The 72,089-nt window shown below is 39.1% G+C and overlaps 1 long non-coding RNA gene across 3 annotated transcripts in view; it reads right to left on the reverse strand.

Moving 5' to 3' along the window:
- LOC110355557 (uncharacterized) overlaps positions 1-1,978 on the reverse strand; it is a 2,263-nt gene extending 285 nt beyond the window's left edge. For 2 of the 3 annotated variants that reach the window (XR_010475339.1, XR_010475337.1), the window contains exon 1: positions 1,314-1,978. This is a non-coding gene — a long non-coding RNA (uncharacterized LOC110355557). Of the gene's footprint in view, positions 471-1,313 lie in introns of all 3 variants that reach the window. The other variant, XR_010475338.1, reaches the window with a different exon arrangement.
- Positions 1,979-72,089: the final 70,111 nt, after the last annotated feature.

Consider the following 72,089-nt stretch of genomic DNA (forward strand, 5'->3'; position numbering starts at 1 on the left):
ATGGTTATCCACAGGACCTTTCTTCTATTCCAGTTTATATTTCCACTTGATCACTTTGTGGGCTGCCTGTATGATTTCTTGATGGATAAAAATTTGTTTGACTGTGTCTGTGGAGCTGTAAAGCAGCTGCCCATTGATTTGCTGCTGACTGTGTGTGTGAATAAAATATAGTACAAGAGGTAACCTGTTTTATGTGTTAAGCATGGGAAACTTTCCGATCTCAGAGATTCATTTATCACCTTTCAATGGAAAAGTTGTAGGTTGTTTCTTCAACAGGCAGTTGCCTTTGTATGTTGAGCTTAAAATATTTGGTTCAGAGTCTATGCTTTTAAAAATATTAATTGAAGGTGTATAAATAAAAATGTGGTTACAAGGCTGAATCTCTTGATTAATTTCCATTGTTCAGTCTGTAAAATTCCATTTGCATGCCAGGAAAATGCATCCCATGTACACAGAGCAATGCTGGAGTGCTGCAAAAGTGATATATATATAGAATATAATGAATTTTGGGTTAGGCTGTCATAATACCTCTAACTAGAATATTATCTAGGTAGTTAATCATAACCTTGGATCTCAGGCTGAGAAATGCTACTATTTCGTGTTGTGTATGCAGACATAGGTTACTCAGCAACAAACGTCACTCTCTTTCCAGATGAGTTATTAGCATATGTTAAAATGACAGGTATACAGTGAAAGTTTAATGCCTATGAAATCACCTGAAAGGCTGCAAATGCCTTAGCATGTGAAATATAATTCAGAGTAATAGAGATGAGCATTCCAGAGCATTTATGATGAATTTTTATTGAGAAAAAAGACTCCTACAATGTAAAAACAAAACAAAGAATTAAAATTACTGTTCCAACAATGCATGCTTTATAAATGTACATGATGTGGTCTACAGAGGCATTTAGCTGGACAAGGCAACAAATGTTTTCTGCTGTGAAGTAATATAAGAGGTGCAATGTATTTGTCTACCGTTGAAAATGTGAGGTTGTTTTCCTAAAGATTGGAAGAAATCTTACTAAAGCAGAACAAGAAACTGTTACAACATTAAGATGCCAGCAGAGACTGGACAAAAAAACTTAAGTCAGGTGAAGACATGGCATTTATCTATGTTATCTGATAAAATTACTGCATGTTTCTGTAACTGCTAGCATAAGAATAGTTAGAACAAGCATTAGTTATCACAAACGTTTTATTTTCCATACTGTACATCGTTTAAGTTACATAGAGCAAGCACCTGCAGTATTTCTCTGAAATATAGACAGCAAATTCTACAACAGTTGCATCAGGACAGTTTCTCAGATTCTTACCTGTTTAATCCAGAAACAGATGTTGACAGTTCTGGTGCGGAACTGCTTGTGCCACTGCTCCAGGATGCAGCTCAGCTCTCTGCGTATATATTGGTACAGACACTGAACAAGACCTGATTAATTGTAGTACAGATAGTTTGGGAAGACAGGCAGTAAAAACAAAACTCATAAGTTCACACAAATAAGGCAATGTGGAAGCCTTACTTTTTATCTCCTATCTGTCCTTCTAATCCTAAAGTCAGGCACTCTCTGTCTCCCTCGCCTTTTCTCCATTGCTTAGCAACACTCATGGGTGAAATTACTTAAAGAGCTTTGTTCCCAGATGTGATTTCAGTAATATTTGCAGGCTCAACAGTTCTGAGATGTGAAAATCAACCCCCTTCCTCCTCACCACCATTAGCCTACTCCTTCTGCACCCCGGGCATGTTTCAGTTTTTGTCTCTACTGTTTTGATCTAACCATGAGTGATGTAGAAGGAGGGGGGAGGTTCAAATAAAGCTTTTATTATGGAGGACACTCATACAATACATGCAACAAAGCTGCATGTTGGGCATAGAATTGGAGTATAAGTGCAGAATGGATCAAGAAAAGAACTTGTTTCTTTCCACTCAATTTAATTTTTGAAGTTTATATTGAATAAATGGTATTTTTCATGCCAACAGTTACGTGTTGAATTGGTATGACCAACTGCACGTTACAATATAGCTTTGAATAACCATTTCAAGTAGGGAGAAGCTACGGTAGCTAATTGCTTCCTACACAGTTTGTCTAATTTTGGCAATGCAGTGACATATCAGCGCTTCCTAGAAACGTTCAGTTTGCCAGGCTAATCTGTACCTGCATTCGGTTCTATTCCTGGAGGATGATCTGGTTTATCCATCCTGTTTCCTCTTCCTTCCCCTGGCTGTTTCTCTGCAGTTGACTAAACTTTCAGTTCTGGGTGGCTTCAGTGTGTGTTTTCTTCTGCAAGCCAGAAGATGTTGATGTGTAAATCTCTTTGATCTCGGAGACAAGCTAGATCACTCACAAAGGCGACTTCCATTGAAATGCAAATATTTCTATTGAAGTCTCTCAATTTATGTGCAGAACACTGTGTTTATGTGAAAGACCTATGTAAAAGCTGATGGTAAGACTTCAAGAGTTATATTGCTCCAGCAGTGCCGTAACCATGTTGCTGATGTTACATTGAAAACTCCCCGTGTGTTGAAATGGAAGATTTGCCTGTCATGGCAAAATCTTGGAGCTTTTGCCAGGCAGAATGATCTAATGTAAAGGCTTTTACAAGTAGATATGTATCATGGATTTTAAGGTTGCTCAGGTGCATTATCTAGCTTGTGAAAACAGTAATTTTAGGTGACCTCTTGCTCAGGAAGGATAAGGCACACACTCATGTGCTCCCTCAGCTTTATGATAATGAATAAAATGAGGCATCTTAAGAAAAGGCAGAGTATATAAAATACAATGGCAAATCCCTTATGTTTTGTAGGATAGTCACAAAGTAGACTCTGGGAAAATGCTGCAGAATTTTCCCATGATGACCTGGAGAGCTGTAATTTAGCTGAATCAAAAAATCTACTTGCCTCAGTTTGTCTGGATAGAAACCAATTGAAATTCTGAGTTATTGTGCATTCTCTGACTGGGTCTCATGTGATGGCCAAGAAGCAAAAAGCAGAGAAAGTTGTGTATGTTGTGGTGTTGGTTTTTGTGTGCGTGTAATATAGCAGTTTGATTAAACATGTAATTAAAACATGTACCACGGCTCAGTCTTACTATCTTTCTAACCACTCAACCTATTGATCAGTGTGAAACCTGGTCATAGTTTTCAGAAGGCCGTGCAAGAATGAAACTGGTTCTCCTTTACAATAGCCCAATATAACACCAGAATTTCACAAGATGTTTTGTATCGTTAGGTAGGATTAGGCACAGTGATGGTGATGAGGCTGAGGATAACACACTTATGCTTTTCATGTTTAAAACACTTTAAAAATAGGATCTAATTAATCTGTACCACAGCCAGATTAAATATCAGCAGCTCAGTTACTGCTATTATGAGCATTTTTCAGGTGATGGGGTAAGCTGCCTTTACTCTTTTAAATTGCATTCTCTTTGTTGAAATCCTGCTGACTTTGCCATTCTGGCAGAAACCCTGAAAAATGCTGCTTTTATTTGGAACAAAATTAAGTGCTTGACTTTGAGCTTGTGTACAAAAAGTTGTGGAAAACTGGGGCTGGAAAAGTGGAGATACTTGAGTCCTATTGTCTGAGTCTCCTCAAGGATTGCACTAGAGTATCACTTTTGTTCTTTGTGTTAAGAGCCTGGATGAAGCAGATTATAGTTGTGAACCAAAATTACACATTTTTTTGGGGAGGATCCCAAACACCTTGGTTGTAAACTATGGTAGTTATACCAGGTGTTTCCAAAACATCTCAATTGCAGAATGCTATTGCTGCTGCCAGCATTTGAGACATGGTCCTTTCATGTGTTGTGTGGCTTTGTTTGGTTTTGGTATGCAAAACAATTCTGTAAATTTGCAAGTTGGTTGACAAAATCAAAGGTATGGGTTTGTCTTATTTTTACCTTCAGAGAAGGCACTATGCATCTGAAACTTTTTTGTTGCTGAGTTCTAGCACGTCAACATCAACGTCTAGCATGTCAACATCCCAACTCTCAGCCTTGTGACTCAGTATTTTGTCTTCATCTCTGCCCTTGGACTTTATGGGAGAAAATGTGCAACGCTGGTGTGCAGCTGAGGACAGAGGGGGACTTGGACTGACATCAGCCTTTGTGCTGCACACACAGGACTCTCCTGTATGACTTACATAAGTGAAATACATCACCTTGCTTTCCAGGAAGTGGTAGAGTAAGATACTTCTGTTGTTATCGGTGGTGTAACGTTTCAACGCTTTTTAACCCTTTTATAATGGAGCTTTTGCATGTTGTTTAACGCAGTTAGGCGATTGTCGTCTCCTGTTCTAATCACCCACCTTTTGTGCTCAGCCCTGCTGGCAGCAGTGGTGGAGCCCTCCCATGGCCAGTGCACCTTCCCAGGCGGGGCTAAGAAGGCAGGACACCCTGGACCAAATCTTGTTAGGATTATACCCTGTTAAAGTTATAAAGGCATCACAGAACCTCAATTGTTTCCCAGCTAAGAAATTAGTACACTTGGCGCAGATAAATTCTGCATCTGTGTGTATATTTTGCTCATGCTTCTGCTTCATTTAACCTACTCCTGGTAGTTCTAGGAAGAAGGTAGGGGTGGGTGACTCTAACAACACACCCAACAATTTGGGCTCTAGTCCTGTCAATTCTTAGACACTTGTCAATCATTTGCATAACAGTTGTATCTCTCCTATTTTGCAAGCAAGCTTTTTGTGTCCAAGAGCACTTAAAAATCAGGGTTTGAAGGGATGATCTTGTTCTATTGCAATAGATAGTTTTGCCAGACTTCAGTGGGAGTGGGAGCGAACCTTAAACAGGTAAGGTATTTTTTCCTAACATGCCTGCTTTAATAAGGGCATATTGTCTCACCAATTTTAAGGCTAAACTCCTTATAGAAATCAAAGAAGAATTCTGCTGAAAAATCAGTTGTACAGTATGACCTGTGGGTGCTGCATGTCTTACAAGATTGAACAGCTCTCTGTAATTTGGTGTCTTCCCCCGTGCCACACACACCTTTTTTTTCATTAAAACAAGGCAAATCACGTACAATCTCTTTGGAGCACACATTTAGGCATGCCATCCAATGGCTGAAACTGCTTCATTTCCTTTGGCTGTAGAGGATAAGTTAGCTCCACGTGAAGCTTTACCTCCCGCAGATAGCAGAATAGGATGTGAAATATTTACCATTTTAATTGTGTGAGGCTTCATTGAAAACCTTATTTTCCTTGCTATGTGTCATTTAGAGAGGCAGTTCTGAACTACTGCTGAAAATGGGAGCCCTGACAGACAGGGAGCATGGCACTTGTTTAACAAAGAACAGCATGCAGGCTCCACATACCATAATGCTTAAGGCTATATAATTCCATTTTATTCTGTAGATTTCGTTTCATTGCTTTAGTGTCTGCAACACACAAGCTTTTAGTATTCAAGGGAAAAAATTCAAAGCCTGCCTAATGCGATGGCATGTGCACAATAATTCAGGTTTTGTATAAGAGATGTTTATTTTTTAACCGAAATGTGGTATGCAGAGAATATATAACCCAAAAAACCCAAACCCCCCCTCAGTGTTCATGTTTCATATTATCACTGCTCATATCAGAAAACATTTATGTTTTAAGTATTCCTTTTTTTTTGATTTCTGATCAAGAGGAAAATTACCTTTCCACACAAACCCAACTGTTAGTTCAATAGATGATGCTCTTCATGACACAGTGAAAGAGATGAATCCTCCAGACAAAAATCAGGAATTTTTGCTTAATCATAATAGTGGGAAAATTTGACTTTTTCACATGGGTGAAAAACATCGTTCACGGCAAGTTTGTTTCTTGTATACGCCCCTCACCTTTATTCATAAAAAACATCTGATAGGAAAAGAAGATACTTATTATATGTGTAAAATTAAAATTTGGATTGCTCCAGCTTAATAGCTGATATTGGTTGTCTCAAGAGCATTCACCCATATGAAAATTTACAATAGCTTAATTGTCTGAAAATGTGGATTCCTTTTTTCTGTTTTTTTTTCTGCCTTATTACTTATTTCCTTCACCCCAACCCCCTCTAACTCTGTGATGAATCCCTCAATCTATGGTTAGACTTTCAATCTTTGCTGTATGTGTAGCACACCACAGTATGCGTTTTAGGTAAATAAACTCGATTGAGCATGAATTAACACATGGCTTCTCTAGCCAGATCCAAAACGTTTCCCCAACTTTCCTTTGGTTTTTGTCTGAGTCTTATGCTGCAATTCCCACGTTCAGCAGTGACTAGAAGCAGAAATAATAAAATCTTAAAAGGAAAATATTCCCAGTATTTCTCACCTGTATGGAAAGCATAGAGTGGGGTTGAGAGACTTTGACAGATGCTCTTTGTATGTTCACCCCAGTTTTTCAGATTTGTGGAGTTTTGTCCAAAGTTCAAATAACACCCTTTGTGAATTGAATCTGAAGCTCTTCTGAGATTCAGCCATCGTCACTAATTCTTTCTCCTACTTTGACATGCTTATAATTCGTTTTGTATCATGTGCACTTTATAAGTACAAACCTCTTAACTCATTCTGACTAGGTAGTAATTATAGGGTAAAAAGAAACTCTGCCTGTGTTCCAGCAAGAATAATGATGCAGCATTTATTAGTGAGAATGTCAGTCTATATCCATCACTAATAGGAATTTTATTCAGTGGTTACCCGTGCGTAGCTGTAGACTAAACAAAATTATATATATGATCTATAGCTAAGGTAGAAATGTGCTGAAAAATACTCAAAGCTCAGAAGAGCTATTGTATAGTGTTTTGGTATCGGGTTGGCCAACTTGCTCTGTGTGGAGACTTCAAAATCACCTTTTTTCTTCTTTTCCTGAGGAAGCCGGGATGACAATAAGTTCATTATGTTCATTTCTAGTCAAATCACATGAAATGTTACAGTCAGTGGAGGCTGAAGGACTTGGGACTAGTGAAAACTAGGCATCTCCTTTTAGGTTTATGTCTGTACTTAAGCAACCAGTCGTAGGCACTCAAGTCTAGAAAGCATTGGTAGAACTTTCTCATGCAAGTGATATCTGTATGAAAAGATTACAAAAAAAATAAGGGAAATGGGATGCGGTGATCCCGTGAATGGAGATATCATTGTTACTAATAAACAAATATGTTGGCAAAACAACTTCAAGTAGGAAAAGTTGACAGGACTGAGAAAGGTGTAAAGGTGAAGGTGAAAGAACAGGAGAGGAAGTGAGACTCAAAAGAAAAACAAATCTGTGGAACTAAAAGAAATTAATTCGAAGAGGTTTTTAATACTTCATTAAAAAAAAGTCCCGTTTGTCCTGCTTTGTATGAAATAGTATCTCTGAATACCATGAAAATTTTGTATATGGGAACCATCTAGCTTATGAGATTTCCAGAATGACTGGAAGTAATCTTACAGCAGTAATATAAATACCCACGTTATACGAGGTGCCGTTATCAGCTAACATGGGTGAAGAGCTTTGCACTGCATAGCGTGCAGGAATGAATCTTCGTTCCTTGGCTTGCCAGATTCTATCAGGGTGTAAACTGTATAGTTATGTATAAATAACTGTACAGCATCTCTACCTTCCAGGGATGGGGCGATGTGATTTGCGATTGACATGAGTTGTAACTGGAGCTCAGAAGACTTTTTCCATATACATATACACTTCAAACAGGCAAATCAAAGAATAATTATTCTAACGTTTTAGAAAGAGAAGAGAGAGCTCCATATAACACATCAATGCACGTGTTTCACCAAGATGTGTAAAACATCTGCAATTATGAATGAACGGACTAGTTATTGTACCATGTGCTCACTGTGCTGAGCAGAAAGTAAAAATAAATCTTTGAGACACTTCTATCACTTCCTTTTTCGTCAAGAAATTACATCTGGAATCCTCATGGAATCTTTCAGAATACCCAGCAATGTAAAATGATCTGCCTGACTAATGCAACTATTACATTACATTGGTTATGGCTTGCTTATGGCTTAATTGTTGTAGCCTCTGTAAAGTTAGCCACTGGAATGGGGAGGTACTGATGTCTGTCAGATGACAGATATTAACCTTTTGTTAACCTAGATCCTTATCTTTTGAAGGTCCTTTCCGCTAAAGTAATGAGTAATCTTTCTCCCAGGCTGCTCTTATCAAAGACCTCAAAGTTATATATATATATATATATATATATGTATATATATATATATATATATATATATATAAAAATTTTTAGCTAACAAATTATATGAGGTTATAGCTTTGTAAATAATAAATAGTTCTGACAAAAAAAAAATGAAGGTGTTACATTGTTTTAAAGGCTTGCTGCATTTTCATCTTAATCTTGTTTAACTTTGAGCCAAACAGGTAATCCTGAAATAGCTTTCTCTGCTTCCCTTCAGACACATGTTTCATTCTGCAGTAAGCAGCAAGAGGCTTTTGGCTTGTTTGGAGTAGTGCTCATAAATATAAAATTGGGCTGGACTCTAAAGTGAAGGATGAATGTTAATAGATCACACACAAGTTAGTCTCTGTTGGTTCTAGAGTCCACAGCATGAGGTCTCTCAATTGCCAGGCAAAGAACTGTGTTGTGGTGTAAGGCTCTTTTGGTGTGTTAATGTTTGTGCAAATGCAGTCCTAAGAAAAGAAAGCTTCCAGAGTGTTGATGACAAATTAGTGGGTAGGTTCTTCCAGAGAATGGGGAGGTTATCTTAATATTTAAGACTGTAGTGCTTATTTGCCCAGTACTTTGTGTTGAAAACCTCAGCAAGGGTTTGAATTAATTCTTTGTGTTGCTGAATCTAGTATAGTTTATAAAGCATATGTTTTCCAGTATTAAGGCTTGTGAATATGCTTCAAGGTCAGCACAATCTGATTACAAACTTAGTTGTATGTAAGAATAACTGGCCATCTGATCTCATGGTGGAGAACTAACTAGTCATATGTACCACTTTATTCTGTTTATATACTGTTCAGTGTTATAAACATGAATTACCCTTCACAACATGTGAAATGTGAATTCTGCTCTTGAAGGAGAAGCAGCAAGTGCACAAAGAGGTGAAAAGATCTGTCTCAGGTCATAGGGTAAGTGCAGCAGAGCAGAAGAGCTTCAAAACCCATTTTTCCTTTACTCTGTGAAGATCACTGCTGTAAAGAACCTAGGTCTGTTCTCTTTACAGCTTGTAAGCAGTAACTTCACTAAGAGAGTGGTAAAGGAGATGTTTAAGGCAAGCTAGCTCTGTGCTGTTCTGTTTTGTCTGGCAATTTCCCCAAGGTCCAAAGCAGTGTCTGCCTCAGTAAAGAAAACTCACTGAGTCCCGCTGTTGTAGTCCTTACCAATGACAGAGGTTTGAAATACTTACATCTTAAAGATGCTCTTCTATACTTAGTAATTTAAAAGCCGTAAAACTTGGTTTCCTGAACTTACTTAAAGAGTTGTCACATTCCAAGCATGAGCTGTCTTTCAATTTGTTAGTCAGTTTAAAACCTTAGGAAGTTTGCAGTTCCAACCGAATTCATTAGAGAAGGGATAGTGAAACAGAAGGTGAAGATAATAGCATGTATGTGTGTAGGTGAAAAGCTTCCATGAGATATAGCAATTGCAAAGAATGAAGAGGTATGTACTGGGAAATCTGCTTTAAATGTTACAGATTTGAAAAGAATAAAGGAAAATATTGGCATTACTTTGTGATTTTATAGTTAGCCTGTCTGCTTGATTGTGGCAAAGGAATAGTCTTAGACCTAGATGAATTCAAAAGGACAGCAAATCAGACTGCACATAGTAACAAAGTCTTCCTGGTGGAAACAACTCTCCAGAGAAAAGCACTACTTGGACAATTTTCACCCTTTAACAAGATAAAAAGATAATTAGGAAGGGTTTCGAATTGAAATAAGATGACACGTGAAACAGTGGCTGTGCCCTGAGAAAGTAAAGCCCTGTGAGAGAACTGTGCCCAAAGTTCACGTTTTAATGAGGATTTTTCTGCCACTTGGGAAGACGTTCCTGACTTTCGGATTCCACAGAAGAGCGCTGATCAAGCTGGACTGAGGTGGGGCCTGTGGTGAAGGAACAGTATGTGTAGATCAGGTTAGGTCGCTCATTCAGAAGAGCTCCTGAATTATCTCAATATACATTAAGTGCTTGCAAAACCTTTCTGATTTAGGTAAGAGGCTCTTATTTAGGGTAATATACCTAATGAATGATGCAATAACCGCATTGATGTCAAATGTAAATTCATCATAAACACAGACAAATAGTTACCTACTTTTCTTAAGGAAGATCTCATTTAACCTGTTTATGCCTATGTAAAACTGTGTGGAAAGTCTTCAAAACACTGAACATGGTTGGAATTACTTTCTGCTGTGTGGTTTGGATATGTCTGAGGATCAGGCATACTCAGGAAATTTTGAATGCTGTCCTCTTATTGTCATTGGACTCTATGAAACTTACTGTGTAGAATATCAAAGAAAAAGAACTTTACTCTAGGGTGTTTTTAAAATCTCCTTTATAGGGAACTAACAAACCATGGCAAAATAATCTGTATTGTAAACATGCCCAAACAATGGTTTAGCATTCTGAATATTCAATAAATAAGTTGTCTTTTTAATATTATGTTCAGTATCAATGGCTGACGATTACTGTCACCCCATCGAATTGTGCTAAATCCTCCTAAACAAGATACCCTTGCAATAAAGCTTCGCTTGTAATAATTTTTTGGCAAGCACATCCTACAATTGTTATTATTCTAACTGCTCACACTCGTGTGCAGCATGAGGTGCCAATGTTTTCAGTTCCAAACATTAAAGATGTGGTGATAGAGAAGGCAGCCCTTATTAATTCTGAGAGATTTGCTTAATTGGGACACAATGTGAAGATTCTCAACAATAATAACAGATGATGGGGAATAAATAGGCACGGCAGGAGAGAGGCAGTTTCTAGTGTGAATTTCCCTTTGCTTCTGTTTAATTGCATTACATACTGTGGGAAGTATCTGGAGTATGTGTTTTCTAGCTAATTTTTCTTGACTGCATCCATCTAGCTACTGCTCCTGGACATTTTAATGTTTGATAATACTCCATTTGCATATGACTACACATCTATAGCTGTCATTAGAACCAATTTACACACATGATTTGCTTCTTGAAGTGTCAACGTCTGAATTTCATCTAGAGACAGGAATAGGGTCAGGGAAGTTTAATTGATTGTATAATGCAATTGAAAAAGCTGGCAGGGATCTAGGGCAATTTTGGGACATCTGTCTTTGAGTCATCAAAAATAAAGCACATAACAGCTGTGATAACAGCAGGATTATGATTAGATATACGGCATTCACTACCAGATTGAATAAGGACTGGAAAACAAAAAGGAGGTAAATAAGTCAGTTTTGATAACATTACAAGAATTTTTAGTAGGTCTGGTTTTTACCTTGTAAGTTTATACATAAGTACGAAGTTGAACAGAAATATGAACAAACTATATTTATTTTTCCCTAGCAAAAACTTATCTGTGTGCCTCAAAAATAGAGCTTGTTGCCTAGTAGTACAGTTACATAGCTAAATGCTCCATCCCACTTACTACACTGTGTGTTAGGCTAGCAATTCCTGCTTCAAAATTGCAGCTACCAGGTCCTGTTAATGATTTCCACTTAAAGGATCTATGAAACGTTTGTGACTCATTCCCTTTATAAAGTGGAATCTGCTTTATCTATTTGTTAGTTATACCATAAGTACAGTTAAAACAATTCCATTGAAAACTAATATGGTGAGCTGTACTGTGCTCTTTCAAACATGAAAACGTCTGTATTTTTCTTTAAAACATGCCTATTGTGGACAGGTATACCTGTCTTTTTATCTGCTTCAGGTTTTGAACTGCATGGCACTTGGGCTTCAGTTATTTTGTATGTGAATGTCACCTGACTTGAGGCTGACATTGGTTTTTCATGTATTACCTACCGTCTATTTCATACTTTGTACACCTGAGAAGTACTTTGGTGAATCTTCCAAAAATTAAGTCAATTTTTTTCAGTCTGAAATGGCTTTAGTTGCAGAACTTATTACAAAACATGAGGCGGTGTTAACTATTCATGTGATGAATTACTTTCTATCACTTCCAGTTTAGTTTGTAATTTGATGAAAGCTGAAAATATAAAACATATCTAGTTCTACAAACTTATTTTAGATTTTCCCGTTTAACTTTTGGATGCAATTCAGTTAAACTGGGTTGTATGACTTTACAACTAGAATCGGACATTTTTATGTTCTCTAGTCACCATATCAAATAAGAATAAATCTGAAGGAAAAATGCATAGCTTCAGAATTCATTTATGCTTTCCATTTAAATTATAATTCATGAAAATTGGATATATAAGTAATGACAGTTTCAAAACTAAAGCACTGGTTTCTTCTTCTATCAATATGAAAACTCATTATGCTACAGCAACATAGGAAAAACTGCAGAATGCTTGCAAAACTATGCAGCCCGGAGCCACTTTCTTGTCCGTGGATGATTTTTTGGTCCATAGATTCATTTTAGGATCAAACAAGAAGACGGACATCAGCTGAGTTGCTGAGATGTTCAGTGACTGTCAAGCTCCGCACTGCTATTGGCTTTGCAAGAATGTTTTTGTTGCTGAGATTTCTCAGCAACTGCCCTATGTGATATAAGGCAACTTGGAGCCTTGGAATCTGTGACTTATTGATTTCAGATACCCAAATCACTGCTTCATTTATAAGTATGTTTTGGCACAGAAAAACACCAACTGCAGAGAAGTGTGTGTTTTATGCCAACTAGTTTTTTCCACCCGTAAATGTCAGCACACTAACAATCATGTCATAGTCAGTGTTTAGCAGATGCACTATTGTTTTAGTTCCTGTAGGCTCCGTAGAGTTTTCTCTTAGATGTTTCATTTGGACATAACATCCTCATTTACTGCAGCAAGTGCACGTAAAATTTCTGCAAGGCAGACACATATGCTGTTTTACAGATAGCTAGTAAGTAAAAGTAATTATCTAATCAGTGGCCTCCAAAAGACACTGAGGTGTAGTGTACCTTAAACAATAATAAAGAATGGGTTTCATACAATCATATGGCAAAGCACTTTGAGAGCCACCGTTGGTTAATTTTAATTGCAGTAAAAATGTGTAGATTTTTGAGTGATCTGTCATAGGCCAGTCAGGAGTTGTTTTCTAGTTCAATTTCTTACCTACTATAAGAAGGCTCAGTGCTGCTCCAATCTTGAGCTATGGCAAAAACAAATGGTTCACTGTATTTTTTGAAATGAAAATGAAACTGCATGTGGGAAGAAGTAAAGCATGTTCATAGATTTTGCCTATAGAGCTGATGCAATGCCAGGCAATGCTGACATCAGTAATTTGCCTCCATAATATATAAATGTTGTCCAAATTTGTTTCCCTTCATGATGAGGATTAATAGTTTAGGGAAAATGTGTGAGGGAAAGGTGAATTCTAAAGTAGCTCCAGTTTGATTTTTTTCAAAGTGAATTAAAAAATCATTATAAACCTGAATAAACTGTCCACCTGAGTTATATTAGTGTAAGTACAGCAAACATGCTTTCAACTGAAGTAGAAATAGTAAACTTTCCAGGCTGAGAAGTATCTGGGATTCATTCAGTTTGAAAAACCTATCACAAAGTCTTAGATGTAGCAGAATTTTGCTCCCCAGCTGCTGTCTTCAGATCTTTCTTATATGTTAGGGCTTCTGTGCTGCTAAAGCTAAGGATGTTCTGGAGTAAGAGACGTAGACAACTGCTGACCTAGCAGATATTGCTGGGCCTGCTGTGAGTCTGCAGTTGGCATGTCGTGATACAAATAAAGGCAGAGAAAGAGGAGCTTTTTTGAAGATTGAGCTGAAATGCTTTGCAAGGAAACAATGCAGGAAATCAGCTTAAAGTATATGCAGCTGGATGCCTAGAGTTCAGTTGGAGGGGAAAGAGGTGGCTGGTGCATAGCATTTGGGGAAAGTAACAATATTCCGCAGGAAACACAAGGCCTCACTGGCAGTGCCTTAGCAAGGAGGAAGACACAACCTACTGGACTTTGGGGAGAGTGGGGTGAAGATGGAGGGAAAGCCTTGCTGCTGTGTGACAGCAGGAGCCACCACACTGGCGTGTTATCAATGCTATTCTAGCCACAAATGTAAAGCACAATACTACATGGGCTGCTAGAAGGAAAGTCAAATCCATTCCAGCCAAAAAACAGTAGAGGTAGTATTGAAAGAAAAAAAAAAAAGGCGGAATCTGAAAAATCTTGCTAACCAGATTTCATTTTCTCCTCCCTTCCTTATGTCCTCTGCAATGTTATTGATTTCTTGTAAAATCACCTACGATAACATCTTCTTCTGGTCCTGAGCATAGCGGGTCTAGAGGCAAACACGAGTTGTCAGGAACTGTGATTTGCTGCTCATGCTGGCAGGGGTACTTTGGATGTGTTGCAAGTATATGCTGGAGCAATTCTGAGGATATGGTAAGTTGTGTTTGTAAGCTAAACCTGATCAACAGGGAGACCAGCTCATCTTAAAGACTACTTTTCCTAGATGTGTCAGGCAGTTCTGCCTTGAAGCAAGACACAGTTACTCTGCCGGGACATTTAACTGGAAATAGAATGTGTGTGATTATGTGTTTGTATGTATGATTTTCTCATGAATGTGCATGATACATATGTATGAATCTTGCAAAATTTATGGGAGTTTGTATATACTCGTGCAAAGGAAAACAGTTTGAGGTGCTGTCTGACTTGAGTAGTAATCCATTCATGGGCTTGGTTCACAAGCTGTGCCGGAAAGTAGATGCATATGGTGAATTTGGTCACTGTTAGCTCTGAATCTAATGATCTGGACTCAAGCAGGTTATGCACTCTGTCTTTTCTGTTGAGCTTGAAAATGCAAGACTTCTGAAAGGAATATAATGTTTTTGCATGAGTTTCTCCAGTCACTGTAGCACTGGTGCCTAAGAGCTTTTCTGTATTTATGAAGATTAAAGTATCTACTGATTAGTGCAACACTTTGCAAATTGCATAGAACCGGTGGTGAAGGACTCTTGCAGATTGAGAGTCTCATCCAACAGGCACTGAAACTGATGTAAAGACAAGCGCTAGCAAATGCCACTTATAAGTGCTTTAGTAGAGGAGCAGTTCATTAAAATCAGTGGCTTTTCCACAAGTCATATCCACTGAAACAGGATAATTTTGTCTGATTTTTGTCTAACTTCTTTGTGTGCTGGAGATTTTGCAGAGAACACTCAGCAGCAAGCTGCTGTCTGCAGCCTGTAGCCAAAGCCAAATGCATTCCTTCTTGCTCTCTGAGGACTACACATAAGATATTATTCTGGATAAAAGGTGAGAAGAAGAAAATACCAGAACGAGAATTACAGTTTGGATTCCATTTCTCTAAGTGTCACTCTGACAGGGAGATGCTTCTAGGCAAAACACAGTATTTAATATGCAGCAGAACTTAAGCTACGCATTGCAGAGGGTGCTTTTGTTGACTCTTAAATGTGAGCTTTTCCAGCAGTCTTTCCAGGAAGGTACCTGAAGGACAACGGAGAGGGAAGAGCATCTCTAGTACCATGTATACTAGAGCTACCATAACAACACTAGAGCCTCAGAAGACAGAGACTCTTAAACATAGTGCTTTTCCCAGCTGGCGTGCCACATGTCTCTTGATGACCAGGCTCTTGAGAGCCTGCAGATGAGGGCTAGAATGCACTTGGTTTCTTAAAAAGAAATACATTTCCCTCACTACTGTAAGTCTTGCATGCTCTCAGACTATCTAGACTGAATCTGTGCTTGAAACCCTGATCTTGTTTTAAAATATTTATTTCCTGAAACACTGCTTAGGCATTTAGTATTTGACAACACAGGAGTTATTTTAAACCTCCAAATTGTACAGTACAGTGTCAGGTTTTCACTCATAAAAATTCAGTCCAAGTCCCTTTTTTTTTTCCCCCCCCAAAAAAAGTCTGAAGACATATAAAATGTTCTTTTTCTCCCTCTTATTTTTAAACAGAACAATTAAAAATGTAAGAATAGAAGCTAATTATGAGCAATTCAGGCAGAGCTTTGTTTAGAAAATGTATCAGTATAAAATGGATAGGTGAATAGATTAGCACTGATTGCAGTTTTTACATATAATAGTCTCTTTTTCATGAGTAATCATTAGCAATTATAATGTAGGCTTTAAATTAGCCTGGGATGGGACTGCACTGTAATATGAATACTAAATAATTGTACATTCCCAGTCAGAAAAAGAAAATAACTTTGTGATTTGGTATAAAATCCATAGTGCAAGGATTTCCTTGGTCTGACATTTGCTCTCTATTTCAGCTCTGGGTTCAATAATGTCAGCTTTGGATACCAAGATTCATCACATGAATGATTGCTACCTTGTGTTAGCTGAGAGTGGAGGCTGCAATTATGCTTTTAAAAGAAGTATAACTTCACGTAACACTGATATTATTAATTACTAAGGGAAGAAAAAATGATCCAGGAGATAAAGTGGCTATAAGTAAGGGTGTCACACACTACATAGCTGTAAGAGTGCAAATGTATTTGGGGGTTGTCTGTGCCATTGATCAATGATTATTTGCTTCCTGAGCCTGAAGGTTTTGTGTGTCGATAATTGTGCAGGACTGCATGGGAAGACCTTGTTGATGGTCCCTGCTAACACCTGGGATGCTGCTTCCTTGGTTGCTAATTGAGATTTTGAGGAGTGCTAATGGGCAATAAAAAACTTATCCTGGTTTGCATCTGCATTTCTGGTCAAGATTATGACCCTGTCAATTTAGGTTCTTAAGCCTTTCCTGAAAAGTCTATGTTTCTAAAGGATACACACCTGGCTAAGAATGAATGAAATGGTCCAAGCAGTGGCAGCAAAACGATCTGTGAGAATTACGGACACAGATTCAATTTTCCATTTCCTTGAATTTGTTAATAATGTGTTTTTATGGAAGTAGGTTTGTGTTTTCTGTCTGTCCAACTGCCCTTGTCCCACATTCTACCTCATTTATTGGCTAATTTTAACCAGACTAGACAGATGGGTAGAAGATTTCAAGATGATAAGTTTCTATAAGCTTTGTGTGAATTGGTGGCTGAGTAACAAAGAAATTAGAGCAGTCTGCATCTTTATTCTCTTAGTAAAGAGAGCGGGTGAATAAAAATGGTGGAAGGGGAAGCAGAATTGAGAAAGAAATTGTGGAAGTAGACTTCAACAATCTGAAAATAAGAAAAATATTTGAAATTTAGGCTTACAAAAGGCTTTTGAACTGGGAGGCAGGAGTCCCAGTTTGACACACCCCTATTTTCATGTTGATGCTTAGTTTTACCTCTTGACATGTACCATGTTTCTGGTTCTAAATAAGCATCAGTTTTGTTCCATGCTTGGCGCAGTGTGTCTGGTCACAGTGGTGTCCCCAGCATCCTCACGCTATGTCTGCATCTGCTCTTCTTGGCAGCGTTGTCAATACTAGCGAACAAAGACAAGCTGCTGCTTCACAATGATGGATTGTGGAAGGGTTTGTCTTGCTGACAAAACCAAGATGGAATATTGAGCTTGCCCCTTCTGTATGGAGCAGGGTTTTACAGAGTGGCAGCTAACAAAACTGCAAACACACCCCTTTTACAAGCTTAAATCTATATGTTTAGGTAAAAGTTTATAGGAAGCACGTATATATATATTTTTTAGAAACATAGCCTGATGTGTTTTCTTCTACTTTCAAATTGTGTTAGGGAAAAAATGAAGTTATAGCTTAACTATCCATTAAAAACCAGTGCTAGTCACCAAAAAATGGAACATATGGGAGGGAAAAAAAAATAAGAGCTCTGGGACAAAACTCAAGGGTCTCATGCACGTGTGTGCGGTCTCTCCCTTCAAAGAGGTTATTGCTTATAAGACATGCAATCAGGTATATGCATGTGTGTGTATATATCTATGTCTCTTCCCTTTTTGATGGGGAGGTAGTCAGTCACTGCCTACATGTTTTGATTTTTTAGGTCTTGGTTGTCTCTTTCCTCCCTGGGGAAAGCTAATCTCCAGAAATATGGGAGAGGGAGATGGTATGCTGCAGAAATCTACATTCTAATATGTTGGCTCTACCCTGAGGAAATGCCCTGCAGGTATAAAGACACTGCACACACTATACTTGGCCAGTACTTCTCCTCCTAACAAGGTCTCCTTTCACATGAGTCCTACAGGTTTCTATAAATAACTGTGTTTTTAATAGCCCAACCAACACACTCAAAAAATGTTTTGGGAAATGTGGAATTAATTGCTTTCCTTTCCCTATTTAGAGTTTTCTAAGACTCTCTTTTTCCCAGATCCCTGCTAAAGGGATGTGGTATCATTCTTTACCCTGTAAGGACTGACTTATTCACCATTTTTTCATCAATTTGGCTATCAGGACTGTGTTAATATTTGACTGCAAAAAAAAAAAATCTTATTTTTGATTGACCTAAGACTTAAAAATCCACAAACATTTAAACTTTAAACAAACTGTATCTGAAGGGAAACGTTTGTTCCAATTTTCATTAACCCTTTTCATAGTCAAAAGTAATGCTTTTTTCAGTGATGCCTGAAACCTTATATTAGAAATTATTGAAGCAGATCAATTAATCCAACCATTGCAATGGTTCTGTCTGTTGTGATTTACTATGGTTCAGCCAAGTCTACCTATAGACAAGTATCAGAAAAACATTTGTGCTGCTCTGGTAGCAGTGGTGGTTAAACTGCTGGCTGTAAATGTCCAAACATCTTGTGTGCATCAGCCCTTGGGGAAAGCAATACGGAGGGATAGTGCTGGCTGCTGACACCCCTGGAGCTTCTGTGCATTTAATGATGCTCCTTGGTTACCTTTCTGAGCCTCCTGTCCTCATGGAACATGCTTTTGGAACATGTTTTCTGTTCTCTGTACCTGCCTGTTCTCACTACCATTAGGTGCCAGCAGATATGCTTAGATCTTTAAGAGCCAGATCAAATCACCCTCATTTTGGTCTAATAGCTTCTTGCTCTTCAGATGCCCCATGGACATCAGGAATAGGACTTGCAGAGTAAGATGAAAACCAGTCAGATTTTGGCTGCTTGCAGAAAGGTGTGATGGCTCCGATAGCTATCTCTTTTACTTTTATAGGGCAACCAAGATGATCAAGGGAGTAGAGCACCTCCCTTACGAGGAAAGGCTGAGGGAGCTGGGTCTCTTTAGTTTGGAGAAGAGGAGACTGAGGGGTGACCTTATTAATGTTTACAAATATACAAAGGGTGAGTGTTACAAGGATGGAGCCAGGCTCTTCTCTGTGACAACCAACGGTAGGACAAGGGGTAATGGGTTCAAACTGGAACATAAGAGGTTCCACTTAAACTTGAGAAGAAACTTCTTCATGGTGAAGGTGGCAGAGCCTGGCCCAGGCTGCCCAGGGAGGTTGTGGAGTCTCCTTCTCTGCAGACATTCAAAACCCACCTGGACACCTTCCTGTGTAACCTCATCTGGGCGTTCCTGCTCCTGCGGGCGGGTTGGACTGGATGATCTTTCGAGGTCCCTTCCAATCCCTAGCATTCTATGATTCTATGAATCAAGTCGCTTTGGGGTTGGAGCACTCTAATCCTAGCAAATTCCAAGCCTCTCCCTTTCCACTAGCTGTATAGGATTTTTTTTTTTCCTCTGTGTAAAAGCACTTTAGCACTTGAAACAGTGATGCTTTATGAAGTGAAAGCAACAAGCTGTTCAAGAGGGATATGAATCTGAGGAAAGAAAAGCTTGACCCCCTTCCTTCCCACTAGTTGCCTTCAGCATGATGCGACCAGTCTCATTGCCACCAACTCACCCAAGCAGCTCTACAGTCTGTGGGCAGGAGCAGCCCCAGGAAGCCATTTGAGCATGAAAGAAATGATAGATCAGGTGCTGAAGGAGAGGTTAAAATGTCTGTTTGCACCAGGTCATTTAATAATGTGCGTGTTACGGGTAAACAGATGCACAGCTGTCCTTAATCTTTCACACTTCTGTTTATATACATAAATAAATGTGTTTCCTCAAATGTAAAGTTACTGTACTCATTTAAACAAACATTATGTGTGTATGGGAAACCTCAGCCTTTATCTAGTCCATAAAGACAAGGGAGATTTTATTTTCTTGTACTTTAGAGGAGCTTCTGGAAGAATAATCTTAGTTGTCCTTTAAATTTTTGCACTGTCCCTTGAATAACCTCGCGGAAGGCTGAAACAAATGGAAATTCCTGTGTGAGCAAATAGAAATATGCAGCAAAATGGGGATTAAGCAGAATTCATGTCATTTCCCCAGTAATAGATTGCCATTAAGGAATGTGAGTAACAAGGCGAGCTCTCCGCCTGTGCTGAATCAAGAAAGTTGTGCCCGCCCTGACCCTCCTATGCTTTTTCACCAGGGGACTGAGATTTAATTTCCATATACGATAGAGGTTTTTGACGGCTGGAATTTCTATAGAGCTGGACTGAAGCCCCTCTGAACACACTCTCGTTTGCAATCCTGCACTATGTGCTGCTGCGCTCCCAGACAGGTTGTGTGTGTTGTTGTGTTTTGCTTTTAATGTGAATTCTGCTCACCTCCACATCTGGCTTGTCTGTGGTGAGCTGATAAGATATCAGCATATCTAAACGAGGAGCAAGTGAATGATCTCTTCTCACTCTATTCTTCCTCTCCTGTGATTTGTAAGTGTTAAAGCACTCATCTGTTCTGGCAGTTAATGTATGCAGCCTCTCAATAGCTAATATCCTGTCATAGGCAGTGCAAACCAGCTTAATCTGGTTCACCGCTTTAGCAAGTAGCTGAGAAAATATAGGTGAAATGAAGAACTCTGCTACTAGGCAGGAGACTAGTGCTTGCCCTGCTACAGAGCAATACAGAAATATTATATGGAAGATTGTGCCTGTAACGGAAAGATCTACACCTTTTTTGCTCACAACAGATTGGCCATAGCTCTTTGTATCACTCTGCAGCTCTGAAGTCTATTACTTTGCAATATGAACACTTAGGTTTGAGGATTTAAAATGCAGATGCAAAAAATCTGCAATGAATTGTAACTTGGCAAAGATGTCCAAAAATGGGGAGAAAAATTGATTTTTGTGTCTGCGGTATCCATCATCCTAGATTTTTGGAAGTCAGTTTTATTTGCTTTGGTAATAAAAAATAAATTAGTCATTTGGGCTCCAAATGTTCCTCTGCCCTGATATGCTGGGGAAGGAGTTAATAAAAATAATTCAAAACCCAGACTCTCCTAGAAGCAAATAAAATCTTTTGCACCTATGGAGAATCTGGCAGAATTAACCTTTGTCACTTTACTGCCAGCTTTGCCTTTTCTTCTGAGCCCCCCTTAATGTTTTGAAAACCTTGCCTCCCACCTTCCCCTGTGCTTTAATAATACAAATAATATTAAGGGAGTGCAGACCCTAACTGGACCTGTGTTTTAAATTTCAGCATCGCTGCTTTGAACTTGTGTCATCTCCAGGGTTTTATGATGCACCCTAAATTATACGTATCTCATGAGAGCAGTAGAAACTGGAAGTGACTTGTGTATTGGACCCCCTGGAAAAGCAGTGAGGCTAAAGCGGGGTGGTTTTGGGAATCTCTTAGAATATGTTTTGGGAAGCTGCTAGAGCCAGCTTAACGGCAGTGGAGGTGAATGGTAGAAACCTCCAGAGCTACTGTGCAACAAATGCAAGAGAAAGACTCTTCACTTCTTTTAAGAGACCTAGCTGGGGTTTTAAACATTGGGAGATGGTGGCAATGCTGGAGATGCAAGGGCCAGGCTGAACAAGCTGCAACCTTTCCTGCAGTGACATAGATCATGGAGCGGTGTGTGTATGTTGTCTTCATAACAAGCTTGCTGTTATCTACATCAGTATGAAGGCCCTATATGGCTGTGGTAGCTCATCCCTTCTCTGCCTGGTAGTAAAGTCTTTAACCACTTCATTTCACTCTTTACTTGTCTGTTAAGGGAATAAATTGTGGGCAGTGTTTTATCATAAATAAGTAGCTCTTCTATCTTGGGTTGAGATGTACCTTCCTGAGGTGCAGAGGTTATGGTTATGCTCTCTCTTATTTTAATGATAAACAAAGGCACGGCTTATTGCTCTGTCTCTGAATGCTGACTTTTTGCCTTTTTTTCTTTTTTTGTAAGTAGAGGTGATGTGAGTCGTTGGCTTTTCTGCTGTTCTAGTCAAGTGACAACCTGTTACAGAGGGAGCTGCCAATGACCTCTCTGAAAAGAGACTTCCTGCCACCTCTTATTAGAAGGGATTTTTGCAATATGTGGAAAAGATCAGCACCTCCGCTGTGTGCATCTCCAGCCTTTGGAAGTCAGCAGAGGAAAGCCCTAAGGCTGTGACAATGCTGTTTCTTTGTTGTCTTAAATTCTGTTCCGTCTTAGCTCAGATGAACGATGGTGATGGTCTTAACTTCCTTTTTGTTGTTTCTCTTTGTACAATAATAATGCTGGCATCAGACCTAACTGTAGCTTCAGTGGTAGAAGTTTAAAGCCAGTTTTTGTGGCGCTGCCAGAGCCTCAGAGGCTGCTTTTCCAGGAATGAATGCCTGGGGGGACTTGCAGGGCCAGTGACTGGGATGGACTTCTGGACTTGCCTCCCGACTCTTCATAGATCAGCCCTCGGGGAAGTTAATTCAGAGCTTGTGTGCCCTATAGCCATGATCCTAGAGCTTTTGAATGTTAATTATACTCTGTAGCCACCATCTGAAAAATGATGTCTATTGTTCCAGTCTGATTTCACTGAGGCAAGTCCCCTTGGCAGACTCACCATGGAGACAAGCCAGATGTTCTTTGCTGTCTTAAGGAGCCAAATTCGGTCACCTTGCCCCAGCGGTTGCTTTCCGCTGCCCCCCCTCCCCATCTTGGGTAACAGCTTTCATATGCTGCTAGCAACTATATTTAGTCTTGTGGAAGCATGGTAAATATGCAGTGTTTGTAATCAACTACCTTTTGTTGTGTGACACCTCAGTGCACTGTGCAGACATGCAAGAAAGTAGAATGAAGATTGCACAAGTTTCTGTGAATCTGAATTCCCCAGCTTAAGTGAGTGTCATGTTGCCTTGTAAATAACACTCTACTAACATAATTTTTGGCTTTGAGTTTGTACGCAGGTTTCACTTTGTGTACATTTTATGTACTTGTGCTTTCTATAATATTAAGGTTTTTGCACTGATCTTTTAATGCTCATGTTTTCTCATTAGCGATCTGCTTAGGGAGTGTTCTTTCAAACTTGTACCCTATTGTTTGTAAGGGAGCACTGTGGGATGCCATTATCAGCCTTGTATAGTCCACTCTGTGCTTGGCGTTATTTATTACAGAACAGTTAGTGCATGCTGTGTCTAGTGCTTTGTAGGTAGCAAGTCTGTGAACCTTATCAGTCAGAGTAGGATCTGCTCATCCCTGACCTTGTTCTCTACTCTTCATATAGATTTACATGATGATGTGAGTTCATTGATTATACTGCACAAAAAAAACCCACCCAACAAACTAACTAGTCTGACAGTCACCTGGATCCTACAGAGAGGTGTTTAGGCCTGTAATGTTTTCTGAGTTATAGGAATAGCGTTGAAATGATGAAAATGTATCGATAATGCATAAATCAGTGATAACTAAAAGTTACCAGCAAGAAAACGAACCTTGAGCACTGCTTTCACCAGGGCGATTATTTTAAAAAGTAATGCCTGTAAAAACTAGCAGCTATAAAGCAGGGTGGGAAGCTCCCAGACAGCAGAGCTTCTCAGCCTTTGAAATCTCTGCCTCCCTTCAGTCTGCTGCAAATCCTTTGTCTGCTTGGCTGTGCTGTGAGTACCGAAGGTCCTCGCACCTTTCTTGTGTAAAGGCACACCCGGGAGCGGGGGGAGATGACAGCTTTCAAGCTGACAGCGAGAAACACTTGTCACTACAAACACTTAGAGGAGCCTGATGTGTATTTCACTTTATCTCTTCAAGTTTAGTCACTATATGCAGTTTTAAGAACTCTATATTAACAAAAAGTCATCCTTGTAGCAATGAGAAATGGGATGATGGACTGCTCCTGGTTTTTCTACCTGTCTAGTGCTGCTGCTGGTTTACAGCACGTTTACAGCTGAATTGAGTTTCAAGCCTTATCAGGTATAAATCTTCATGTGATAACTAAACATGAGGGCTAAACAAAGTGTTAAAGGTCATTCTTTGGTCATTTTCTGATATCACACCTTTTCTCCACTGTTGTTGTTATTATGGTGAAAACAGTTGGTGAAGGGAGAAATGCATGCTAAAATGGAGCTTTTGCTTCACTCTAAAAGCTTTTCCATTTATTAAATGCTCTTTTCAGTTTGCCGGAATCCTTGTGCTTTGGTTTGCTGATGTAGGACAGATCACCTAGTACAAGGTGAAACTGGTCATCTGGGTTTATATCAGCCTTTGTGGAGATCCTGAGAGCCAGTGGCATGGCAGACAACAAACACCAGAATCAAATGATTGCCACTGAAAAATTTTGCCCCATGTCATCTGTATGTTTTTACCTGCAATACAAACTCAAACCATAGCTTTGCTTTCATCCTTCCTCAGTTTTTCAGTCACTGAACAGTTGCAGCAGCTCATATGTGACTCCTACAGTTCCTTCGGCAAAAACTTGGGGAATGTTTATATGCAGGCAGCTACAACCAGTCTCTAGGAAAGGATTTATTTTGAATTTTTATTTTGGGGAAATGCAATTAAAGCAGACCGTTCAGAAGGGAGTGTAGCTATTTATGGATGATTAGGTATTCACTTTGGGTGAGGACTAAGGAGGCAGACATATTCCCTCTCTCTTTGCTTGTCACCATCTGATTTAGATGAATTATTGTTGTTTCCCAAAGCTGACATCTCCAGTTCTGCTGATGGCACATGCTCATGGGGAGGTGTGCTGGGCACTTCTTGCTTCCATAGGCTGCTTGAGGCATGAAAAGCTGTAAAGTCTTCTCAGTCACAGGTACTTGTTTCTATCAACTTGTCCTGCTGCGCTCACATGTGAAAATCTCTGCAATAAGGAGGCAGATACTAAGGAGCTACTGGCCACCCACCAGTGAGTGCAGGCAATGAAAGGAGAACGTGGATGGAAATGGGCACTGTTCTGTGGAACAAAACACTCCAGCTCCATAAAGTTCCCTGTGCAAAGAGTGTGAACAGGAAGATCAACCAAATGCAGCCAGTATGCTTTGCATCCCTCCCTCTGAATACAGGGCTTGCACCTAGAAAGACAAACCCGTGTACACAAGAGGAGGCGGCTTATAAAAGCTATTTGTTATGACAAACAGTATTTGGGTTTTACTACTTTGTTCACTATTTGTGTTGCATTCCTCACAGAGGAAAATGTCTGGGTTGGTTGGGTAGAGCTCCCTGGGTAGATTGCGCTTCCTCAGGGAAACAACTGGGCAAGTGCTGTTTTTCAGAAGCTAGCAGGCAGCGGAAGGAGTGGAAAGAGATACCTGGAGCCAGAAGCCTTGAAGATGGCAGTGATGAGTGTGGACCAGGCAGGCAGGCTTCAGGAGATATTGCCCACAAACTTTGCTGCAAGTCAGTAACTGAGTTAACTGAAAACAGACTCGAAAGCAAGAGCCTGCCTGGATGACTGCAGCAGGCAAGTGGAGATTTGCTAAAAGCCCTTAAACAAAGAAAACCAACAACAACCAACCAAACAAAACCCCCAAAATATCTGTTATCTTTTGTCTGATTAAATGAGTTTAAAGAAATGCTTGTGCTCCAGATGGAGAGTTTAGTTTTTTTTAAGATTAAACTTTAGGTGCTGATATCTATGGATGTAGATGCTTCTAGTTTAGTTGCCTGTGTTTAAGTAGCCCAGGTTCCATTGCAAGGTGAGACTGTTTGAGATTTCTATTAAAGGTTACAGCTCTTGAAACTTCATTGTGTAGAAGCTGGACTTTTCCATGGCTCTTTTTTTGTGTGCTTATTCTCTAAAATGAAATTAGGCAAAGAGCTTGAATCTTCAGTTTCCTTTATTTGAATTAATAGTATCCAACTGCTGCAGAAAGACACTGAGGGAGAGGAGAACTTGGGTCTCTTGTTTCCTTGGCTCTTCAGAGTTGGCTTCTCTGCTCCGGGTACAGCTGAATTTCATAACACAAGCTGAATGCAAAGGCCAATGTTACGGTCCACAAACGAAATAAGAAGCAGACTGTGGAATTTGTTTGCAGGAGTTTTAAAGAGTCAATGAATAAGACATAATGGAAGCATTTTCCTCCCTCCTTTCTATTTGCAAATGCTTTTGCTGAATTCCTGTGGAGCACTTACATATGTCATAGCTTGTGACCCTGTGACATAAAAGACTTCGATTCCCTGTAGAGGAAGTGGTCTGGTAAGGAGTCGGACCAAGCACAGACAAAAACACAATAATTCCCAGAGAGTTTGACTCCAGCTGTTGCTCAGTTAAAAGCTACTTTTCTGGCACTATGAATGTAACAAAGCAAGACAAGGAGAAATCCAGGAAGTTCAAATGTGACTGAGTTACACTTTCAGTTGAAAAAAAAGTGTATTTTTTTAATCAAATTTGAAACTTTTCAAATACATTTTTCCATTGAGTGTTTTTTTTTTTCCTGTAGGAGAAAATCTTACTTCCCAATCCAGCCTGACAGATTGAAGGGCAGAACATGCTTTCCTGGTCAGACAAAACCTCTCCTGAAATCTCTGGGAATTTTTCTTTATAACTACAGAATTAATGTCCTAAAGCACATCCTTTGTTTTCTTAAGGCTTAAACTGTTGGTGGTGTTTAGGAAAGCAACATTTGGGTCTGTTGTGGAAATGAGGTCTTTATAAAAAGTCTTAGGGACTGATTTTTATCTGGGCTGTGCTAAGTAGTTTGGCAGAATGGAGAGGTATGTGCTCTCACCCTCTGCATGATCCTCTGCTCCCAGGATGGAGCAGCATCTCTTCTTTTGTTCTGTGAAATTGCTGGGTTTCTAGGCAAAAGACGAGTCTCCTAGGTTTATTTAAAGTCCATCATGTCTGTCTTAAACATCCCTTCCTGAACTTTTAAGCTATAAAAATAGAGATCAAGGCAAAACAGAAGTGGGCTTGAAGTGGAAGAAACACTTTAAGCTCCTTCTTCGTTTGTTTAAACAGATGTTGGACTCAGTCGATGCTTGATGCTCTAAACAGTCTCATTTGTGATAGTCCTGTATGTTGCACATACTGGAGCAGTGAGCGAGCCTTTAACCTGTGATGAAACCTGTTATGTGTGATCACCTTTCCTCCTTGCTTCTTAGTAAACCTTCTCCGAGTGATGTGGGTGGGATGCAAAGAAATTTAAGTTATAACTGAAGCCACTGCCTGCTAGTGTTACACTGATGTTGACTCCTCATGTTTCCCTGGTTTGCAGGTGAACAGGCTCCCACCAGCTGTCAGGTGCCTGTTTGACCTCCCAAACTGTTGTCTGCCCTTCAGACACACTATCAGAGTGCCCTTGCTTGAGAGCTGTTCTTTCGAGCAAAATGAGGTTTCAGAAGGAATCTTTATCATACTAAAAGAGGAATATGTGCTTAAAAATTTGAGGACAGGGACTTGTAGATCAAATTTCTTAGAAACTCAAATGGGGTGAAAGGGAGAGAAAACCGAGTGAGGGATGTTGCTGCATTGCCACCTAATGGCGAGGTAGATAAGGGAGCGGTGCTGTGTCACCAGCGGTCTTTGGGCAGTGGCAGGGAAGGAACTTGAACAGAAATGGTCAGCTGAGCACCAGTTTCCCGTGACTGGGTCATAAATATTAAAATAGGAGCCCCTGATAGGGTTGAACATCAACTACAAGAGAGATGAATGGCTAAGAAGCACTTGTTGGCCTTTCAAAGGCAATACCACAGGGAATTAAATGGCCATCACTGATCATTCAGTTGAACATTTTAGTTTGAACTCTTCAGTCTTCCTGGTTTTGAATTTTGTGCAGGACAGCTGGCTTGGGGGATCAGTGTATCCTTCATACATAAGCGTATGGCCAGGGTACTTCCAAACTTAAAGTTTTCAATGAAAGTGCAGCCACAGGAGCTTGGGATAATAGTTAAGATATTTCTAATGCTCTGTTACCATTAAAAATATTTTAAAAAATAATAATATTCGTATATGTTAGAACTTGTCAGCTGAAAGGGGGATTTGCCTTATGTACTGTATTTCTAAATTAAATGTGTTCTGGATGTATACTGGATATATACATACTGGGTCTTATCTATTATTGAGCATATATTCTGACATTTCTGCAACTTGCAAGCATGCACTTTAGAGAGGTACCGGCAAATTATGTATAGGAACAGAGCCCTTTTGGCGGTTTTTATTCCTGTTTAAGTATTTGTTGTGAGTGTATGTACCTGTTGGATGCTTATGCTAAAGAGCATTTAGAAGTAGTCGGAGGTCTAAGCAATAGGATTAATGTTACCAGCCCCCAAAATTACAAATGCTAACATCCGTCCTGAGAGGTTTTGTGCTTCTAAAATGATGAGGTTTCTTTTGTGCCTGTTGCTAATTATTTTTCAGTTAGTGGGTGAAGCTGCTCCTCCCAGGGCTGAGAAGACCCGTCTGGTCCCTCAGGCACAGCAGTTTGGCCGTTGAATAGACAAAACTGCACTTTTGCTTCTCTTTCTTGCTGTGATGGGCAAGAAGGGTCCAAAAAAGAGGGGACAAGGGACAGCTGCTGTTCATTCACATAATAGGGTTAAAGTTTCCATAAGAGAGAGTTGTAACTGTGCTATCTTTTTACTCTTCTCCTTTGGAGAATCTGAAGTCTTACATGTCTGCATCAGGGAGATACCCCCTTGTTGAATAATCTTCAAGATACCACAGCTTGCTATGGCTTGGCACAGGGTAATAATGTGTTTTGCCAACAAAATACAATTTATTGTCTTAAACCTTATTTTAAGAGTTGTATCATGGTGTATTTTTCTCTCTTAATTATAAACTCTATGTAGTCCAGTTCAGAGGTTTTAATCATGATTTTAAGTGCAGTCAAGAAGTGTTTCTTTCCACCTTCAATGGAATTCTTCTATTTGAAGTGCAGCGTGATGAGTTCTACGCTATTTGTTTGAATGTTTCTATCAAGATAGTGTGTATGACCATTTCCTGCATGGAAAATATTTGTATGCAAATATACTGTTGTAAAATAGAAACTTATTTTCTGAGGGTGATTTAAGAAACTTTTTCTCTTGTTGTTTTCTCTTGGAGTCAAAGACTATATTTGGAGGTGATACTATGCCCACTGCAAGGCAGATAAGTAAGTAACATCCAAGGATTTAATTCCAGAGCATTGCATTGTTCAGGTTTTTGTCCAGACAATTCAAATTTTCTTCTGTGTGTTATACATGGATAGTGATTTATACATTAAAAAGTGTTTTCTTGCAGTTGCTTATCAGACTTGGCAGATGCTGCTGCACAGAAGAATGTAGTTCTATTATTTTGTCATACAGATACACCACAGTATAGAATTGTATTTATTTTCTGTCTGCAATGCATTTATTATCACTGCTGAAAGATTGTTAACATAAGGTAAATACCACATTTACAGGAAGGCTAAAGGCGAAGTTAGATTTTATTAAAAGAAGCCTACTTGGCTACCAGCTGTGCAGTAGAAGGATTTTGATACACAACCTGCAGGGCAGCCATCCTGCTCTAAAATAGACATTTTCTTCATTTCCTACATACAAAAAGGGATCTCATTCCCAAACAACTGGTTTGTCTTTGTCTGCAAACCGAAGGGCAGAAGTCCACATGTTTTTGGTAGGATCCAGACACAGGTTGCAAATTCTCATTTAAAACAAGAAATCGGGTTCTGTGAGGGATTTAGGGTATTTGCAAAGCCTTAGTGGATGCTTAGCTTGATTGTTATGGTATTTTAGATATAGAACTGCATTTTTATTTTTCTTAGAAAAGATAGGGTAGGATTGTGTTTTTTCCTGAGGATGAAAAAGCAAAGTGAACATACTTTTCTTCACCTCCCACTGTGCCCTACCTTTTTAACCAAGGAATCCCATAGAGGACACTGCTAAGGAGCTGAAATAAGACAGCTTTGTTGCACTGAGAGCTTTTTCTGACAGCCCTGATGCTGCTTTGAATACTATTGGAGAATGACAAGGCAGGAAAATCTTGACAAAGTGCCCATTCACTATCCCCAAAGTTGTTGGTACTGCTGTAGAATCTTATTAATTTCAACCAGTGCTGGAAAGCGAGTATTCAGATGTTTTTTCCTTAGGCAGAATGTGTTGCTTTGCTGTAAAATAAATAGTTGACACTACTCACAGGCGGCTGGTGGTCTGTGTGAGCTCATGATTGGCAAGAATGTGGGGTTTGGGGCTAGAAAGGTGGTGGGCTGGGAAATCAGCGCCTCACCATTCACACTATCAGCAGCAGGGTCTTGTAATGCTGTGTAAGGTGAAAACTGTACACAGGGAGGGGGTGGCAGTTACTGTCGCTAAAAATGATCCATGGAAATGTGCACACATAAATCCACTCAGGAGTGGAACCCCATTATCATCTCTGAAAATCTAAAAGCCTGAGTGAAAAGTGCTCATCAGTAGCTGTTGAGCAAAGGCCTCTATCCTTTTTGAAATCTCTTAAAAACATGATCTTGACAAGGCCACCCGTACCCGTTTCTACAGCCTGCAATTTACCCTTACTGAGAGCTCTCTGGAAACCCTGATGTGTAAAAGCGGAGCTGATTAATTTTTTTGTCTTGCACTGAAAAACACATCAATGCTACTTCTGGTTCAGTAATTGTTGTGCCCATAGAGTGTGTCAACAGAAACCTTTATAGTTTGTAGTTTTTTTTTTTCTTCCCATTTCCCAACCTCTGTGAATTAAGATAGATGGTCGCAGCCTGCAACAGACCCAGACCCGCTCCCAGGGACATTCCTGAGCATGGAGAACCCAGGACACTCACAGCTCCCTGCCCAGGAAGGATGAGTTGCATGGGGAGGGGCTGCTGGAAAATGTAGTTGGTGGAAAGGGCTGTGGGACAACAGAGGGCCTGGTGGAGGTGCCCTCTTTTGGGTAATGTAACACCCCGACCAGTGACTCCCAGCCTGAGATGCCAAAACAGCATTTGTACTGGGCATGGGCAGCCAGTTCTGTCTGTGTAAGGAAATTGCTGCTGCTCTGGAGCATTTTCTGTGGGGTGATGGAGCTGTACAGTTTTAGAATGTCTACTACTGCTGTCAGTGATAGCAGGGGAAGGGTTATCCAGGGGTTGAGGTGGAGACAATCAGCTGAATTTAGGACTTCTTAAAAAAACGATGGGAAGTGTGGGGTAATCTCCATTTCAGCAAGTCTGAAACCAAAATAATTTTGCATCTTTCCATTTTTATTTCTCAAATAGCTACCAAAGGCTTGATACACTGTTGTGTTGTACGTTTTTAAAAAAATCCTTTAGAGGGGTTTGTGGAAATTGGCTTGTTTTTCCTTCTGTTTTACTAGTGCTGTTTTACATGAGGTATGCATTGAAATATGCTCTGTTTAATGAAACGTCGGTGATTTCCCGCTGTGGAAAAGACTGGCTTATCTAAGGCTGTCACACTTGCCTGATATTAATTGATTAAATATTCATTTGCTAATTTAGAATCCTGTGGTTTTGTGAGCACAATGAACAGCCTGTAGAGGTCACAGTCTCTGCTGCTGGAGCAGGAACATCAAGTGGAGGGGGGGTGATGGCTGCTGGGAGGGGAAAGAACCAGAAGTGTCCATCCTGCACATTTCCTTCCACACATCCCTTTTGTAGTTCTGTGTGGTGTGTCCTGCGCTCTGAGCTGGTGCTTCTGCCATGGTTCTGTCCATCTATGGCTGCCTTGCTGTGCAACCTCCCTTGAGGTTGTGTTACAGCATTCCCCAAGAGATTGGGTCATGTTCTTGCCTGCTCCCAACAATTAATACAGATTCAGGAGTCTTCTTTACCCTCAGCAGTGAAGGATTTCACCATCTTTCCTGTCCCCAGGAATCTACCAACAGGCTTTCAAGCGTCTGGTTGTGCTTTTGAAAAATTGTTAAAGAACACTGTGCTCTGGTACCAGTCAGTTTCTTGTACTAAACCACAATGTGCATCTTCAGAAATGAGACCTGTGCGAAAAACTGGTAGCTCTGCCAGAAAAATGGGAAAGCACTTGCAATTAGATTTCAGCTACATACGGAAAGGATACAATAAGATTTTCTTCTTTATTCAGCCTGATTATTTTTTAAACCATATTAAAATGCATCAGGAGTGCCAGCCATTATAAAACTCTGAGATACCAGGCAAATGAGGTAAGTAAAATTAGCGGCAATTGTGCTCAGACTACGTTCTACTGAGAAACATTAGCAAGATGGCTCCCCAGGGACAGCCTGGCTTTTAGGGGAAGCGTTGAGACTGTTGTAGTGAGCTGTTGAGGTCTCATGACTTAGTTATGAGACATCAGATTTTTATTTTGACTTACGTTATCAGATTTTTAATATTTTGTGTGCCACTTCAGGTATTGTTTTAATGCTATACTCTGGTTGCTGATTTTTACTCATCCCTGCTTGAAAAGCGAGTCTGAATTGGAACAGACATATTGTACCAAAGCGTTGCTCTGCATTTGAGATTTGATGGGACATTGTTCGAATGATGGAACCAGAACAAATAGTTTTGTCCAAATAGGTCTCAAAAATTAATAAAGCAGGGTGCAAAGTAAACAATACGTTGAGACAAGGAAAGCTTGACACATTTGGGAATTTGGAAGATGTAGTTAAAATTTGTAAATGGAACCAGGTTCAGAGTCTTCCTGCTGTTTCATTTGCATGAATAACTATACCACTTGCAGAAGGGCTAGTGGATTATATTTTTCGATGAATTAAAATATACAAACGAGATTTCACGTAAGAAATAATTTGTGCCTGAGTGGGTTTTTTTTTAGATTCTTGAAAGAAAAGATGTTACTTTTAAAGCAGGCACCTATTGGTAGGTACCATTAAGCCAAGATCAGCCTGGGGGAGCTGGCTTGGTGTGCCTGTTGTCCCTGGGTCATTGGGGTACAGGCTTTCCAGATGCTTGTATAGGGGAAAGGCTTTTAGCAAGGGAATGAGTTGGATGTCTGAAAACAAAACGATACATCTGTGTCTCTTTCCTCATCTCCTTTTGCAGAGCTATTTCTGTGAATCTGGTAGAATTGCAATACTCTCAAAGTGCAAATGGAGCTCAAACTGGTCAGTCTGTTGAAAAGCTGCTGAGAGGACAGATAGCTGGACAAACACACATGTAGTATGATTGCCCAAGACATTTCTTTGGGAAAACTGGATAGAAAAACCTGCTTTGGACAGAAGCTTTCATATAAACGATGTTTATGTCTGCTCCTTGTGTATGCATGAAACTTCATTTAGCATTAACAAACAGCAAAGGGCAGACTACTTTCCTACAAACTTTTTAATGGCACAAAACTCTTGTTTCCATTTTGTGGTTGTGTTGTTGTTGCTTTATATATATATCTATATAGATTTTTTTTTAAGAAAACAGTTGTGGCAGCTTATAGGTCATAAAAATAGAAAAAAAAATATTGTGGGGTTCTTAATTAGTACTTGTACTCAACAAGGTCTGACAGTGGTTTTCAGCAGGTATCAGGTCTTGTTATCTCTTAAGAAGTAATAAACTAAGCTGCTGTGTTAATACAATAATTTCTGTATGCAGTGTTCAGGTGTGAGACTCGCTCTGAGATTTCTTTTTTTACTCTTAAACATATGATTTTACATAATCCAAGCTGTGCTTGCAGTGAATTAATAAGTCTGTGTCTAAGTTCAAGAGAAACAGCAATGCATGATTTGTTTTTATGAGCTTGCAAGTCTACAGGTATAGTGCTTCAATTGTTTCCTAACTATTCATAACATACAGTTCATTGAAAGAATCCTCTATTTGAAGAGTACTGCCCAAGCGTGACTACAATGTGATTTCCTTCTCCATCTTTCTTACAACGTGCAATTAAATAATGGTAAAGGACAACTTGCCTTGGAGATGAGCAATTAGGATAGTTGTTATTTTTGAAGCACAGGAACTTCAGTACTATTCACAAATGACCCCTTACAGACCAATTTGCCCATGTTGGTGCTGTTGGAACCAGAGAGTTTATAGTATTACTACTGTATTACTACCTGAATGGCTGGTTTCAACAGAACAGCAACCGTAAGCAACGCTGGATTGGTGTATAATTGTAAGGCTTCACTAATCGATCTCCTACTGATGCTGCCTTCAAAGATCAATGCTGTGACAAGAAAATTGAAGAGGCTGCCATTATTTATAAAGCAAAATTAACCATCTTGGATAAATATGTTTCACTGCTTCTGACATGCAGTGTTTTTTATCAGTATTCCTTTAGACTTTTTCAACATGTATTATTTGTGACCTACCATCGATGCAGTAAATGCTGTTGATCAGAGTCTTCATGCCATGCTGTTATGCCTTCACTGTCTGTCTCTCATTCCTTCAGGTTATCTAAATTTACTAAACTAGTTGTAAATTAAGTAATTCAGAGTTAATAATGTGGTTCTTGGTAGAAGAAAAGGAGAAAGCTAAATTTAGCTAGATGTTACTAAGTTCACACGTTCTCTGATGACTTTGCGGAATTTGTATATTGATTATTTGATGAATTGATAGGTTGCTTGAAGACATTTCTGTCAATTTTCTCAATGTATCTCATCCACTTCCTATAACAAGGGTTGTCTTTCCCCATGAGTTTGAATGCGCTGTCAGCAACATCCTGCTGGAAAGATGAATGGGTTTTTGAGACTGATGTGTTTGTCAGAAGAACCTGACTTGGAAGCAAATAATTCTTGTGTGAAAAGCCTTAAAATGTCTTGATGCTTTGATATAATTTTATACAGGCTGAAATTAGGACAAAAATGCTTAGTGCCAGTGAATACTGAAGGTGTCTGAATTTGCGCCTTATGTGGCCAAGTACTTAAAATACTCTTTTACCCCATTCATGTGTAATTTTCCATATTAGTGTTTTCATATATAACTTGCAAGTATCTAATACCACAGAAAAAACAACAACTCTGAAAAACACAGTCATTAATTCTAGCATATCCCATTTAAATGCCCTAAATTAACACAATAATTTCTTGACAGATAATGTTCAGTTATATGCTCTTGGGCAAATAATGCTCCAGCCAGCTCTTTCTTCATTACAAATTGCAAAACACAGTCAACAATGCTCTTCACCATGAGACCTTTGCTTTGTTTCAAATTAAGGGATGGAATTATCCAATCGTTAAGAAAAAAATACCCTTATAATGATTATAAGTAAATGAGATTCTTTTATTTGTTCCTAATTTAAGACTATTCGAGAAAACTAGAAAGTTTATTTGTATTGCTGAGTGTGGCTTCTGCTATAATTGGGAAATCCAGTAGTTCAAAGGCACAAGTGCATTTTCTAGTTTTTAAAGTTGTTCCACTGTGCGAGTACTAAATTACTATCAACAAGTTTTGGACATTATCTGTAACCAAAATGTTTGCATTAGAGCAGGAAAACGAAACCTTTCCTTTGTTCACAAATAAACTTTTCAAACGTACTTACTGTTTGGCTACGATTGTGTTAATTCAGTAGTGATGTAGAAAAAAACATCTGCTATATTCACCCACCTGGTTTCCTGTTCCTCCTCTTGGAAATGGAGCAACAGTCCTGAAGGAAAACAGTTTTCTGAGAGTGTTTGCAGTCCTTACTTAGACTGCAGGGACCCATAATCTTGTTGCTTAGTAAATACATTATTGCTATATCATTATTTTCTGGTAGGGTGAACAGTTTGAAGAGGAGAGGTGATACAGCCAAGTCAGTGTTGCAATGTGCAAGTTCTCTATGTATCTAACTGTGATATCGTTATTATATCACATCAATTTCAGCTTCGGGATTTTTTGTTTTCTTTATTTCATTACAGATGTTCATTCAGGAGTATTTTGTGGAATTTCTTGAGGAAAGAGCCTTTGTTTAAAAAGTCAGTTCAATTACTGTTTTAATATAAACTGCAAAATGGAATTTTCTGCCTCCTTCCCTTTTCTGATATCACTGTCAACTCGCAAAACTTCAGTATTTAGAGTGTTTTGTGATTGAAACTAGTGATGTTCCATCTCAGGGATACAGTAACATTAGCTTTGTCCTCCTGTGCTGCTTTCTCCACCAATTAAAAAGAACTGTGGAGCTGCTGATAGGCCTTAAATACAGTGACAAGGACACCTAATAATTTTTAGGTATGGAGACCCAACTTTGTCTTTGAATTGCTGCATGGTACCTTTAAACATGTGCAAATTCTTTCTACCTTGATTCCATTTCCTCTCGGCGAGTGCCATCATGGGTGGTTTTTATGCAATGTCGTGTTCTGTAATTAACATCTACAAACTATTTGAGATTAATAGTGAAACATACTTGTTTATTAGTTCAGTAAATATGCATTAATGAATTTTAAATCGTTACGTGGAAAGTATGCCTCCGTTAGTAATTGATTTAACTAGAAATTAATCTGACAGGTTATCCTGAGTAAAACCTGTTTCTTGCAGTGATACAAAATCTACATTTTTTGTTTCAAATGTTAAATATCTAAAAAGGCTTCTTGTGTATTTAGCTAATACAGTTGTGTATGGTTTGCTTCCAGTCAATGCAAGTGTAAGACATGCTGTCAGTAATTAGCATGCACTGCCAGACATTGAATATAGCGGCTCTTTGACCTATTTTTAACAGAAACTAGGGCAGTCCTTTGGATTGCCTTTCTCTGTCCCTGGACACCCTACTGTGTTATGTTCTTCATATTTGACATTATAACATTCAACTGCAGTGCCAAACTGCAGAATATTCCTTGGGGGTTTTCATTGAAACAGATGTAACAGATGTCTGCCCAAGCTGAAGTGCACAGTGGTTGCTGATAACAGTCACACAGTAAATGATTTTTCTGCATTGTTCATTAAAGACTGCTTTAGTCAAGAGCACCTTTCCGACCACACTGTGTGGAAGATGCTTTTTGGAAATAATTTCCAGATTGATCTGAAAGACCCTGCTCTTTCCCCCCCTACCACGTTCAATTGCATCTCAGGCTGCAAGGGTATGGCTAATGATTTGATCACCTGGTGGGTATTTTGGAGGTAATTATATAAACTGTTAAATGATCAGGCATGCGCATACTATTGTAGATACATGCTAGCTATTGGGATTTAAAAAAAAAGTCTAAAAGCTACTGTCAGGATATTCAGTAATGCATGGCTTTGCTAGGAATACATTTTAAGGTGTTTTAAAACAATCGCAGCAGTGCAGACTTCAAGTATTTCAGGACCAGACTAAAATCTTCGGCTTTGTTTAAAACTGTACCTTAATGTCTGTCTGTGCCTTTGGGGAATTGGGAGTGTGCGAGGGGCAGTTTCTACACAAGGCAAACAGGCAGATGAACTGAACCATGCTAAAAGAAGAGGGGAAGTGAGAGGTTGGCTGTGGATGTGAGAGTGGGCAAAGGAAGAGGAGGAGGAAAGAGTAACCAGAGAAAGTGGGAGCTGAGAACTGTGCCTAAGCAGGGATGTGTGGAACAGATGCTTGGGGCTGGAGCGGATATTTGTCTCATAAAGATATGTCTGGCCTGGATGCTGAAATGAAGGACAAGAGGAATGTGGGAGGAAAGCGAGGTTTGGGTAACTGATAAAGATGTGAGATCATTTTGCTTGAAGAAATGGAGGAGAAGTTGTGACTGCCTTGAAGGGCGGTGGGCATGGGTGTGAGTAGGTGACCATCCTGTGTGCAGGAAGGTAGAGAAGGGAGCGTGTGGTGCCTTATGAAGTGTGTCTTGGCAATTTTCTTTCAGGAATAGCACTGCATAGAAAAAAGAATCACCTGTTCACTTGCACTTCTTCACGGTGTTCAGAAAAGTCTATAGTCGCTCTGTACAGAGGCAGTTCTGTGACTGATTCTCCAGTGAGTTTTCCCCTCTCTCATTTGCTAATGTTCAGCAGTTAGCCCCCTTTCCTGTGTCAGCCTTTGGAAACTGAAACCTGTGGATGCACATCCCGTCTTATCTGTGCTGCTCTTCTCAGAAGCCATTATCTCCTTGGGTAGTGGGAATAATTTTCCTGATGATGTTACCTCTTTCCTTTACCTTCGCCCTTCCCTGTACAACCTCCTTATAGTATTTGCATGCAGCCTTTGTGCTGGGATTAAATGGATCAGTAAATTGTATTGGGTTGCCCTTGCACAGACTGGCTAAGGAGAAGCTGTGCTCTTCATGGTTGTTGAACTAGCAGAAATACTCTGATCCCATCCTTGGTGAGAAATCTTCGTGTTTCTCTTCAGAAAAGCAAGTTGTGGGCCAGAACTAGACAGGTGTTGTTATTTCCTATGTGAATAGGATGTAGCTTCAGAGACTCTTCTGAGTGTGAGGCTGTGAAGCCACATGCCTCTCTCTGAGAGTTTGCCTTGCTCAGAGTCAAATGGCTGTTTCTGAAAACCTCACTTGATTCACTTGCCTGAGTCAGGAGAGGTTTCTTTCACTGCTACACTAAAAATGCCTTTTTGTCTCTCTTGTGCTATGACAACGTAGTCATTAGTGAAGTTGTATCTGATTGCTACGCAAAGACGTTACTTGATTTTTAAATCAACATTTTTCTTCTGTCACACTTGATTAATAACACTGTCTTCTAGCTGGAAAATTAATTCCAACCAGCATGTACAGTGTTACCCTAGCAAGCAGGATCACTTCATGCATATATAATATTCTTAGCATGTCACAATTTCTTGTATTTTGCCGCTGCATTGGAGTAATGCTGGAACTTGTTCTACTTTTAAAAAATGTATTACAGCACTTGAAGAGGTAAATCACTGCATGGTAGACTTAAGTAATTTTGGGTTGATTTATAAATCGCCTCAGCAGGTTCATGCTTGGATGCATCTGCTTTGCTTGCCTAGATCCATGCAGTTCACTGGAGTCCACTTGGAGCGACTGGGGAATCCCATTCTAGTGCAGGGATTAACCTGTAACAGGTTTGCAAGATGACACTTTTGAAGGTAGAAGGTGGTGGAGAGAGCAGCCGAACTCCTGCAGAGCACCAAGGAGGAAGGGCAGCTGCTCAATCTAGACCACGCCGTGCCATAATGATGATGATTAAATTTCAGCCTTTTGGTGCTTCTTAAGGCAGCACTTTTTTTTTTTTAGTGCCATAACTAACAAATAGAAAGAAAATAAAACTTTAGCTGAAAGCCCAAATCTATTGAAGATGTCTTGGAAGCTAAAAGTATTGGGAAGAGGTCACTTGCAGGTTCTTAGTACAGTGTCTGACCTAGAACTGCCTCTGACCCTGAAAACAGGGTTCTTCATGTCGCTTCAAAGATACTGGCTTTATTTCTTCACACCACCTTTGTGGAAATGCCATGTCTCCTTTTGAGTTCAATGAAATTATGCTGCTTCCTATTGCTTCCTTCAGTGACCATCCTGCAATTCACTGCAAGCCTGAACAGAGAGAAGACTAATGTTAGTGCTCTGTTACAACATAGCTCATCTTAAACAACAGTAATTGTAAAAACACATTAAGCAAGGCTATAATGTTGTGTAGTCGTCTAAATTTTGGGTTATTGAAATCACTGCAGTATTAAAAATCATTGTCACTGCAGTCTTATGACAGGAATTGCTAGATTGTGCGTGCTGTCCAAGTTCTTCTGCAAGAGTCGCACAGCCCTATGTTCTGTGTTTAGGTTTATTTCTGAGAGAGCTGCTGCAGCTGACAAGACTGGTTGTCTTTTCTTTACGTGGAATAAATAAGATCAGTTCTTGGAGCAGATTTTTTGGAGAACTGGAGACCAATAAATAGGCTTTAGGTCCATTTAATTTAGCTTTCTGCAGATTAAGTCCAAGGACAGTAAGCAACTTCTTAATGAAATAAATCTGGTTGTTGTTGAACTTCACTGAAGGCACATTCTTTCCTTGGGTCACAGACTTACATCAGTATGAGAATAACGATCTTCAGGTGTAAAATATACAGGCTGTTGTTTCACTTAATGTTGAAGAGATGATTGCACGGTGGTATAGTTGATCCAATCATGCCTCTAGGGTGGCAGCAGTCCCAGAATTTTGGAAAACATAGAATATAAAGAGTAGTAATGAAAATAAGTAGAAAAGTTTCTTAAAGGCATAGGTTATTTCAGTTACAAATTATATATAACTTCAATAATTCCATAATATAGACAGCTACACTGAGATCTATGTAAGTAACAGTAATCCATTTTAAGGAGAAGGTACAGGGATTTGGTTTTTTATTGTTCCATTTTGTGCATGGACTAAGTTGTTGTTCTGTGAGGGAGAAAAGTTGATCCTGAAAGATGGCGTGGAAGAAAATTTGCTCTCTGTGATCAAGGATTTGGGTCAGGAAAGAAATCTATGGTAGTCAATTATGGTTTTTTTCTCCCATTTTGATTTAAACTCCTGTTCGCGTCTATATTTAACTATATAGGGGTTGGAATATACCACCTTGCTCTGAAAAAAACCTTGCATTCTAAACAAATTTGCAGCATATGCCACTTGCTTTCAGTTTTCATTCAGAAATTCAGGCAGATGAAAAATGCCCTTACAAAGTGCAGCTTGTTTCCTGATCTTAAGCACTACTGTAGTGTGCTAATCCTGGTCTTGCCTAAATGCCCATTCTTAACAGATTCTTGAATGTCAGTGGTGTCATAGAGAGTGATATTTCTGCCTTTCTCTGCTGCTGAAATGCATCGTGGATTTAGAAACTCTTAAAGTAAGATGTGGCCTGTGAAGAATTATACAGTGGTATACCCTTGAAGATGTACTGGCTTTTTTTGGGATTCTTTTTAAGCCTTTTACCCCCTGAAGGCACTGTTTTATTGTGAAACACTTTGCTTTCCAAAACTTTGTCTTCTTTAGAGACTTAAAGGATTTTGAATAAGAAAACTATTTCTTCAAAAGCGTGCGTTTGATCACTTTGCTCCATTTACCATAAGATTTCCAAAGGAGAGCCAGAGATTGACTGTGACCAATTTGGGGTACATTGGTGAGCTGTGAGTGGCCCCGTGTATCCTTGTGATTCAAGAAGCATGGGGTACACTGAACTGATTTTTTTCTAGTCTTCTTTTTTCTACCAGTTGGGGAAAGCATCACATGGTTTTAAAAAGTGAAAAAAGATACTCACAATGACAGTGTAATAAAAATAAAACTGGCTAGCTGTGACCAAGACTTTTGGGACAGAAAAGACATCACTCTTTTCTTGTTCATTGCTATATTTTCTTTAGAGCTAAAGTGGAACACTATTTCCGAGGTGCTCAAGCTGAAGGTGATGGTAAAACTCCCTTGTATTTTCTCTTTTGACTCTCCGTTTAGGGTATCTAGTTGTAAACCATGTTTTATTTCACTTTTTAATTGTATTCTTTCAACACTGTTTTGGGGTTTAGTTATATCACATAAAACAGCGTGCCTTGGAAAAAAAATAATTAGCAGAAGATTGTAAAATGGCATTAATTGAGACTGTATCATGTATGGTGTGTATATGTATTGTGGATTTTCAGATATTTCCCTTATAAGTACTGGGAATGTGCAGAAACCACAGCAGCATTAATCACAGTATCACAGTATGTTTGGGATTGGAAGGGACCTCAAAAGATCATCTAGTCCGATCCCCCTGCTTTATGTAGGCTGCATTAAATTATATTTTCATAGTAACTTTTGCGAGTACGTTGCAAACTACCAAATACCAGAAACCAGCTTATTTGGAAGGTGAGCAGTGAGCCTTTTGGGTTTATGCAGTAGTTGCTAAAGAAAAGTCTTGATCCTGCAAAACTTTTAGTGAATTAAAAAAGGGTTTTTCTGGCTGTGGGTAGATTACATGATTGAGAACTGCAAGATAAATACTAGTTTCAAGGTTGGGCTAGGAAGATTCAAGCAGAAAACACCATTTTGGAGTAGAGGTGGCTTGAAAATGAGTTTTCTTTAGGTGGCTGACAGAAAGTGAACCTGTCCTGGAAGACAAAAAGTGTTCATTCTGAGTTGGTATCTTCCTTTTTTCTACAGAGGTGGCATGTGTTAACTTTCCTGTTACAACTGTTCCTTCCCTTCAGCAAACAAAAAGCTGCAACAAGGCAGCTGGTCAGGCTATGCAATGATTTTGGCTGCGCTGTCGCAAAGGAGGATGTAGCAAAGATCTGCCACATTAAGAAAAACATACTCTGAAGTTAAGTAACTGTATGCATCTCCTGAATATTGCGCTCTCACTTAATAAGGGAAGGTGAACGAAGCTACAGCCAGAGGTCACGTTGTGGCTGCTTTGCTTTTGGGGTGAACTTCTCCAAACTTCTAAGTTAAGGTTTTCTTTCATTTACACTAATGTAGCCATATCTAAGAATTATGATTGGGAAAAATAACAGCATTTAGCCCTCTAAAACAAAGAATCATCTTCCAAATGATTTATTTACAACACTAATTTTTATCATGCCAGTCATAGATCTTCTTTTGACAGTCCAGGATGTATTTCTTCCTACACAAACCTACTCAAATCTGGCCAGACTTCGAGTGCACCTGGAAACATTAGCTTTGTTTAATTAAAATTTGATCTTAGATTTCCTACCTCAGTAGGAATGAACAGTTTTCCTTCAAAAGCTAGTTTAACATTAGTGCTTACAAATACTGAGCTGGCTGCTAGATGTTAATTATTATTCCTTATGCTCACTCTAGATCTAGAACAGGGGGTTCTAACCAGATAACTAGATGGCGTGCTATTTCATTACAATCTTCACTTAAATGATTTGTAAAGAAACATATGGACTGCTAAACTGTATTTCAGAAAAAAAAAGAAGCAGTGACATCATTGCTTTATTTTTATGACTGCCTTTGGCAGGATTTTGTATTGAATGTATTGCTGTTGATAACCCAATTGTATGTTTTTCAATTTTTGATGGAAAAAAGTATTCATCAACATTAATAAGAAAGTGGTAATGCTCATTACTTCTAAAAGTGGAGAGATTTTATCTTTTAACACTTCAGGTAAAAGCTTCCACTGGAAGTATGCAGCATATGCTGAATATAGGCAAACAGCAACATGTGTCAGAGTACCCCAACATTGACTTACTCAAAGTGTAGACAGTATTTTGCCCCAACTCCACTGAGCTCAGGGTTTGGCCCATTGGTTAAAAATTCTTTGTGTTGCTTAGTATTATTATTTTCCAAGCCTTTTTTTCCTCTATCCATTCCACTATTAGCCGAACTACTTCACCATCTGTTTTTGGGTGGGGTAAGAAATTGATTGCTGATTAAAATATTTCCAAACCTATGTATAATTTAGATGTAAAACCATATAATTTTAAGTGTCATTGAGTTTAAATGGAAATTGTGACCAGATTAATAATGTGTTGAGTTTGTGTGATGGCACATCTCCAAAGCATCAGCTCAGTGCAAACCCCTACATCTGCATTTCATGACTTCAGGGGAATGCCAAGATATTTCCATGGGGTCCAACTGCTAGAGCTCTATAGCAAGGCAATGAATGCCTTCTGGTCAAACAGAATCAGAAAATATTTGAGCTATGTGTGGCCTAGGAGTATGTCTCCCGCACTGATATTGCAGAGGTTTATTTAGAGAATGTTTTAATACAGTTTATTTTTTCAACTTTTAGCACAGTAACAGTTCAATTTAGGCCCACAAGTGTGTGAGTAGGTAAGAGAATAAGAGAGAGAGAAGGGAGAATATGGTTATTAACAGTGAAATACTAGAGCATTCTGCTAACACATCTGTGCATGGGATTCTGTAAATCCCAGAGCTACGTGGAGAATGGATGCTCAGGTGCCTTGATCTTGGAATGGCTTAAGAAGTATGAAGAACAGGAAGATCAACTGGAAAGAAGTCATGACCGATGGAAAGAGCTTGATTGTGAAGCATTAGCAAGCTCCTGTGGGAAGGTATTGCCTGTGATTTCTGTCATATCGCCAAAGCCATCACTATACAAACTAGAAACAGCATGCACTTCAAGCAAGAGAAGAACTCCATGGGGCCGTAACTATATATGTAGAGGTATGAATTTGTATAGCTGCTATATGGAACAGCCTTCTAAAATATAGTTTCTCCTGGGAGAAAATCTAAGTATCACTGCTTGCTTTTGCTTTGTATGGCTGCTGGTAGGTAAGAAGGATTTTCCTCATCTATGCCTTTTCTGCTGGAGAAGAGCATTGGTTGAACTTCTGACTTGTGAGCTCGAATAGATGGGAAAGTATGAGGCTTTGCTACATGTTTTATTCTGAACAGACCAGAAGTTTTAAGGCAAGTGAAGGACCTTATTCTCTGTGAGTCAAACCAAGTGCAGCCCTTCACTCTGGTCTTCTAACATTAGTTTGCATGACTTCTTTGTTGTTAAATTTTTGTGTTGTTATCTTAAAACAACTTGATTACTATTATGAAAAGCAGTGTACAACAGCAACAAGCCCTTCTGCATTGCAAAGCCAGAGAACAAAGGAGAGCAAACCTTCTGCTAAGAAACTGAGCGTCCGGAAGCAGTGGCTAATTGATGGACTTATTTTTCAGTTTCAAATGTATGTATATGTACGATAGGTTGAAGCTTTCTGAAGCAAAGTGAAGCTGGTGAGTTAAAATCCATGACAAATCAGGGAGAGGTTCAGAACACTGTGTTGTTCCTTTACAGTTTTATTTCAAATTAAACCACTAGCGTAGGTGTCTGGAGCGTGAGATTCTAAATCATGGTGACAATAGGCCTGTAATACACAGTTTTCTCTTAAAAATAAACTTGCAGCATGAGATAAAGAACACAATATTTCCTGCTTCAGTTCCTTCTAATTTTTAGGAAGAAATCTGAACAATATTTAAAACCAGATTGACTTCTTGTAAACAGTGGCAATGTTGTTTTCCAAATTTCAAGGGCCTACCAGGTCATCAAAATGTTACATTGTCTTCTCATATTTCTTATTACAAGACTGATGTGTGCTGAGATTCTTCCTTGGCTTTGGTATGTATTAAGCGGTATTGATAGGACACTTTCATATTATGAAACAGAAGGTGAGTTTCTTATCTGTCTATCATGAGCAAGTCCATGAAGCAAAAATGACAAATATAGTAGAGATTCCCGATACTCAGCGGTTTGGAGCCTTTTCATATCTGAAATCTTTCCTTCTGGATGAACTGTGCATTTTCCATGTTGAATCATTCCATCTGAAATCTGTTTTGTACATTGTCTTGCATGTGAAGCAGGGAGAGGCAGTGAGGAGGCTGGGAAGGGACCAAAGCTATGGATTTGATTAGGTGTGTCAGGTAACCCAAACACAAGGCAAAATATGGAGCAGATAACCATCTTGGCTGAGGTTCAAATGGTGTTGGAATTAACTTTTTGACAGGGTTCCTTTCCTTGCAGAAAGGCCTGCATACAGTGAAGGGATTGATTGGAAAGAATTTTATTTTATTTTATTTTTTTCAAAGTCTGTGTATAATTTGTGGTTTTTAATTGCTTGCAAACGTTCTTCCATTTCTTTAGATGCTTTGTGGAAAGCAAAGCTTGTTCGGAACTGGCTCTTGGAGAACCAGTTCCCCAGTTGTTACCATAAGGAAGCTGGACTTTTGCCTTGGTCCTTCTCTGTCTTAAAACAGAGGGAGTAAAACATTGCTGGAGGTGGTTAATTAGCATCTGCCACCCAGATTTATTTGTTTCACATTGATTTCTAATAAGCTAGAAACATGATGAGAACAATGAGGAGCACTGTGAGTGCCAAAACATCTCCATTAATTTCCAAGCAACCATAGCAGTTGCTTGACATGGTTTGTCATATTGTTGGTCTGAAATTTCTTCTCCAGGTGCATTGTGGAAATTTCTAACAGACTCTGAAAATGTTGTGACAACCTCAGTTTCACCAGTTCCTTTAAGGCATGGATACTGCATTTTGATCTTCTGTTATCTATCCCTTAAAATTGCCTTGCATGTGCTGCAGTGATTAAAGAACCTTGAAATTATCAAGCATGAAAATTCAGCCTTTAGAAATACAGTGTTGTTTATGAAACAGAGGTTTGCCCTTACAAAGGGGTTACCCACAGCCATCAGACAGGCAGAACTGCTGAAGGATGTTTCCCAGTGCATAGCTGTGCTGTTGCACCCCATTTCGGTTAACGTGTTTCATTTCACTGTACTCAGAGTCCAAGTTTCTGCATTCAGACTCGCATCACTCTTGTTCCACACTAATATCTCATTGCAGCAGATGGTGGAGGTGTCAGGGAGCTGCTGAAAACTGCTGTGTTTATTATACCTTCTCAGCACAGAGTCGCTTGTCTGTTTCTGCTGGCAGTGGTTCCTAGGGGACTGCATGCCAGTGAGGATATTCAAAACACATTGTGTCCTGGCCATGTTTTTGCCTTGCTTTTGACTGTAAGAAAAGGTTTTGTGTAGATAGGAGTACATTTTTGACAAATGTTTCAGGCCTCCTTGAAGTTGAATATATCAATAGAACCCATGAAAGCAGGAAGAGTGAGCACTGCTGGGCAACCTGGTCCAGTTCCCCCGTTGTGCTCTTAAATGGTGATAGAGCAGGGAATCTTTGATAAATTCCATAACTCCCATGAATACTGTCTGTAAGAGGGCAGGGTTACACAGGAGTCACGTTTCTGCAGTATAGCACAAAGATGCTGCAAGTAGTGTCAATTTTGGTTCACCTATCAGCCCAGGGGCATCTCTGGCAACCCAAGCTACCAGGGTCCTGATTTTTGAACTGTATTGTTAAAAGCTAACCAGGTAAGCTGCTGGCATGAGTGTGGCTGTGTTGTAGCCCTTTACACTTAAAATGGCTAAATGAATCAAACCAGAACACTCAGATTTCAAAGTCAAATAGTTGCTAAACATGTGAACATAATTGCATTATTCCTTTTGATTGCACTTCTGTGAGCAGGCTTTTAGATTACAACAGGAATTAATCTGCTTTCAACAACAGAATGTTTGTTTTAAGCTTCTATATAAAGACAGTACTCTTTAATTACTAATTACTTGAAGATTTGTAAAATAAACGGGTGACAAGTATTTAACTTAATTGGTGTTAATGTAGATTAGGAGGGAATTCAAGAAAACCTAACCAAACCAGGCAATAAGGCTGAGGTTGCATCTAACGTGGAAGGGAATGGTAATGATGGTTCAGCTTTCTCCTTTAGCATCTCTGGGTGCCAGTGCAGGCTCTGGGCTGTGTAAGAGGGGAGATGCTGTGGTCCTTTGCTGTGCCCAGCCTGACAGTTGCTCTTGACTGTGTGGCTGTATCTAGCTCAGACAGCTTGACAGCAGATGAAAGTCAGCATATAGACAAGTGTGAGGTATCTTGCATCAGGATGAACAACTTTAAATTACTTCCACACGTTGCTGGATGTGAAATTAACTGCTCAGGAAAAAAAAAAAATCTTGGCATCATTATGGATACATCATTGGAAACATCTGCTCTTTACAGAGCTCTGGTCGAAAGAGGAAAGAAATTTAATCTCGAGCACAAATGATCGGTGGATTCCCTGGAGCACTGGGATGGATAATGTTTGTAGGGCCAGGTTTTCATCTGAGAATGCATGTTTGGACACAGCTCACTGACAATTGATGACGTGAGCCTGCTGCTCAAAATCCAGTTGCTTTTCCTGTACGCTTTTGTGTCGGTTGCAGAAGTAATTTGTTGTGTTACGTGACTGAAAGTCTGAAAGGTTCTGTGCAGGAAAAGATGATGATGAAAATCTAGAATGGCTTAAAACCAAACAGAAAACAACGCCCTATCCTTAGCATGATGATAGAAACAGCAGCTCTTTTGTTCTTGAGACCAACCAGCTTCTCTTAGGGAAACTGGGGTACTCTAGGTGGGAGTAAAACCATATAGCAAGTAGGAATAATAAAACATAATTTGCTTCTAAGTAGAGGTGAAACAGCCAAGTATATCTAAACAAAGTAAAGCTTTTAGTTTTTAAATCTCTCTTAAAATTTGCTGTTACTGATGTTTTTCATTGAGCTGATAGTACATGAAATATTTTTACACAGGCTGTTTTGGGATTTATTTTATTTCCTCTCCTTTTCAACAGACTGAAACCTAGTGGGAAACTCAATATTTGGGCCCAAAACTTTCATTAAGGAGCTTGACACTGTATAAGGATGGTTAAACCTTATGCAGGAGTAACAAAATGAAAGAGTTAATATATTTTCTGATTTTGACAGCTATGGAGAGTATACAAAGGTTAACTACGATATATGTTAATTCCTTCTCCGGAAGAATTGCTGTCTGAGACTGGTGCATGGCTCTAGTATTTCACTGTGTGTACAATTCTGTAAGGAAAATACAGTGCTGTGTGATGACAAGTTTGCTACCTCTGTTAAGAAAGAGATTTTAGCTGTGGGCTATGAAAATCAATCAGATGACACCACCTTTCTCCTTCAGTTGATTGGCAGTAGTGATGAAAATAGCTCAGGCACCAAAATCAGCTTCTGATATTGGAAGAGTCTCAGTGGCAGGATGACCCGAAGCTACTGACAGCAAGTCTTTGTTTCCTTGTTGATTCCAGCGCATCCTTGCCTGTGAATATAAAAATACACAGGAAAAGTTGTAGGGGAGTCTTATGGATTCATTCTAGAGAATTTACATGAGCGCAGGATTCCACTGTTTTCATACATTCTTTCCATCCTGCCTCTTCTGCCTTGCATGGAGCTAACTTAGACATTATGACTTCAGAACTATTTCTCACAGATGTTATATGTAGCACAGAGTATTTTTGAATGTGTGCTGGGAGAACTCATTAGCTTCTGTGACCTCAGTAATTGTTTTTTTTCTAATTCCTGAAATTATATGTGGGTCCATGGTGAGAACTTGACTTTAAAAATGTTGGAGCAATTGTTTCTACAGAGCTCTAATCAAGACAAAAAGATGCTTGCATTAAGGGCTTATCTCATTACATAGAACGAAAAGGATGTTAATTAACCCAATAGACACTCCTTTGGTCTTCCCTTTTGCTGTATCACTTGTCTTACACCACTGTGGTGGCCCACGGTAATTTCCCCTCCTTTGCCCTCCTTTCTTTTTCAGTTTGCTCTTCTAAAGGGTCAGAATATCTTACTTTTATTTTGTTTTTCTTGTATACTTTTGTTTTACTTGGGATTCTTGTATGTTGCTCTCTGGGGAAAATTTGGTTTCTAACCATAGTATCCTAGTTGAGATTTGTTTGCAAAATAGCAGGAATTTTCTGAGTAACACTATTTCACGCTTCTTCATGTGAGAGTGGTGGGTGTTGCCTGTGGAAAGTGGCCACACTTAAATAGAAATCTTGGTGGGATTGCCTTTCTCTCTTAAAAAAACCCCAAAGAAATGCTATGTGAATTACTGGTGGTCCATGGAGACTTGACAGTTGACATGATGCTGACTGCTCCTCTGTGTATAGCTTGCTAAAACATATTATGTTACCTCTATAATGCAATGTATTACTTTTCTGTGTAAGTAATTGCTGTGATTACCCCATGAGCTTTAGGAAATCAACAGTGGGCGGAGAAGTGCTAGTAAAGCACATTGTATAATAGGTTGTGAATCATACCACGAACAAGTTTGTGAGGCTTTTGCTTTAGAATGCAAAATCAATATCTGGGCCACCCACAGGTCATCCTGTTTGTGCAGTGCAAAGTTTAAAAGATCCAGTAGTTGAATGACCACTTTCAGGAACAGTTAGCGGTGAATCTTTGCTGATGACTTCGCCAAAGTTGTCCTATGTAGGTGAGTTATCTTGGAGAGCTGGCTGAGACATTTTTCTAATTTCACCGCTTTGCAATGAGTCAGTGTTGAGCTTGAATTTAAAGTAAGATGCAAGTATTGTACAATATTACAATATCTGTTCTGTTTGGCTAAAATAAAAAGCAACTGTATTCTTTTAGTCTGAATGGGTTTATTTCAAATCAAAAGAATACAGGGAATAGAAATGTGTTCAGTAAAGGAATGAGATTGAATGTTTCTTTGGCAGATTTGTCAGCTCTGAAGGTTTTTGCAAAAATCTCATTATGCTTTGAGCTTTTAATGAAGGCTCATGTGGTTAAGTCACAGTCTGGTCCATGTAGGAGGAGGTTTCTGTGTTTTTATTATTATTATTACTATTATTTATTTTTGGACAACATTCTGAAGTGTTTCCTATTGCATCATCTAGCTGAATTGCTTAGTTTGAATTTTTTTCCTTTGGCTGCCCCAAGCTTAAGTTGACAGGAATACTGTACAGGTCATGCAGGGAGTTCCTTCTTATCAAAGGCACAGTTTCCAGGGTGTGGTGTGGTGTGGTTCAGGAAAAATAAAAGTATTTCTCTTTCTGAAATTGTGCTGCAGTGAAAAACTAGCTGTTGATTACTGTTCCCATAGGCCCATCCAGCATACCCATAGAACTGCAAAAATATATACCATGCATTTGGAGACTTTAAATAGCCACACTATACCACACTCCTAGAAGAACTTTTGTGTAACAAAAGTATTTTGAACAGACACTCTCACCATTTTCTTTGTTGATTAGTTGAATTCCTAGCTATATTTTATTATGTTGAAGAAAAAAAATCAATTGCTGGTTATTCTTTCTTATTTTTTAATATTTAGCTAATTGATAACCTGGTTTCTGTCTTAAACTGCAGTATTACGAGAGGCAGGAGTTTCATTCTTTGAACTATTCCGTCCAAGTTCCTTGGTAACCGCCCCAATGGCCAAACGGATTAATGTCCACATGATAAGAATGTTTTAATAGGCCAATGGGTGACTTCCTTGCATGATAAATACCCGTTGCACATTTAATGTAGAATGATATAATATTATCATTTCCCTCTTCTGTCATTGCATGCTTTCTGTTACATGACCTCAACTGCCTTGTGCATTTGCTATAATTTGTTTATATCTAAAAGTGCACTGTCATCAACAAAAACGTGTTGGCTTTCCCTGAACATCTTGGGCAGCCAAACCAGGCAACAGGAAAGAAAAAGTATCCCTTCCAGCCAGCATGTACAGGTAGCCAGTTTCAACATGGGCTGAATCTCAGTGCATCATCAAATGAAATAGTTTTTTGTTTTCTAAGATGAGATTGATAAGACTGCAAGACCATCAACCAGAAGATACTACTGTATCTCATTATAATGTCAAGAAGCAATATGATATAGTGAGGTATATTATAAATATGTCAGAACAGTTTTGCCTAATGGTTCCTCTGATTGTTGGATGATGCTAAGAGTCAATGATTTAAGCTATAGGGGAATAACTTCACTGAAGAAAAAAGAGCAAGGCATCCTACTATCACTGTGGGTTTAGACTTGAAGACTATAGGCCGTCCTATGCTCCAAGAAAAAGGAGAAAGGTATTAAGGGAGAAGGGAATAAAATAGTTTCTTAAATAGCAGACAAAAAGCAAAAACTATGGAAATTGCCAAGGATTCAGTTGCTGATGTTAGTACTTAATGCCAATAGCATTTATGTTGACCTATGATGCTGAATGCAGCTGAAAAGAAAGACATTCTTACTTGAAAATACTCTTGTTTTTTGCTGTTTTCCAACTTCTATACTTTCTTCTTTTCATGACTCCTTAAATTAACACTGTAGGATGCTCAAAATAACCATATAGCTAGAGGAGCAACCAGCTATCCTTACTAATAGCAGTGAGCTGGCTTTTATTTCTAACTCGAAATCAATTTGTTGGTAACAAACAGAGAATAAAGAATGGGAATAGAAAAATATTCTCACAAGTTATGTAGACTGTAGGTGCTAAGCAAGAGAATGGAAGTGTTGCTTTCAGGTAAAGAGAAGATTTGAACACTTTCATCCAATAACCATTTCATCCAAACAAACCACCCTGGAGACCCTGTATAACCACAAGCCACAGCCTACAGATGTAGCACGTAGCTAAAATATTTACTTAAAAATTTGTACTGCAACTCAACTACAGGGAAACACCATTTGTAGCATGAAAGAAATCATATTCATTTCTTGATTTTTAAAGGAGGTGTTGCAGGGGCATGACAAACCTACGTATGCGCAGGTATTATATACCATGTTATCAGAAAATATAATATTTACAGTGTAATAGGTTTTGTAACCTATGTAATAGGTTTCCTTTTTATCTCCTGGGAGTATGAGTGAAGAGCAGCCAATGTGTGTTCTATGTTGGAGCAGGGAGGCAGGTTTTGGTGGGGACCTGTCCCGAATCAGGTTGGTCCTGGGGAGGTTTTATCTTCCCGAGTGCTCGGTACACTTGATTCTTGTCTACTGTCCACAATCCTGCAAAGAGCTTTAATTAAGGTTCCATTTATCAATGGGATCTTTTTATATAAAATTCTAAGATAATGGTGCAAAAAGCATATTCCCGTCAGAGGTCTCACAAGCTTTAGACTTTGGTGGTTAGCCCTTGAAGTGACAGGGCACAGCTTTGACTAAAGTGTATGATTAAAAGATTAATCAGAAATGTTCTGGTTGATTGCCTGACAGGCAAGCTAATATTTATTACAGGTTTTGGTTTTAGATGTTCTGGATGTGATTCATTTCCAGCCATTAAGATGTTATTCAGTGATGCATTATGTGCATCCTAAATTAAATATTGATCATTTTAGCATCAATTGTTTTACTTTTTCCATAAATTATCTTTTTTTTAATGCACAAGTTTACTTTTTGGAAGAGGACATACTGGAAGAAGTGGTAGTTAGCTTCAGATGCCCTCTGCTTGAACTTTGGGCCAGTTGTGGGCTGGATGGTTACACTCAGCTTTTGGAGTTTCCTTGTGCATTAGTGTCTGTATGTACAATATTAGAGATATGTGAATAGGTATACAAAAGTGAAGCTGGAAATAGACAATCTCCACACTTATTTACATGCTTTCAAAAACCAAAATAGTGATTTCCACTCTGCTTTCATAAAGGTAATTACTTTATACAGGAACAAAATGTTGACCTTTAAGTATAAAGATTAGTATAATACAATATTGCCACCTATTTAGAAAATCTGTAAAGAACATTCTGCATAAAACCAAGCATTTTTTATTTGATTTATACATCTTGCTTTTAACTCTTGTATAGTTTTAAATAAATATATTCAATTCAGTGCTGCCATCACTATCTTGAAACAACCTTATTTTTATAGAGTATTTCTTTTAATTAGAAGCTAGATAGAAGATCAAATTAAGCTCTCACTGAAGCTTTTAAATTGGGTACTGAACAATTATTTTTTGAAGAGCCTGTACTTTTATGACAAGAATTGTGGTGAGATTGATAAGAGAAGAGAAAAAATCAATTTAGACCATTTCATATTTGAATTCATTAGATTGGTCTTAGTCTATTAAAGTAACAATTAATTTATGGCAGCCAATATTGTGCAATTGCATTGGAATAGAAAAAATGCAAGGTAATAATGATTATAGTTTTATCAAGTTACATGGTTGGAACTTATTACCTTGAGTAACAGTAATTTTGTATTCAGTTAAAAGATTGTAGTTAATAATAATAGAGTATCTAAGGATCAGGATTTGAATTGATCTCTCTATTCGCTTTAGCTCTATATATTGCAAATAAGGATTTGGCATTGATGTAACAATGAAAAAAAGTCTTAACTGAAACTCATTTTTAGTCTTCAAATAAAATCTGAATAGGTCTTTAAGTACATTTTGTCTCCTTCTGGCACACTTTGTACTGGTACCTAAAAGCAAGCTTTAGTCAGAACTATTTATATGCAATTCTGTGGTTAATGCAGCAAACATTCTTGAAAAGTATATTACTGTCTGCAGAATGTGTTTCTAGCTCTGTGGAAAGTTGACTAATTAGTACCCAAGAGCTATTAGCTTTTAGTTTTTCAGAAAGTGTTTACTGTGGTAAACTGACGCTCTTACACAAAAGCTTTACTTGTTACATTGGTAGCCTATAGATCACAAGGCATTTACAAGTTATTGCATCCCAAATCTTTGGGTTTCAGCCTACAAGCCATTTTTGACTGGCTAGATTGAAAAGACTGTAATATGCCAGAATTTCTCCAGGAGAACAGTCAGTTGATGTACTGTAAATCCATAAGACGTTCTCTAGGGTTTTGGTGGTTTTATACAGTTCTTGCTGAGGCAGCTTTGAAGAAACCCAAGTAGAAAAAATGTTTTGGCAGTTGACGATAAGCATCTCTAATATTCAGGCTTAAAGTATTGGTTTTAGTAAGGGGAGAGAGAAACAACCACAACAAAAACCAAACAAACCACAGCAACAACAATCAAACAAAAAACCTCAATGCAAAAGAACATTTAAAAAGCCTAAAAACAAACAAAAAAACAACCCAAAATAAAAAAAACAACCAAACAACAGCAACAAACAAAACCCAACCCAAACAAACAACAACACATGAGGAGGGAAAAAAAAAACAAAACACACCACCACAAAACCCAGTAATGTCACATATGTGAACCCAAGTAACTTTAATCACGCTGCCTGATATCAGCCCAACTTAGAATCATATATCATTGGTGATGATGGTGAGGGGTGGGTGACAGGGGAGGAGATTTTGGGGGCGGGGATTTTGATTTATATTGAAACCAAAGATTCTGGGTCTTGTTAATTTAAAGAGGCATCCTTAAAGAGGCATCCACTGGTGGAGCATCCCAGCTATAGGCACAGGGTCTCTGCACTGGCTGCCCCAGTGCCACCCCATGTTGTGACCTGCGTTACACATCATAGACGCGTGCCTACAGAAAGTGTGCTCTTCAACAGTGCCGTCAGACATGGCCAACCAAATTGATACCAGCAGCACCTGTCTGCTGTGTAAGAGTGGAATTTTCTTCATTTCCACAAGACTGACAATAAATATCCAGTTTCATGTGAGCTAGAACTGACATGCATAAACTAAATTCCTGCTTTCCCTTCTGTTCTTTCAACATGGCAGAAAACACAGTGGGACTGTGTTATGAATTGCGATGGTTGCTTTGATTTTTCAATGAACTGCAATCGCATGCATGGGAACCTCGTCTAAAAAAGTAATCCTTTTAATATATTAGGCCTGTAGACTGGATCTGCGTGGCTTAATCTGTCATGCCAAAGGTAACAGCAGCACACCAGCTGTAGCACACCTGCTATGCAAGTGTCCCAACCTTCAGGGTGAGTGGAATTTTTGTTTCACTTTAAATGATCTGTGTTAATGTAATCAAAGGCTTCCAAATTCCCCTATTTGCTGCTGTAAAAGTAGGTGCTGTGTCTCCTGGAGCTAATATGAAACTGTTACATCCTGATTTATGGTAGTTTTGCTGTTTCAAGTCCAATTAAGTCTTTAGCTGTGGCAATGGTGAACTACTTGATCTTAAAAATCTTTGGTTACAAATGAACTGGGTAAGTAGCTTTATCTTGGCACCATTCATGTTCCAGCACTGGTGTGACTCAAAGCTGAAAGATCCGATTTGGCTCAACTAGTGAGGCTGTCGTTTCAGGGCCCTGAGGTCCTTCCGGGGGTGTGATGGTGTCTGGCTCAGCCATGATAAGGTCTGATCTGTTTTGCAGGCACATAGACCAAGGCCAACAACCTGCCAGAGGCCTCTGCTAGCTGCTTATGCTCTCTCTGGGTATCAAGCAAAATCAAAGGCAAAATGAATTCCTATATATGCGTCCCTTAAAGGAAAAAGAAATGCAGTATGCACACTGAGGGGCTTTCAGTTGAGACAATCTCCCGGTAGTGCTGAGTGTAGTTCAAAGCACATGAAAAATTCTCTGTTAAAGCAATTGCTATTCCTAGGTCCTTTCCTCCTCCCCCTTATTGATTTATTTCAAAAACTAGGTGGGCAAAACCAAAGCGAAAGCATGAGTTACGCTCTTTGTCCTGACAGCGGTAAGACTTGCAGCCCAAGCTACTAATCCCTTGCAGATGTGAGTGTCCCAGTTGCCGGCCAGCTGCCCAGAGTGCGATTTCCCATGGCTGTGAATCTCAGCCATGGGATGACCCCACCGAGCAGCCGAGCTGTCACCAGAAGGCAGCACTGCAGGAAGGGGCCCACCTTCTGGGTGGCTGAGGACAACCCTCAGGAAGGCTTTGAAGATTAGGGCTGAAACTTTGGATTTGACTGGTGTTGAAAGGGAAGATTTCAGTATAGCACCTGGGACCCTGCGTGATGTACTCTTGGTGATTCCTAGTGAATCTATGGCAATAATACAGGAAAGAGTATAAAATGAGCAGTATGGGAGGATACCTCATTATAACTGTTTTTGAACCCCTTCTTCACCCGTGATTTGCAAAAGTTTAATGTGGCTCTTCAGGTAGTGGGATGTTAGAAGCCTGCTTATTTCATGTGTTTTGTCATCTTTAGAAGAGAAGCAGAAAACCCAAAGAAGGTAAAAGTCAGCATTTCATGTAAATAGCCATGGAAAGAGCTCATTGTGAAAACAACTGTTCTCCCATTATGTGTCTCTCCAAAAATCTTAACCAAGCTCCAGCAGATGCAAACAGAGAGCAGACGGTTGCAGTAATTATGCTAACCAGCGATAAAAGCTTCCATTTATGTGGCCCATCTACATCCTCGATGCAATCACTTCCAATCGCAAAATGCATCTAGCAGTTGGAAACCAAGAGCATTATTAGATTGCATTGACTCTGCTCCCCACAGCTGAGGGAATGCTCTTACCCTGCAATACGTTTTCCTAACAATTTCAGGACCATTGAGATACACCCTTGAGTCAATTAAAATTATCTCCACTAAACTAGACTGCAGCTTTTAAAGTGTTGTCTAATAGCTCATGCGAGCAGCACCCATCTAGGTTACAGTTATGTGCAATGGTTTTTGCAAAGCATAATTTATATTCTCAGCATGTCAGCTCAGAATGGAATTCTTATTCATTTACTGTGATTTCATTTTACTAACAAAGCAGTACATAAAGCCATTTTTAGTACAGTGCAGGCTATTGTATTCATTTTGCAGAAAGAATGAGAAAATGTAAAACATGCTATTTTTTCATCTGGCTTTAAGTGTAGCTGCTTTTTAGGTGTAGAGAAGGTTGTGCTTAGCGAGAGGCAGGTGACTAGGGGAGCACAAAATTCTTATGTGCTTCTCACTATTTTTGCAGATCCTGTTTTGCTTTCTCATGTTTGTTTTATAGCTTTTTTACTCACCTTCAGATTCACTGATAAGCTGTTGTTAAGCTACTGCAGGATGCAAGAAAAGCTGCAAAAGTGTTTTATAACTATGTAGTCTGGGCAAGGGTGGTAGTAAACTGATAATTGATGAAGTGATGGCAATTAGGCCAGTTCAATAGGGAATGAAGAGTTTTTTCAATACATGCATCAAAACTAGAGATATCCGAGTTCAAACTGAAAGGCTTTAGTTCAAGTTTTCTTGTATAAAAAGACACAACAAGGAGAGAAGATACTGCTTTTAATTTGACTTTTCAAAACCATACACCCATATTGTACAGGGCTGGAAGAGAAGACGGAATCTATTTTCACGTGGTTGCTTTGTGATAGTTTGTCATTATAAAAATCTCAAAGGATTATGAGGTGGAAATTGATGTTCTGAGCTTTCATTTTATTTGAGGGATGCTGGTAGTTTAATTTAGTAATAATGGGCTTTGATATGAGCATTTCTCAGAAATAATGTGTTGCTTGGAGATAATTGTGTTCTTAGATATAGTTGGAGGGATTAGATCTCACTTCCAAGGGGGATATTTTGTGTACAGTCTAGAGGGCAATTCACTTGCTGTCTTCCTTTGATTAGGGGTCAGAACACAGGACATAATTTTGTAAGGTAGCAGTGTCACATCAGACCTGTGCTGAGTCTGGGATTGATGTAAGCATCAGATTTTCCATAATGTTTTGGGCATTATCTCGTATATAGTGAAGTGTTTCTTTGGCAAATTATTCATTAGACATCTGTGAACTCTGGCTCACCACCCAGCTATGTTTTTATAATTCTGGACTTGGTCATCTGTTCTGTAATGTACTTAAGAGTTTTTCTGGGGCACTCTTACAGAAGCAGCAGGAAATTCCCACATCCATGATTAGGCAATAAAAGTTCTGCTGGATTCACAATGAGATCACTTCCTCACGTTTCATCCTTTATAGAGCTTTTGGTGTGTATGAGTCAAACCTGATACTGGCTTAATGTATGTCAGTGAAAGACTTAGAAGGGAGTGATATCACAGTGGGCCTTGGGAGTGCAATATTTGACATCAGCTTTCCAGTCCTTGAGGCCACATATTTTGGCAGAAGCTGAACCCTGATGCTACTTGAAGCTCTGGCCTCTTTCACTTCACCTCTTCCAGCGCTTAGAAATCTGCTTTCTTCTTTATTTTTTAAAGCATTAAAACATCAAAGTTTTAAAAAGTTGAAACAAAGTCCTATTTTGACAGGGCTCAATTTCAGCGTTAAAGATGATAGCTATTGGCATGAAATTAAAACACAGCAAATAATTAAAAACGTGAAATGACAAGTAAAATTTAAGCTGTTTGCTGATTATACTTTTTTCAAATCACTCTCCCCAACTTCTGGGTTTTCCCCTCTATCAGTACGTTTGTGGACTTTACTATAGGAGAGGATGTAGAAACAAAAATGTAATTCAAAATTATAGGAGTCGGATTTTGCTGAAAAATGTCTTGGGGAAAGCTGAAATAAGTTAATTTATTATCTAGACACCAGGCTTTGTTAAAGTAATAAGTCAGTCTTTGATTAATATTGGCAGTTGTGGAAAGGATATTTCATGAATTTCACCTAGTTTAGCTCAGCTAAATATACTCTGTATACTCTGCTTAGAAACCAGTTTGAGCCTGTAAAACTAAGAAATGCCCTTCTTTCAATTCCAAAGTAAAAATTTGGTTTAGTTGAGCTAAATACTTTTCTCCAGTTTGCTAAAAATGGCCATAGTTGTTTTGTTGTTTTAAATGATAACTGATTTTATTTTAAATTATAACTGCCTTTATTTTAAATGGTATCTTGTACATTTGAATGAAGCATTTTAAGAAATCAAGACAGGTTAAAAGTGTTTTTTTGTTTGGGTTTTTGTGTGTGTTTTCTGTTTATGAATTGGGTTTCGTTTTCTAAACAAGATCAGATAGAAGACCCAAGCAAAAAGTTAGTTTTGTAAATAATGCATTGCATTCAGCTATTTTACAGATTGTGTAAAATTTAAAACCTACTAAATACCAAGCAACAACTGCCAAAAAAGAGAAAACAGTGCAATATCAGAAATATTCCAACTCAATTTCTATACAATGCTTAGGGAAATCACGGCATGCGTTGTGCAGTAAAACATCCTTCAAATGAAATACATAGTACATTGACAATACCCATTTGGTAAGTTACCGTTAAAAATAACAGTTGGCACTTAGAACACTAGGTAGCAGATGTCCAAATGAACAGCCACAACCGTGAAGTGTTCCTAGTTGGTACGTTGTGTCACAGTTACCTGACTAACCAACTTGGCCAATATTGATTCTTGACCTATGACAATGGAGTGATGAGTTTGGAATGTGTGTGTCTGTGTTGAAAGAGCAATGTCTACTTGGAGAGCAAAGAAATAAATGCCAAAGTGTAGTGAACAATATTTATTTCTTGGTGATTAAATAAAGTTTGGGTGTGGAGATGGATGCAAAAACTTCGGGAAGGATGTTTTGGAAAGAGTCTCTGCAAGGAGCTTTTAGTTGGTTAAAGAATTTATGCTGAAGTTTGAAATTGTGAGAAGAAAATGTCTTATCCAAGGCTGAGGGAAGATTTGCTCTCTGTTAATGCCTTTATAGAGTTCAGAAAACTCTCAATATCCTGTTCAGGAGAATGAAAGAGAAAGAAAACCTGAAAAAGGAAATTGAGGAAAGATGTTATTAGCAGCGGCTTCCTGGGAGTGGTTGCCCATGTTTGTATTGGCTGTGTTGGGGGGAGAAGCTTTTATCCACATATGGATGGAGCATTACCTTGATGTGGGCTGTAAGGGAACGTGCTGTGTGAGAAGATACTAAAGTAATTAAAAATATAGGTGAAAAAACTGTACAGGCTTGGCAATTCTTTCATTAAAACAGAGTGCTGGAACTGACATGCTGTGAGAGACAGAAGATGAGACCTGAAATGATTCACAACTTGAAGAGGAATTGCTACTCGGGAAAAAGAGGGGCAAAACACCTTTTTAGAACAGAATAAAAAATTGTGCATCAATGATCATCCAATTTGAATACTTGCTTGAGGGTAGATTACAACATTCAGTGGCTTGGGGAGGCTTTAGTGAAAGTGGATAAACATCTACAACCATGGAAACTTGTGAACTTGCAGAAGCACTCCCCCCATACTAATATAGAAAACATTCCTCTTTGCTACGGTGTGTTATAAATATGATGAGAGAAACAGGTGACAGTATTTAAAAAGCACCCTTGAGGCAGCATTGGAAAAAAGTGGTTTGTATCACAATTTGGAGTAAAAACACTTTTTTAGCACTGAAGAAAAAAAAGGAGAGGCATATGTTAACAAATGGCTTTATTTCATTCAATGTTGGGCTCCTGTGCAGCTATTTTATTTCTTGAAAATTCCAGGACCTTGCCAGCCATAGAACTTACTGGTATCTGCTGGTCCTGATGATGCCCAGTGTGCCTTAAACAAGCAATTCACACAAGCGCTGACCCTCGTCCCTATTTTATCGGTCGGCGGACACCAAGGGGAGCGGGTGTAAAAGCTGGCAGAAGATCTCTTGAGCTGTGTTCTCTTACTGCATTTTGCATTTGGGTGGCTGACGATGGCCATGACAGCAAGGAAAGTGTGTTGCTCCAACTGGAGATAGTGAGCTTTAATAAACGTTAACCATAAATATCTGGAAAAGACAAGAAAAGGATGGCTGAAGATTGGCTAATTGCTTTAAACCTGGTCAAGGCCATTACTTCTGTGCCAGATTTAGCCAATTTGGATGACCACCTCTAAGTTTTAATTAAAACTGGTGCTGCTGCCATTAATTGTGTATTCCAATAAGTTCAAATAATACACATGATTTTTATTCAGCTGTCCTCTCCTGGCCTTGCCCCACTGAGATCACTGTTAATTAGATACTACATTACATCTAGCAATGTCTTTATTGTTGTTAATGTTGCTGTCTATATTATCTGGATGACTCCAAAGTGAGAACATGCTGAGAATTTAATAAGATGACTGGTAGTTGAGAAGCCAATATTAATGTGTTGTAAAACATCTCATATAGCACATTTTTTTAATAAGTGACCATATCGTTCATAGAAAGTTGTGGTGCGATTCGCAGTCAAAGCAAAGAGTTAACTAGTCCAGTTGCTTGGAAAACTTATTTTTCATCAGGAGCCTCAAAATAGAATGAGGAATGCAACTGTGGGACACGGATTTCAAAACATCTCTTACACACATTTGCCTTGTGCTGTGCAGGATGTGGAAAAGCACTATGAGAAAACTCTTTGTGAGTAATTTGGTTTTGATGCTGTTGGGTTGCAAAAGAGGTGATAGCTGTGTTCTTGGGGAAAGAATAGTCTGCTGGCTACATCGGCGGCTGTTGGAGCTGGTTCCCAGGTCCAGCTTGGCTGGGTGTTGCCAGACAGGTCCCTGACCTGCCACCTTTGGGAACAGAAAAATAGCTTCACATAACCCATCAGGCTCCACTAGACAACGGTGTGTATATTCATATTTACAGGTCTTTTTGCACTCTTCTCCATGAGTGTCAGCCATGAATTAAAACTTAAAAGATTTGTTAAATCGTGGAACTTCTGACGTTTTCAAAGTTGAAATGTATTTCAGTCAGTGTTATGTGTCTTGTTTTCCCAGTGAGCCTTTTTTCCTTTTGGACAAAATGATTCTCTGGATTTGTTCGGAATAAGGAAAGGGTACTTTTCATTAAAATCACTTCCAAATAAGGGTTTTAAACAAGGATTAAGCTCTGTCCAAATCCATCTTTGCTGCCTGTGTACAATGGGTGCCATTTGTGCAAGCTACCATGGAAGTGAGGGTGTCACCAAATCCTGCAGGCTGCCCTCCCGCGCTGCTCCAGCGCCTTCTGTGCTGCGGGTGGCCTCGTTGTAGATAAAGTTGGACATGAAGAAGCTGGTTTCAGAGAAGCAGTGCCAGTCTTTCCACTGATAAAGCTTTCCTTTGAAGCTCTTGAGCTGTATTTTGTCTCCCCGTCTATTTTTGAAGAGCATTGTGTATGTCTAACAGCGTAAATAAAGAAATAAAGCCCTGTACGTTTATCTCTGATGAAAGCTTGCTATAAATTTATATGCAAATTAGGCTCAGCTCCCAGCAAGTTGCCAACATAGCCTTCAGGGTTGTTGGGGTTGTGCGCTGCGGATCGTACCCTTAGGAATACTTTCCTGATATCCAGACCAAACTTTTTTCTCCTTCATTTAATCTCTTCACTATCAGTTATAGCAAGGGCCTGCCACTGAGACTACTGCATGTTTTAACGCTATTTTAATCTTATAATTATAACGGGGAAGAAGTTTTTACTCCTATTTTTCTGCTGTTGTTGTGTTGAACTGGAGGTGAAAGTGAAGTAGTTTGTTCTTGAGTGATCCTAATAGAAGGTAGATGCGTTCCTTCCGATCCCATAGTTGTACAAGGGGAACTGAAAACTGTTGTTGTTGAACCTGCTTGTGTATGGTGATCCTCTCCATGCTGCAGATACTGAAGAGTGGTTTGAACCACTTTTCTTCTTTTTTTCCTCAGCAAAGTCCTTTCAGTTCATGCGCTGCATACTTCAGTGATCTGCTGCACAAAGGGATTAAATTACAGACCGTTTTCAACACTGCTTATGAATTTAAAACCTAGAAAAGAAAAGAATCCTCCTTTGGGTTATGGGTTTTGATTATATCTTTCTAATTACACACATCTAGTGAGATTACATCACATATTCCACAGGCATGAGCAAAGCATATGGCTCAAGATTTATGAGATAAACATTAAAGTGCAAGCGCATAACTGCAGAGTAATGTAATGTCAGGAAAATTGAGTTGCGACTTCCAGACTAACCACAGGTAGATCCAAAGGAAAGCAAAAAATGCAAATTTTTCCTTCATCTTATGTATCAGGGATTGCATTTTACAGAGGACTTTGTGGGCATTGCACTGCTCTTTACTAGTATGTGTACATAGAATCATCTGTTTGGAATCACCTTAACAGTGGGATTGTTGTGGGATTAAGAACATTTAAAAATCAATGTCTATGCTTTTCTTATTATGTATGGTAGATTCCATGACTCTAAATGGTCACGCTTTTGCTGCCCAGCTATTGAACTGTAGGTATAACATTTTTCTAGTTTTGTTGACGTTGAGCAAGACACATTTAGTCTTTGATTACGACTGTGTCACTCAGCTGTCAAAAGTGTGAGCTATGACTTAATATGAGCAAACAAAAAGCAAGGAAGGGTGTACAGCTCCAAACTTCTCAGCAGTCTAGACGGGACAAGGTACCATCCATCAGCTATCAGTGCTATCGCATCTTGTTAGAAACAGTGCTCTAGCTCCTGCAGAGCAAAATGCAGAGTAGAGAGAGAGAGAGATCTCTGCTTCACAAAGAAAGATGTTGCCAATCTGCAGCTTCATGACTGGTGATTCCAGTTCCTGTCGTTTCCTGTTGTGGTATGTGGGCAATTTGCCTTGTTTCAGCAAATTAGTGCACCTGCTGGAATATTGCCTCTGCAGCTCCTGCTGAGCCATTTCAAGCACTCATAATGCTGTCATTTCTATTAGAAAGGTGGCAGGATGGTGCTTTTCAGTTTACAAACCTGCTGGAATGTACCTCTGAGTTTCAGACACTAAGGGCAAGCTGCCTGGGTAGTAAAGCCATAAAATATGGTGAACAAGAAAAAATACTCAGAACTGAGTATTGCCAGAAAGAAATACAGTCTTAAGCATCTACTTCCATTTTAATATTCATTAATTATGAATGTCAAAGGTAATGAGACATAATTTAATCATCTTGACCTCATTTTCTGGAAAAACTGAGTTCCTAAAGTTAAGTATCTAAAACTATATTTAGACATGTCAGTGAAAGTGGCCTGATTTTCAAAGGTGCTGAGCAATTACAGGCATGGGAGAAGTATGGTAGCTCTTGTCCTGGATTCCTAGGCTTAAAAATTAACACAAGAGCTTGTTGTTGGAGAGGATCAGACTACGAGCTATTTTAAAAGGCTGAAATCACATCACATTGCATGCTAATGGCAATTTACCTTTTTTTCAGTAGAAAAAAGGGAGATGACAGTAAAATGTTCAAATTAAAACTCGTGAATGTCTGTAAGTATTGAAAAGAAAAGAAGAAAAACACCCAGTTGAAATACATTATTTTACATTGCTCGGGAATATATGCAGCCAAGCCAACACAAAAAAATATTTTTTTTTAAAAAAAGCAAAACAGAAAAGAAAATTGTTAGTACAGGTCCAACCTTGAAGTATTTTATTCTAATAGTAGTTATAAAATGTGGAAATCAAAGCATAGATGGAAACAGTGACGTAAGTTTAACAGTACAAGGGCACTGCTTAATGCAGTTAATGTAATACACACAGCAAATGCTTTTAACTGCAGAGGGTCTTCATTATTTGGTGAACTCTCAATCTTGTATAAGATGTTTTAAATGACTACATCTCTTTCCAGTTTAAAAGTTACTGCTGGACATTTAATTTTCAAAATGTTGACTTTAGCATTCTTCAATTTTCTCTGCATATGTTTGATTTATGGCCATTTTATGGCTGCAGCGAATTTCCACAAGTTAGGAAAAAATCCTTATAAAATGACAAAGAGAATACCATTTGCTTTCCTGTGCTTGCAGAGTCTTCGGTCTTTATTTTTAGCCTCTTGGTTTGTTTGCTTTCACTTCCCTGGATAAATGTTAAAACTCCCCAGTATAGTTGGTCCCTTTTTCAGGTTTGCTAAAGATTTTTTTTGTTTGTTTGTCTTTTGTTTTTATGCTGTCATAATCACCCTAAGTGGCCATAAATGGAACTGAAACAACTTTCTGAGAGAATGTGCTATGGAAGAACCTCCCTAGATTTTTTTAGAGCCAAAACTAGGAATGGGATGTTTTCTGGGAAATCACATTTGTAAGAGATGTGGTCTTGTTGGACATGGAATAGAGATAGATGAAGCTTTTGAGCACTGTAAATAAGTGAAGTTCAGCATTGCATGCACAGGTGGGGCTGTGGGAAATTGTGGAGACCGTGAGTACATAACTCATGCTATGGCAGACAATCCCCACCAATACAATTTGGGTGAGTGTTCTACAGTCAGCTCGAGCCGTGGTCCTGTACGTGTGTATGTATGTGATTTATTCTTGTGTGTAATGCAAAGCACATATGCGTGCGTGTTTACAGGAGCAAGGCTGTAAGTACCTTGAAAGTCAGGAGTGTTACTATACTAGATGGGAACGGTATAAACTAGGCCTTACTATTCATTCTTATTTAGTTGTGCTTGTTAGTACCCACAACTTCAACTTTTGTCTTACAAAGTTGAGTGTTACAGAATTTTCTGCAACTATGAAATACAAATGTCTGGATGAATGACTTGGAAGCTTTTAGTTTTCTAGGTCTCTAGAGCATAGTTTACAGGAGTGATGGAACATTGATGGTTGATAGGCTTGGAACATAATGGGCCACCAGGAAATAACTTATCAGTAGTCCCTTCTCCTTTATTCCAGATGGTTGATAACTAAAGCCTGTTGGTAGACTGTATCTCAGACAGTAATTTGTAACAGAGGTAATTTGCAGGAAAACAGGTTCAAAACTATGTACGGCCTTGTCACTTTTGCTCCTCAAACATGAGCACAGTGGTGGGACAGGGCTGGCATCTGTTTCTCGGTGTGCTCTTCAACAGTTGGAGTGCTTGTAGTAAGGCTACAACTTCTAATGTGTATGTGAGAGCCAACCTGGTGAAAGAAGCAGGGAGAAGAGCGCTGTGGTGCCTTGTTGCTGCTGTTATCTTACCAGTTATTTGTAACTCAGGGTGTAAGATGTAGCTGAAGTGCAGCTACTGAACCACCTTTGGCTTAGCAGGTAGGTAATGCAATGGACTGCTATGTGGGCTTGTGAAAAAGCAGTAGTTGGATGAGTTGTCTTGTCTCTGGTTGTGTTCTCTGGACAACAGCGAGGCATAAAAGGTCCATCCAAGGTCATTACCCACTGAGAGGTGTGGGGAAACAATATTTCCATTTAGTAATTAACTGTGGGGAAGATATGTATTTTATTAAAATGTTAGACTAACGCAGAGTTTCATTCCAAAACAAAAAGAGCTGAATCCAGCATGAATGAGGTTTCCCAGCTGCTGATTTGTATGAACTCCCTGGTACTTTGGGAAGGGAAGTAGAAGCCTTTTGCAGTATGAAGATTGCTGCTCAGCAGATCGGCAACGTTAGTGGTGTGTGCTGAACATGCAATGCCATGGCTTAATCTAAGAGATATTTTTTTCAGATTTCCTAGACCTTGGTCAAACCAGGAAATGTTTTGAAGAAATCAGTGCTCACAGCTGGTAGTACTTTTTGGCTGACATACCAATTTTGAAGTTAAACCAAAGGAGGAGGAAAGAGTTGTTACGCTGCTTAAAGATTTAGAAGACAGGCCAGTTTGTTTAAAACAAAAAAAAAAGAAAATAGAAACTAGAAAAAAAAAAAAGTGAAAAGAAGAATAATCTTTGTGTTCTGTAGACTGTATTGTACTCTTCAGCAAAGAATGAGTAGCATTATGGCATAAAACCTGATTAAGATGGGGCACTCTGTCTTCCAGGCAACCTTTCATGGGCCAGATCTTGATCCATTTATTTCCTGTGCTCAAAGTTATTACCGTGGCATCATTAAGCACCATGCATGCTGTTGGCGTTCTGAAAATAGGAATAATTGTTGTTGTAGCCAGAAGGCTGGTCTGCTTCCAGCTCTTGGTGTATTGGAGAGATAGTGGGATTAAAAAGAGCTTTTAGACCCTGGGAAGTTTAAAGAGCATTTTCTGGAAACTGTCTTGTATGCATTATCACATTTCTAGGCCAAATAAAGGATTTAGGTTATTTCTTTCAGAGCATCTGTAGGAGGACAAATATTCCTCAGTTTGGTTTGCTCAAAGACAGAGTATCTGTGAACCTTTTGAGATGCAAGTTGGAAAATCGACATTTTGAACTACATCAAGTTACACCTATAGAGCTTCTAAACCATAATCCTGGAAGCCCTGTGCCTTGAAAACATAGCAGCTCCTCAGTATGTGATCAAAACACTTTTTTTAAACCCATGTTTCTCTGAGATATTTAATTTTACTGTTTGTATCAAGACTCAGTTTATAAACAATAGCTTGTTATCTACAACTGGTATTTTAAAGTGGCTTTGTATTAAACAAGAAGCAAGATAGCTCTATTAACATTGTTTGGCAGTGTACAAGAAGGAAATCCAAGATGATAATAAATTAACCCACTTGCCTGTGCTCTCCTCCTTTCAGAGCTTGACCAGCTGCCAACAGATTCATGGTTACTATAGACAGTAAAAGTAATTATGCTAACCAGAGAATAAAAACTCCTCTTTTTGTTGGCCGTCTTCAAAGCAATCACTTCCAGTGACAAAATGCAACCAGTGGCTAGAAACAAACAAACAAACAACAAACCAACCAACCATCAGCTGAACTCCTCAGTTCTAGGGGAGCCACCTCCTTCATTCAGTGTGTTTTCCTCAACAATTCTGGGACCTTTCACATACTAAAACAGTGGGATTGGTGTTCAGTGAACTGGTCTGGCAGTTGTGTAATGACACTAAATGAGATCCCATCAAAACAAATCCTTTGGTATACTGTACAATTACTCAGTATACAGTCTGTATTGAGAAAAGTTAAACTCACATTCAGAGAAATTCTTAATCATTTGGTCTTCAAACACTTCATAGGTAGAGGTGAGGGTGGAAAGTTAGTTCTGTGTTGATCAGCTTTCTACTCTCCTGATTTTGGTTGGAGTTGGAGGTGAAAAGCTTCCCAAGTTAACAGTGAGATGGTAGGTCCTGTGTGTTATGGAAGGCGCTCTGTCCTTTCTGCACCTGAAGACTTTTATTACTGGTGTTTTTTGGCTGCTTGCTGTATGGTAGCTTTCTACTTACTCTGTATGCTTTATACATCTGGGTCTTGGATGTGGTCATTTCATATCTATGGAGGCTGATTTCTTCCTTATTAAAAATCCTATGTTGTTGTTGGGCAGAGCAACTTAATCATAACCAGCTACATGAATTTCTTTCATATGTAAATTGTTCACAAAGAGTGTATACATGAAAAAAAGAGTGCTACCTCTTTTTAAAGACTGGCAGAGTCGCTTTTAAATCAGTGTTCTGTGTTTCTTTTGTCTTCAAAAGCAAGAGAAATTTTAAACCAGACCAGAAACGAGCAGGGGAAATTAAATACACTAACTTTTGCTTGAAGTTTGTCAACAGATGCAGTTATGCCAGTGTCTCCTCATGAATTCCTTCTGTTCAGTTTTGAAAGACAGTTTTATAGCTGAAATGAGTCTGTTGACTGAGTTGCTGAAATATAGCAAGGGGCTTCATCTCCAACAAGCCTTTTTGTTTGAAAGCCGTTTCTTCTTTCAGTTTTCAGTTTTCTTTTTTCCTCTGTGCAGAGCACAAGGAAGGTGTAACCTGTGGTTGGTTCCAGCATAGTCACTACTGGGCAATGTGTAACTGATGAACTACAGCAACATGGGCTGTGTAAGTGCCTTTGTCTCAGAGCGAGAAGGATGATGTCATGTGCTGAAGTGCTATTGATATATAACATATTAGTTTGGTTTCCTGCAAGCGAAGTCAGGCAGACAGGATATGCATAACAGCTTGCTCTGCTGCATTTATCCTTCCTGCTATGTTGTGTTGTTGCCTCAAATCCAGTCATGTGTGTTTCAAACCGGTACATTAAGAAAAAAAATTGGGTTGTGAATTCAAATATAATTGTTACCAGTGTTAACTGAGGGCTAATAATAGTTTACATGTGGGAGATTAGATCTGGTTTTGTTGTTTCTTTTCTGTACTTTTCTTTACTGTGTGGTCATTTTAATGTGCATACACTTTTGGGTGGTTAAGGGCCCAAAGCTACAATATTGCAAACACATGAGATTTACTTTACTTCTAGAGTTTGCCTTACTGGGATCATGTGACAAAATTTTAATGTATGCTCAAGTGTATGCTGCATCAAATTAGGATTTACCCAACTTCAAATGCTTTAGTACACAATTTTTAAATAAAACCACAACTTTCTTGTCCTTTTCCAAAAGTGCACTCACTGAACTGTTATGGAATAGGTCACTGTGGGAAGTTGCCTGGATCTCATATAAACTAAACAAAAAATAGTGAATTAGACTATTTAAAAGTGCTGTAATGATTTTTATTCTGTTTCATGGCTTTTGAGACTAAAGTTGAAAAGATGTTTTTCCAATCCAAATGCTAATTTAAGCAGAAAGCAGGTTAGAAAAATAGATTTTAATGTATCTACTTAAGGAGCTTTATTCTTTCAAAAAGAAACAGTCTAACAACCACAGTAGCAGATAAAAGGAACACTTATAAACTGCTTACCCAGATAACTTCTTAAAATTAAAATGGCCAATTAAAGAGTTTTCCAAGCTATGGTTTTGTATTCTTGCAACTAACAGGTGTAACCTGTGTTCCACTTTTCTGGAGAAGCCAAGCTGAAATGCTTTGGTAGCATGACTGCTTGGCTTCAGTAGTTTGAATGAGCTGACCTAGCCATGTCAGGCACTGCTCTGGGTACCCAGGGCTGGCAGCTGCCCTCTTAGAATCATTTTGAGCAGTGCTTGGTGATGCTGTAGTTAGTAGAGTTACCTCTGGGCCTGGGCTGGCTTTGTTGAGCTTACCATTGCTGCTGTGGTTATATGGGTTGGGGAATCTTGGAGGAAGGACACTGATCTTCTTGAGATTAAAGTGATAGAAGATTCTGTAAGACATCATAGAAGAGAAGAAGGGTAGATCTCATTGTTTCCTCACACAATGTTGTGGTCTCTTCTCTCTGGTGACCAATGACAGGACTTGAGGGAATGGCAGGAAGATGTGCCAGGGAAGATTTAGGTTGGACATTAGGAAAAGGTTTGTCACCCATAGGGTGCTGGACACTGGAACAGGCTCCCCAGGGAGGTGTCACGGCCCCAAGCCTGACAGTGTTCAAGAAGAGACTGGACAACCTCCTCAGACACGTGGTGTGAACTGTGGGGTTGTCATTTGCGGGGACAGGAGTTGAAGTTGATGATCCTTGTAGGTCTCTTCCAACTCAGGACATTCTATGATTTTCCAGAAAATTACATTCTTTCAGGCTTGCTAGCCTATTTACCCAAAGGTAAAGTATAATGATTTCCTAAATTATTTCATTCATAAAATGCTTAAATGAATAATTTTACAAAGATACTGAAGGAGAATTTCCTAGTCTTTCTCACAGTATAACTTCTCAATGAGGATGGAGAGGGTAAAAATTTCAAGCTGTCAAGAAGAAATGCATTCAGTCTGCTTCTGGGTCTGGTCTTACTTAGCCAGGCAATTTTCGCTGGCTGAAATTTTTCACTAGTCTTGAGGTAGTAACATCGTGGCTGTGAGCATCTGAGAGAAGCAAAGTCCTTTGGAGAAGGTAAGGTGTGGTGTCAGATGACTTAATGTAGCTGGAATCCGCAAACAGGCCTTCCGAAATCTCTCAGTGGGACTCAAGGGAAGATGAATTTCTTGGCAGTAACAGCACTATGATGATCCCTCCTTGATCTGGAATTGCTATCCCAGATATCTGCTCCTTGTATAACAACCCAGCATGGGAAGTCTTACACGTGTTAAGAAGCCTGGCAGAGGTGCTTAGGCACTGCAGTAATGAGAATAAATACATAAATAGCAGGAATTGTCACCTAGTCACTGAAATGCAGGGATTATTATTATTATTATTTAAGTAAGGTCTTTAATAGAATTGAATCTAGGTTAAGAAAAACATTGAAACTTGAGGCAGCCACCAAGTCCTCTTCCTAATCAGTTGCTTGCTGCCTTGTGTCTTTCCTTGTGTAATTTTATACACTTGCTCCCCAGTTACCTTATTATCTTCCAAGGCTGACAAGCACTCAACACAAAATATTCAAGGAAAAGCCACATATCTTTCAATAAACTTTATTTCCCCTTTGACAAATTTTCTTACCTGCTGTTGCTGCCAGACACAAGCGGATCTTCCAGAGCTCGCAGATGTTGAGCACAGGCTCTTGCTGGACATGTCTTATGGCATTTTGGTCCCTCCATCCGTGGCTGCCTGGGGACAGGCTGGTGGTGTGGGCAGAGGTGCCAGCTCACAGCCATCCAGGGCAGACCCGAAATGCAGGAGCGGGGCACGTGTGGGTCTCCGGCTGTCCCAGCAGAATATCGCCAGGCTGGGGTGAAAACGGGTTGTGCTTCTGGTAGATCTATCTACACGTTTTATGATTAATAGCAGGAAGCTGGGAAATGCACTGGTAAGAATGAAGGGCTGTGATCTGTAGGGTTGTATGTGTGCCTTTTCTGCCCTGTATGACAAAGACTTATAAACACTTTTGAGACTTTGCTGTTTTAATACCTGTGAATGCTTAACTGCTGTCATAAAGTAATTGTTGAATTTCTGGGAAATACATTAGGCTTTGATCCCTTCAAGTCATAATCAATAAATTTGTCACGAGAAGAACCTTCTCTCTTGTTTATTGTTGTAAGATGCAAAGCTAAGAGCTTTGTAGATGCATTTCTTGATGGAAAAGTAGCTAGCATGAAGTGCCTTTAGTTATTCTCATGTTTTAAAAGTAATAGCTTAAGAGTAGGGGGTATAGACAGTCACAGCTGTAGCAGAGAGAAAGGACTCATAATAAAATTGACCTTGATAAGTTAGATTTCGGTTCACTGGGGTGCAAGTCATTCTTCTAGGACGTTTTTTTAAATTATTTCTGTGTGCAGATGTAATTTGAATCATGTACTGTCTTTTTGTGTTTGCTCAAGAAGTTTCTCTACTGTGCAGAAATCTTATCTAAAGCAAGAAGCTACTTTTATCTGTGTATTTTTTTTTTAACTTTAGACATACTTTTATGGTGATTTAATAGAGTTTAACAAACAACTGATGACTTCTAAACCAGCAGGGATCCAGGGTTGTGCCGTTAGCTTAAATTTATTTACAGTAACTCTCAGTCTTTGGTTTTTCTTTGTCTCAGAGGCTACCTCTGCCCCAGCAGCATTTTGGTCAATGATCAGACAAAAGCCAGTGTCTGTAGATGAA

Source organism: Columba livia, chromosome 11 (assembly GCF_036013475.1).
Source record: "Columba livia isolate bColLiv1 breed racing homer chromosome 11, bColLiv1.pat.W.v2, whole genome shotgun sequence".
Taxonomy (NCBI): domain Eukaryota; kingdom Metazoa; phylum Chordata; class Aves; order Columbiformes; family Columbidae; genus Columba; species Columba livia.